The 59493-nt window shown below is 34.6% G+C and overlaps 1 protein-coding gene and 1 pseudogene across 1 annotated transcript; one reads left to right on the top strand and one right to left on the bottom strand.

Annotated features, from left to right (window-relative positions):
* The first annotated feature begins 1339 nt into the window (after positions 1-1339).
* LOC120209521 (NADH-ubiquinone oxidoreductase chain 1) lies at positions 1340-2803 on the top strand. The gene has a single exon (XM_039208512.1). It carries the CDS (start codon positions 1819-1821, stop codon positions 2116-2118), a length of 300 nt encoding a protein of 99 aa, XP_039064443.1. The 5' UTR covers positions 1340-1818; the 3' UTR covers positions 2119-2803.
* A 105-nt stretch (positions 2804-2908) lies between these two features.
* On the bottom strand, positions 2909-28960 carry LOC120209524 (annotated as a pseudogene).
* Between the last annotated feature and the right edge of the window lie 30533 nt (positions 28961-59493).

Below are 59493 nucleotides of genomic sequence, written 5' to 3'. Positions count from 1 at the left end.
ACTTGATCAGAGTTGAACCTTTAACCTACCCAAATAATGTTCCAATAAATAGTTTAAGTAGTAACCAGTGAAAACAGAAAACCATAGTTCGTAAACCAGTAAATTTCATGATTCCATAAATCCAGAACAATCATATTTTTCAGTGAAAACTATAATCAGAAAACACATACCATGTAGCAATGGTTCATAAGCTAATAAATCAATAATTTCAGTGAAACATATTTCAAAATATATAAAACAATCATATAATACGTAGGGAACACACTAAAGGATCCAAATATTTTTCAGAGATACTTGGCAGTTATCAGGAATGGAAAACATGAAACTTATGTAATTTGATCGGATTCTAGGATTAGGGTCTTATAAAAAGGGGATCGATTACTAACAGATCTAACATACCATTAAAATTTATACCTTATGACCCCTTTTTTTATTCAGGTACATTCAGGAAGGTGTTCAGGAATTTTATATCAGAATAATTCTAGATTCAGATTTATGGAGAGTGATTCCATTAACCAATAATCAGGGGTATTCATGATTATGAATTGAATTATCAGGATTTTAAGTCCAATTGAACCAAATGGGGAATTCAAAATCTTTTGCATATGAGTTACTTGTGTTTTCAGATATGATCGGAGTGATTTGAGATGATAAGGGAGAAATGAAGATTCAGGACATTTACAATCTGTGTCGATCTATCAGAAAATTGAGTTAACTCGAGTTGAACAACTCCCAGAACTAATGCATGTCAACCGATCAATTCGTTGCCCTTCTAGGGTATTCACTCTTTAATACCAACATCTATTGTCCATATATCACCTTCAGAATCATCGGTGAATAGATCTTAAGGAGACAAACATATATTCTAATGGTCTTTATTTTATTTCCACGTTGCAACAATATCAGGAATTGTCAACGTACTTAATTCGTGGTTCATAACTCATAGGGACAATACATAATGTAAGTTCATCATCATTTTCCAGACTTATCCAAATCACTTACTTAGTCCTTAGTCATTGAGGTTACTTAGTTCATTTAGTAGTCATGTCTAACCTGATCACTTCAGAGTTTTCCAGAATAATTCGAATGTTTCTGAAATTCGGATACTTATGGTACTTCCATTCAGTTTAATTTGGTCATATAATAAAGTCATTTTGGTATTCTAGGTTGATTTAATCATTTCAGTGCTTGAGGGTATTTAGTTATTCAATGACTTGGAGATACTTTAGGTCATTTTACTCTTTAGGGGCATTTTGGTCATTTTACTCTTCAGGAGCAATTATATAATTCCAATATAGATAAAGCTTTATTAGGGGGTCTTGGTTGGCCCCCCCTATTTTCAACCATTATAGCTGGCGTCGACCCGCTTTGTGATACGAATGAACACGAAGAAGAAGGCATGCAGCGAAAATACAAAAGAGAAGAGCAAAGATTCCCGACCCAGAGCATGTTATTGACTCAACCACAAGGTTGTTGAATGAAGGTAACTTGCTTACTCTCAGTCACTAGTTAGAAGAAAATCCCTTGACTTCGCTTATGCCCTTATGCAATAAATAAAGCAAATGAAGCGGGCTAAGATTCCATTCAAAGTAAGATAACATGATTCGATGTTGCACCATCTTCAACTCTTCTTGGGATCCGAAGTTTTATTTTTCAAGAAAAGGTCCTATCCTTCAATATCATGATTGGGTCGACTAGGCCATATCATGATTAAATAGAAAATCGAAAACGTACATAGCTGTTCCAGCTGAAATACTTGGAATAATTCTACCACTTTTACTAAGAGTAGCCTTTTTAGTGCTAGATGAACGTAAAGTAATGGCTTTTGTGCAACGTCGAAAGGGTCCTGATGTAGTGGGATCATTCGGATTGTTACAACCTCTAGCATATGGTTTGAAATTGATTCTAAAAGAACCTATTTCACCAAGTAGTGCTAATTTCTCCCTTTTTAGAATGGCTCCAGTGGCTACATTTATGTTAAGTCTGGTCGCTTGGGCCGTTGTACCTTTTGATTATGGTATGGTATTGTCAGATTCGAACATAGGGCTACTTTATTTGTTTGCCATATCTTCGTTAGGTGTTTATGGAATTATTATAGCAGGTCAGTCTAGTAATTAGGGGGTGGCCATTCGGTCGCCTATGATACTAGGACCAATAGGTCAAAAATGGGTTTGTGTCGCAGGTGTTGAACGATCTACTCTACACAGGTGTGGGCTTACAGGGGTAGGGCTCATAAACCTTTTCTTTCATTCATCAATAAGGCCCTGGTCGGTTACTTTCCGGGTCGGGATCGATAAGTATAAGTCATAAAAAAAGAAATTTCTCTTCGCACCTCAGATCAAGAGCTTGTCAAGCTGGCCTATATATAATATAAAGAAAAAGATTCATTGTCTTTTAACCGGTTGTTCTTCTTTGTCAACGCTACTAAGGACCTATGGGTTCGCTTACTTGACTTATGAAAGATAATGAGAATGGCTTATTCAAAAAGGAAAAGGCGCTACTATATAAGACATTAGTAGAAGTAAGAGGCTGAGTTAGCCTAGCCTACTAATGTCTTGTATTGTAGGGTATAGTATAGTAGGCGAGCGAGTTAGCGAAGACGCTTAGGCTAATAGATAAGAGAGCATCGGTGTGTAGCCTTCATTCAACTACGCTACGAAAAGGTTACGAAGTCACTTAGCCTGTCGTTAGGAAAGTCAAGGGGGAACGCCATACATACATAGAAGAACCGCTGTTCGTTGATTTTTTAAGGTCTAATCTTTCGCTCCTCTACTGAAAAAGGGCAAAACTGCTTCGTACCACTGAGTAGGGCCTGAATCCGTAAATCTGAGGAGCATGCCGTAGCAAAAGGATGGTCCCCTATGCATTTCATTCTTTCTGAAAAGGAAAAAATACAAAATTACTCACATCATGGTGAACCTCTCCTTATGATCGGGATATGGTAAATGCCTCCCATCCGGGGGGTGGATCGAATCGGAGTTTTCTTAGGTAGCCACCGACCTACAGTTATCCTTAAACTTTTGTTCTTGGTGGAGAAGAAGCGAACAAAGGTACGCTCGCTTGTTGTCTTGTTCTCTTCCGCGAACTGGGATCACTCACCAGCTAGGTCAGATTGGAACAACATTTTTTGAGAATATATTACCCATCTTCGGGGACAGGGGGCAAAACGACCTCTCGATCTACTTACTACAGCCTAGGAACAAAAACGTCGTCTAGGCGTTCCCTGTTGCTCCGATCCCCCCGTAGCCTAGGGCGTTGTCTGGGCCAAGAGCCATAGTTAGTTGTTGTTTCCATTTGGTTGTTTTTTCTTGTTGTTGATACCGACAAGACCCAACCAGATGATGTCTGCTGGTTGGTAGTGAGAGGACTCTAAGTATCTGCATACCCAAAAGGTGGCGCTGATTTTAAAACAATTTTTTTTCTTTTATTTCTTGCTTTCTCTTACCAGTGGGAAAAGAGTCTATCTATCTGCCTAGATTTGGTAGATTTGCCCCAACGCAATCCACATAAATTCCACGAATCTCCTTGGTGGATAAGTCTGACGACTCAACAGTAGTGCGGAATTGAGTTTCTCGTCTAGTGGATCTGATCTATAGTTAGGGGGTAATACATACCAAAAGGTTCGAAGAAAGAACGCGCATAAGAGTATATAACAAAACCACCCTTCTGTATAAACTATTCATATTAGTGAAGCGGCTGGAAGCATAAGGGAAGTGCATGTTTGTGAGTCCTTAGTCGGGATACGTATGGGAGTCAACCTACGAGCACAGAAGGGTGTGGTACTGCTGCCCCTCTCTAAGTAAAGGTAAAGTCTCTCTTTCAGCTAGAATGTAAGGAAATTGAAAGAAACACGAAAAATGGTCAAATGGGTTGCTAGCATCGAAGAGAGCTGTCATCAATGATAAAGTGGAAGTTCAGATTTGGCGAACGAGCTCTTCCCGCGGGAGAGGAAAGCGGGGCAGGCAAAATAACAATTCCGGTGGTTGATAGTAGAGCAAAGGCTGGATAAAACATGGATAGGCGTGTCTTATCATCCAAAAGGATGTAGAAACAGGAAGGGCTCGTAGGGTCGATCCCACATCTCATAGAGAGGAGGAATACCAAGGATGATAAGGGAAAACTAACTCTACAGCTCACAGGAATGGGAAAAGTCATTCCACATTACTCTAGTTTTGTCATAGCTTTATTTAAGAAAGAATAGGGAGTAAGGCTGAAATGGCTATACGACTTTCAAATTCTTTTCATATGTTGATTGAATTAATAGATGCTGGGTCTGCTTCCCATTCATTCTTTTATAAGAATGCTCTTCGGCTGGTCAATAGGGCGCATCACTTTTGCTTCTGTAATAGAGGTGATGTAATAGGTGTGCTTAGCTAACGAATAAAAACCTTGATCCGCTTTTATTGGTCTAGCCCGGTCATTGCTTATCTCTTTCTTCTCTATCGGTGAATTGGGGGCTAGAGTGCTTGAAGAGAGAGCTACTTGAAGGATGAGCAGTATGAATTTAATTCAATGGTTCCAAAGTTCAAGTGGATCAAAACATAAGTTTTTAGGTCGTCTCTCTTATCATAGCCATCCATTGTGTTTTTTACTCTTCAAGCGTATCATCATCATTCCACTCAATTCTGTCATTTTCATACTTTCGATAAATTAGGCTTGAATGAATTCTAGTTCCTTTAGCGTTCATGGTATTTTATTCTTTTGATCATTGAAGGTTATTATAGTTATTACGAAGCTTGAAGACATTTTAGTAATTCCTTTAAATTCAATTATATACAGTTTCTCTGATAATTAGTCAAGTGTGTCATTTCAGAGTTATTTTTCACAATCCGGAGAAGTTTTGGCCATTTTTCATTACTAGGGCATTTTCATAATTTTATTCCATGATGCTCTTTTTGGTAATTTCATATCCGAATAACTCCGGTACTTAACCTTTAAGAAAAATTATCAAATTTCATGTATCTTAAAATCAAATCATTTATTATTGAATCACTGAACTTATTATTATTATTTCCGATTGATCTTCCACTTCCTTAAGTGAGCCATATAAGTCACATTCGGTTACCGACTTTTTGATAACATTCAGATCGAGTTTAGGAAGTGATCACTACATACATGTGACTAATTATACCCATTCATGCATAAATCAATACCAACATGTTTCATAAAGCATGAAACATGTAGTAATGTATTACATCGATTTCTGAGCCATATCGATCGACCATTTAAACTCCATTTGATCACCCTTGACTTGAATTCAACGTCCAATAATTATTCAGATACACAACAATAGAAATTTTATCAGAAACATAGCTTAATTTTGAAAAACGGATCGAATCGGATGGTTAATCAGTGAAAAATAGCTTACCGGGTTCGAATTTGGCAAAACAAACCTAAAAAACGGACTCATGGCGTCAAAAAATATTAGAATAGGTGTAGCCGAAAAAAGTCAACGATCAGTCAACAGTCAATGGCTCACAAAGGCAGCTCGGCTCGGTCCAGACCGGTTCAGTCCACTCCCCAGGCTGGCTGACGATGCCAACACGCAGAGGCGGTGCGTGTGGCATTTCTGGTCGTCGTTTCGGCACAAAATTTTCCAGATTGCTAGATCATGACCTTAGGATTCTCGTGCAAGTGTTATTTTTCAATGAAACATAACATATTGCAGAATTTTAAAACGTACGAACTTCTCCAACGGTGGTCGGCGAGTGATGATGATGGAGCAACAATAGCACGACGATTTTAGTCGAGTTTAGAGCGTACGGTGAGTCCAATGGTGCAGGCGATGAGGTGAACGGTTGGGTTGATCGACTGAAATCGACGAAAAATAAGCGGAGGTCAGTTAAAAACGATGAAGCTTCACGTTAAATTTTACGATGAACAACGTTGATTCGCGACGAGATAAGGGTCGGGTTTTGTTCATCGTTCGATGGTGAGTCTCTTGGTTGTTTCGGAGCGACGAACGGTGGTCGGACGGCGACGGATTGAGGCGGTAAAGGTGGCTGATGGAAATGATGAATTTGGGGTTTAGGGATTTGAGGTTTAATTTGAGGAAAAATCATATTGATCGGGGGTAAATTTTTTACTAGGTAAATTCAGGTTCAAGTCCTTAAATTTTTCGCAACTTCCTAAAACAGTATGCCAACTGCGATATTTTATAATTTAGTCCTCAATTTTCCCTTGATACAACTTTGATTCTATACTTAAATTTATTAAAAATTTAGCTCCTAAATTAGGGTGTGACAATTTTGCATGTGTTCTAGGATGAAATGATAGTCCAAGGCAACATGCTTCATGCGAAAGTGAGACGGATTAGCACAAAGATTTGTTGCTCCAACATTATCACTAGCTTATTTCACAATCAATGAAAGCAAAATTTCTAGATCGAGCTTAAATTATTGTGGGGTATTTGGTTCATCTTCTTCCTTATTCGAGAGTTAAATCTTCATACCCTTTAAATAATAAAATTACAATAAATTTTATGGTGTAGATCTAAATTATAGCACCTCCTATTTGGCTAAGAAGTCGAACATGAATTGAAGATGTCAAATTATAATATTCAGGGCTAAAACTCACAAATTCGCCACAATTTTAATATTTTTCAAATTATGAGACATTCAATATAATCGCACTAAGAAGGTTGATTCAATCAAACATATCCATATGATCAGTTAAACCATAGAAGGATTCCAAAGAAGAGAAAGTGAAAAAAATAAATTACCGCACAATCACTAAAATCAAAATCTAGAGTGAAAAAGAGGAAGAGGGGATGGAGGAAGATAATCGGATGGCATCTGAAGACACTAAAATCGTCGACAACCCCTAAATTTAAGGAACACAAAATGAAAGTGAGAAAGTTTTAAAAGAACTTTTAAAAGTCGTCCTGCAATTAGGAGAGGTTTACATATTAACGTAAAGAGGATTGATATTTGGAATTTTACCTGCACAATCCCTCAAACAAGCTAAATTTAATTATGTAAAACACAATAGTCCTCTTAAAAAACATGAGTAATATAGTGGGTCTTTATTTACGTGATACATCTAATTAATAGAAGTCTGATATTTTTATAAATATGAAATGAGAATACCAATACAATAATTAATTTCTAGGAAATTATTATTTAGGTAACCTAAAAGAACCAATGTCGATACTGTTTTTTTTTTTGTGACAAAATAATGTTATTTATTTATTTATATAGGATCTGACAAAGGGACTTTTTCAAATTCTAGCAAGGATTTTAAGTTACAGACAAACTTCAAAACAAACTAATCTGCAATTTTAGACAATAATTCTGTAAGAAATCTTTGATGGCCCCACACGTTTTCACTGTCTTTCTTTTGTCTCTTTCGCTGCCAGAATAAATTACACTTATCTTACTCTGACGGATTCAATTTCAGTGTATTACCCCACAATTTAGTATTCAATTTTAATTAATATATATCTTTTTTTATAACTTTAATTATAAAATATATTAATATTCTTTATTTGGAAATATGATCATGTAAACAATATCTTCAAATAAAAAAACTGGATATTAATTTGGATGAATGAGCGCAGTATTATTATGATTTATGGATTAAATGCAGAGGCACACGGTATAATAACTAAGAATAATCTCAATGTTACCAATAATCAGTTAGTTTAGTGAGATTAGATACTGGATTTTATTAAATAAGATAAGAGGTTCAAATTGGCATTTACGAATGGAGGGTATCACCTTTGTAGTATTCGATCTGGATTAATTAATCAATATATATATATATATATATGATACCAATGATTAATTTTAAAAAATAATAGTCTCAATAATTAAAAAAATATTTGTCTATTTTATAAAGTTATGAGTTTAAGCAGTTATGTTTGCAAGGTGTATACATTGTCAGTGATTAAAAAATTAAGAACATATACTACCTTTTAATCATTTCAGACTTTTCAAAAAAAATTATTGTTATTAGAATTCATTAAGTGATCATAGTGGTTAAAAAGAATATTATTCCCCTTTGAGGTCCTGAGTTTGAGCAGTTGTGTATACAGAGTGTGTGCATTGTCAATGGTTAAAAAAGCTTTAAACATATACTACCTTATAATTACTTCATACTTTACAAAAATATTGTTATTAGCACCGTTTGGACATTTATTCATTTGTATTTGCGGCGGTGATTTTAATTTTGATGTCAATGGTTAATCACCTATGTTCTTTGATTTTATTTTAACTTTTTTATATTGCATCCTTATGTTTCCCATTTTTTTATGATATACTTTCTTCCATCGTTTGACGCGTTTTCAGACAATTTTTATCGATCGTTTAATTATTTTAGTTGTTTAATTTTCTCATTTATTGGATTTGATGTCGTCTCGACTGATCAATATGACACTTATTTATTATCATGTTGATCTTTCATACTTTGGACCTTAGATTAGATTTGGATAGGTGATTTTCCTTCGGAGATAATTTTCTTACGATGTTTGAATATGATTTGCGATTGTGATAGTATTTGATTCCTACTGTGGTTAGTTTTTCGAGTCATTTAGATATTTTTGTATTTATATCTTGTTCAAATTTTTTAGATAGGTTTTTATCATTTTTTTATATGATCATTGCATGATTTCAACTGACTAATTTCTTATATTAATAATTATAAAAATATATTAATTATGTGTTTAATTTACACTTATAAATGTAAACATCCATTATAACTATAAATATATATTTTTAATAAAACTAACCCCATCTATTTATATCGGAAAAATTACTACTATCATTGCATATAAAAAAAGTTACTACTATTAATTTTGCTTTTGCAGATGCATTCCAATAAATGATGGTCAGAATATATAATAAAATACAAAGATCCAATGCAGCCAAATCGTCCTAATTTTTACTGTCACGGTAAAAATGATTTCGAAGACGAAAAATAATAAATACTAACCTCCGAAAAATAACTTCAACATTGAAAGCCAATAAAAGAAGCTAAACAACTTATTTAATTTCCAAAATATATGCAGAAAATGAGAATAAACACTTTTTCCCATTAATTTTCGAATCTTATGTGAATAACATATTATGACGTGTATACTGTCATGTTAACTTTTTATTTCCACATAAGAATCATAGAAAAGTTATACATTTCAATGGACTAAAAATAATTAAATTATAATATAAAAATTAATTTTTTATATATAATACATGAATTAATAACATAATTTGACAGCTTCAAAATGTTGCTATGTTCCCTTGTATTATTTGAAGAATTCAGATGAGGCATTGCTTTTATTTATTTGTGGTTGCCACTGCCACTAGCAATGCAGCGAATCAGAGTTGCCTTGCAAGCAGTGTTTTTTAATTCAATGCTAATGACTTTTATTTTGGCCTTTTTGTTTGATTGACTGTTGCAAACAAATGAGTTGAAATTAGGGTTAACCATGTATTTAGTCATCCGACTATTATTTTGGTTATGTTTTAGTTATTTAATTATTTTTTTAAATTATATCTAAAATTCTATTTTAATTCCGTTTTAGTCTTCCATCCTTGAAAAAATTAACGTAGTTAACCCTTAAAATTATCATTTAATACATTATTTTTATTTTGAATAATACGAAGTGATTACAATGCAGTATATATTCACAACTATTTTAACCTATTGATAATGATGGATCCACAAATTAAAATAGGATATAAAATTTTAATATATTTTTTTAATAATAGGTATGTAATTTTTTTTTATTTTTTTCCTTAAATATTAAACTAAATTGAATTATTTTTCTAAAATAATGGAGATACAAGCTCTTGCCTATTGACAACACACACCATGCAAACGTAATTGCTTGAACTTTTTTTTTATTAATCTGGAGTAAGTACAACACAATATATGTTCGAAGAAAACTCTCAACATTGAACGCTTACACCTCCTAAGATCTATGGTGCTCGAACTCAGGTCGTCAATGAATAACAACAACTTCTTTACCACAAAGACCACTTGATTCGTGCTAATTGCTTGAAGTTAAAACTTTTAAGGAGAACAACATTTTTTTACCACTTAAGTGACCTGTTAAGTTATATGTTATTTTTTATTTTAAAATGAAACAATTTTGTTATTTATGCATCTCTCTAAATTCTTATTGTTTTAATTATACATTTAAAATGAATGTTACACTAATTACAATTATAAATTATACATAAAATCTAACCATTACAATGCACCGTACATACTAGGAATTACTGTGTATATGTTCTCTATATTTTTTGAAGTTATTTGAATTTTTAAATTTATCTAAAACTTTGGATGTATATTTTATTAGTAAAATTTCCAAACACTATATTTTCAATTTAAATTTATTATTTTTATTCGTCAAATAGTATATGACTTCAATATTGATTTAGATATTATTCAAATCTACAATAATTGAATTCGTAAAAATCAAATATCCATACATATTCAAAATTATAATCCAAATTCCCATCTCTATTACAGACATATTGGTAACAAAAATAAATTTAGATAATGGTCATATATAATTAGTTTAAATTAAAATAAGTTATATATATATATATAAAGAGAGTATTAATTTACCAACGGGTTTGTTAAATTAAAATAAGTTACAAATATAAAGAGAGTATTAATTTATCAACAAAGTTGATTTAAGTGGTAAGCACTTGATATCACTTAAATAAATCTCGAATTCTAATTCTTATGCAAAATATTCTCACTTAATAATTCATCTATTAAAATTAGATTTGTAATTTACCGAATTAATTTAAATTAATCAGGACGAAAATTACGAAAGATAAAAAGAAAAGTACTAATTTTGGTCAAAACAAAGATAGGCAACAACATAAAGATGTGACGTCAGTTTGAAGTGAAAAAACAAAGACACTGCTGCATTTGCCAATGCCGTTTGCTGACCCTCCGAGTGGCTGTGGCTGTGTGACTCACTGATGCTTCGCTTCACTCACCCTACCATCATGCCCTCCCGCAACTACAGCTGTTTGTTACAATTTCTTTTTCTTTTATTCGAGTTAATTTTTTTTCTAAACTAATATATATATATATATATATTATAAATTTAAGAAAAATTTAAGGTAATATTTGTTTAAATATTTTTAACTATTTAATAATGAACGTTCGTACCTCTGATATTTACAGTGTTCAAATATAAAACCTTAAGGAGTAATAACAAATCTCTTTAACGTTCGTACCTCTGATTTTCCATACTTTAGACCCTTAGATTGAATTTTGATATGCAATATGCATTCGTGAATAATTTTTTCATATCATTTAACTCTGAATTATAGTTTATCGATGATATTTCAATAGCTTAATTCTTTTTTTTATTTAATTTTTATGATCTTTCAATAGGTTAATTTCTATTACAAGAATTCAGATTTATTATACATGTAACTTCAAATAAAAAAATTAAAAAATATTTATGAGAATTAATGAGTAAAAAACTAAATTAGTTTTAAAACAAGAAAACAAATAACTTTTACTCCATCTATTTAAATTCCCAATTACACTCTTATTTTCCGTCCTATATTATCTTCTTGCTTTTCACCTTTCCCTTTCGGCCAAGAAAAATCAGACAACCTCAAAAAAGGAGGAACCGCCGTTTCATTTTTCTGTTTCAGTAATGGCTTTTAAGACCTCCTATGACGACCAAGCTTCCCTTGTTCTTCAAGAGCTACCCTCTCTCCACACCTTTGTAAATCGAAGCTCATTTCCATGGATTCACAGATGAGGGAGACAGAGTACAATGTAGCTCTGTTTCTTTCTCCTGTGTAATAAACTAATCCCACTCCTTTATCCAAAAGGCAGACAGGATGGAGCCAGGCAAATATATAAATATTATATATATATATATATATGTTATTTTTCTTGTTTTAAAATAATCTCACACCTTATTTTTTTTTTATTTTTGTTTGTTTTTTTCTTCGATGAGATTTTAAAGGTAGAGGAGGATCATACATTGAAATGCAGAGGAAGAAGACAATGGGATTTAGAAGCAGTTTTCATGATGTTGTTATTATTGGTGCCTTGATGTATTTAATAGCCATGATGCTGATAATGTATGTTTTTTCCCCCAATTTTCCATTGATTGACTTTTATTTTACAAATATATAAATATTTTGCTCATTTTTTAGTATTTACTTGCTAGATGAAATTTACTGGAAAATGTTTTAGTGAAGAAGAAGAGTAAGAGTTCTTTGAAAAATTCACAAGCCATGCCTGATGATGTAACGATTCCATTTTGCCATTAACGGCATTTAGAAAATTTGTTTGTATTTTAGTTTTATTGTTCCATGGCAAATCAATTGCAGAACCATTTCATTTGTATCTGATCCATGCATGTAACAAGGCTTTGATATGATCGTTGTTAGTTGACTCTTCTTCTCTGTATGCTAATGAATGTTTAGGTATATACTAATGTGATCATCCTTCTATTTGTTCATCTTTTACTGACCGGAGTCGGAATTTCGAGGTCTCTTGTCGGTGTTCGGCATTATACAATAATTTCGTTTCTTTTGAACTTTCTGAACTTCATGTGTTCTGAATGTTATGGCATCTTAAACAAATACTTGCATAAGATTTTGCATCGGAAGACTGTTCCTGATGTGGTGGTCGAGTGTGTCCTTGCTAGGCAAACGACCTGCATCAGGATCTCCTCTTAGCCCTGCTTATAGCGGCAGCCTTGTGCACTCAGTACGACCTCATTATATATCTTCAAGTTGTGTATGCATTACATATTCAGCTCTGTGTGTGCGCTCGTTGATTGAATGCAGTCTATAACTTTCTAACTGCGCTACATACATACAAACATACTCATGCGTATTCGGATGCAAAAGCGACTTTCTTAGGTTTGTTGATGTTTGTGTGAAAGGAGTCGGTAAGTAGCTATAATCGGATGCTTTCCTGATTCATAGTTTGATTTTGTTCAAGACATGTTTGGACTATGCGTTGGAACTCTTTCCCATTCTCTTCAGTCATTTTACAAACATGTTCTTTAATGGGATGTTTTCTTGCCGGCATTATATCAAGATCTAATGACATGGCTTGGAGAATACTGTCTGCATATGGACGACAGATCTTTAATCAAAACATGGATTTGGTCATGTGATATGCATGTGTGTCCTCATACTACTTTACGTTGAATCTACATATGTTTCCTGTTTATGTATTGTATATATCCTCTTCTTGCTCATTACCGTGTAGTTGCTTGGATTTTCTTGAGCTTAGAATTAAGACCAACCACTCGTCTCTCGTTTTCGAGTTCTGCTGCAGCTTTTCGCTAGCATCAAACACGGATGTCGAATATGAATATTTTATACCAATGCTTAGTTTTTATCCCTAAAATTTGTCCCTCTTAAGTTCATACGGTTCAAGTGCATTTAGCAACATGGGCATTTCCTTTATGTTAGCTACTTTTTTTGAACTAATCTGCTTGAAAAGATTGTAATGTTGGAATTTGAGTAATGCTGGATTAACATGAAGGACATTGCATGTCATTTGGCGAAAACTTTGAAACTGATGATGTTTTATGGGGTGAGCTAGACTTAGTGGCGAGTGTTCGGTCAAGTCTAATTTTGAACACCTCTAGGTAGGTAAGGCCTGTGTTTTCTTTATAGCAACCAAACAGAAAATTGTCAGAAAAAAACTGTTTTATGACATGGAATTAAGAAGGGTCAAATTATTGAAGTGATCCTTTCCTCTTACCTGCATTCTCTTGAGATCATCAATTGTTGGTCTTACCTTCCTTTTCTTCCTTGCTTGAACCTCTATTCAATAAGTTACCGATTACCTATTTGGTGAGTAATAACATAGGAGAATTTTAAAAGGAAAGTCATAACCCTAAATGAAACTATCCGTATGGTCAGATCACGAATTCTAAACACAAATTATAAATTAATATAAAAACCATAAAATTAATAATTATAAATATAAATCAAGTATAACTAAAATTGAATAATTCCATATATAATTTAAATAAACTTTATATATAAGGAGATTTATACATAACTAAATATTAAAATAATATATTAGTTATTTTTCTAAATGATATAGAGTGATTACAAGGTAATATATGTTTAAAATTTTTATTAACCATTGACAACATACACAACCTATAGTCACAACTGCTCGAACTCAATACCTCTAAGAAGAATAATACCCTCTTTAACCACTGAAGTCACTTGATAGATTAAAAATAATATATTAATTATTAAATAGTGTATATGATATGTATCTTATAACAAGCATTTGAAACAAAAATGAAACCTTCCTAGCTGTCCCTTGTATTTGTAACCATTGACATGTACTATAAAAGATTAACATGCACGAACCAAGATACTTTAATGGTTAAATTGATGATTATTATCTCTAGGGGTCCCAAGTTTGATCATCAGAAATTGCAAGGGTGTTTGAACTTTCATTGTCAAATGGTTAAAAATCTTTAAAACATATACTATCTTATAATTACCGTAAGTTAATAAAAAAATTGACATTAACATTTTATTTTGTTGTATATATATCAGATTTGATTATACATAGGCTAAATGAGTCCAACAAATTAAAATATAAAACAAATATACTTCTATTGAATTTGAAAATTAAAATATAAAAGAAAATTTAAATTTTAATAAAAAAAGCAACTTAAGAAATTTAAAATCCAACCACCTTATCTTTGAGACCTATTCGTTATTTCAGTAAAAATATAAAACAAATGTACTTCTATTGGATTTGAAAATTAATCTAAAACCATTCTTCTTCTCCTTCATTCACTATTTCCACCATTAATTTATAACCCATAAACTCTAGTTTGAAATAGGATAAATTATAAATTTCATCATTTAACTTTACTCTCGTTCTTATTTTGATATTTTTTTTTTGAATTTAACCACTAACTTTTGAATTGTTTTTGGTTCGGTCACTCTGTCGTTAAATAATTAATGACATTATGATAAAATGATGTCGTTTTGGAGAAGTCAATTAACACCAAAGCAACGTCAATACTTTTTTTCTTCTTTTTATTCATTTTCCTCTTTTCCTCTTTCTTATTTTTTCTTCCTCTTCTTTTATCCATCTACCCAAATTACGATCATCACTCACCACAACATGCCACTACACTGGCCACCACCGACTATCATCGACACAACTAATGAATCCCAAATTTTCTTTAACCAAATTCGGTGTTCATTTAATTAAGAGCACATGCACTCCACGAATCTAGTGTTGAACGCTTCCGTATTTTCTTTTCAATCTTCATTGAATTTACCAAAGGTATATTGCTCATCACCCCAATAGGGGCCTCTCCATCGCTAGGATCTTCAAACATAGCAGAAAGTTTATTACATTCATCAATAATGAAACCAATGTTACAAGTCTTATGTTTTTCTTTGAAGAACTATAATAACAAGTAGTGAGTCCCATTCCACTTCAATTTCCTCATAGCCAAGACATGCAACAAGCTTTATGGCTTTAAAAGTTGCTTCTAATTCTTCTTGTTGAAACGGTTTTTTCCGAATGGGGAAAGTGGAGGTCCCGTTTCGAAATAATTGTTGATGACCGGTTTACGATAAAATGTGGTTCGAGGAATCGCCACCAAATATTTGATTAGGGTGTGATTGTGTACCCAAAAACATATTTTCCATTTTAATAAAATATTAATTTTAATTAAAACAACAAACTTGCGGTATGTGTTACCAAAATTCGAGTTCGGGAGTCAGTTACATGTGGGGAAGGATTAGCACCCCCACAACGCCCTAAATCGGTACCTAGTTGATTAATTAATTGTCTTTGCTATGAAATTTACAAGTGCGAGTCTAATTTAATTTAAGATCCCCTAAAAATAATACTCTTTGAATTTTTGGACGAAACATGATAATATTAAATTATTTCTTATCGAGAAGAATCGATCTCTCGTACCTTGAAGCAATCAATTCTTACTCCAATCGAAATAAAGAAATATTAAAATTACATTCTAAAGTTCACTATTAATTCAAAATAACAACACCCAAAATAATTTAAATAGTGAAAATGATAATATCTAATTATTTCCAATCAAGAATAAATGACCTTTCGTGCATTGAAACAATCATTTATTACCCCAATTGAAATAAAGAGATATTACTATTTCATCTTAAAATTCAATATCGATTCAAGTGAAAACGATAATATCTAATGATTTCCAATCGAGAATAAATGACCTCTCATACATTAAAATAGTCATTTATTGCTCCAATCGAAATGGAGAGATATCACTATTCCATCTTGAAAATTGATATTAATTCGAGAGAAAATGACAGTATCAAATTATTTCCAATAGAGAATAAACGACCTCTCATGCCTTAGAGCAGTCATTTATTACTCCAACTGAAATGAAAATATATTACTATTCTCGTTATCGATTTGAATGTTATTATTTCGAAAACCTATGGGGAATACACATGCAAAAATAAAGCGAATTGAAAGCATATATCAAGCATTAATCATTTATTTTACCAATATTTAATGAGAATAAGGATGTTCAATTATTTAAATATCTCAAGATCAGACATTAGATTCGATATAACAGTCTTTTCTCGATGAATTTAATTAAAAGAACATGTTCTTTTTCTCAATCCCCGAATTTTAAAAAATGTAATCGAGTTAATTCATGTCACTAAATGAGATAAACTTTCATTTTAAAATTATCAAAAGTAATACTTAAGAGAGTATCATGCGAAATTAATTAGGACGAAAATGAACTAACATGCAAGCAACATGCAAAAAAAGGACTAAAACATAAGCAATCAAACCATCATACAAAAATTAAAACAAAATAAATTATACAAGTGACCAAAATGAGCATTTTCAATATTGAGTGCTAAAATTACAAGGAATAAAAATAAATAAAACATGGGGACTAAATTACAACAAATTTAAACTGCATGGATAAATTAAAATAAATAAAGCTATAGGGGCTATTTAATAAATATTCCATTTTTCCTAGCCTAAAATATATATTCGAATAAAAAGGGTAAAATTACTAAATCAGTCCCTAATCATTTAAAAAATTTAACAAACACTATACATGACCAAAATACAAAACACGCATAAACATACATGGACTAAAAAGCAAATAACCCTAAAAATATATAACATGCATAAAAATGGGAAATCAAAAAAATAATCCCTATAGGTGACTAACATGCAAAAACACGTGTAAAGTAGGGGACTAAATAGTAATTAAACCAAAAATTATAAAGCATAAACATAAATAGGTAAATTATGAAAACAGTCCCTACACATGGCCATTTTATAAAAATGCATGTAAGTTAGGGGGACCTAAGCGCAATTTCCCCTAACTTGCTCTATATATACAAACTTATTTGTTTTTTTTTTCATTTTTAACCGAGTTTTAAAAAAACCTTTTCTCTTTTTTTTCCTCTCAAAACATTCGGCCGACCCACTGTCGCCCGCCACAACCCGCCTCTGGCCACCGTCCGACCACCTCACACTGTGGTCGGACATCCCAAACTTACCCAAAATGACCCCAAAACCTAGATCTACAATCCTAGACACAAACCTAAGACCCTAACCACCTAAAAAAGACCTTAAACAATCCAAAAAGCTCGGAAAAGCTTCGAATTTCTCATGCTCCGACGACCTCTGACGAAAACGAAACACCCTATTGACTCAGGTAACACTCGATATACTCTTCCCTCTATTCTTTTCTTACATGCAAGTAGTAATCGACAGTTTGGTTTTTATTTCTATTCCCTTTTTTTTATTCGAAACTAAGAATAAAAGAACACAAAAAAAAAATACCTAAAATGCTTTCTGATTTTTTATTGCTTTTTTTGAAAACCCAAAGGAGGAACCCATTTTACAAGATGCATTTGGTGTTTATATAACTCCTATTTCACAATGATTTTTTTTGATAGGAAATGATTACAAAACGTGACATTTGCGTGTGGGTTTATTGCCTTGTTGATTTGGGTAATCTGACATGACAGGGGACTTGGCGCGTGGTTGGTGGCAGCGTCAGTGTCCGGGGGTTGGTGCAACAAGGAGGCCGGGGACTGGTGGAGATGGGCATCGGCATATCTTCATTGGGCAGTTGGATCTCTCCCAGATCCAACGGCTGGGAAATGCACGATGACAACTGCTAAAGGGGGCTAGGGTTTGGAAACCCTAACTACTCTTGGGCCTGCTTGTTGGGCCTGATTGATGGGCTAGATCCGAGTTTTGGCTCCTTGGGCTCGGGTAGATGACCCTTTGTAATTGGGGCCTGAATTGGGTATTGTAAAGCCTGAAAAGAAGAAGAAAAAAACAACAATAATAAATAATTATAATTAATAATAATAATAATAATAAAATGTCGGGACGAAAACAGGTGTCCACACTTCTATAATGGGATATTTTAAGTCTAGTAAGGGGTAAAGCTGTTGTTGCATGTACAAACGCTTTATGGTCTCGGGTCCTCGACATATAACCTTAGCTCCTCCTTGGTTAGTTTCAGATTGTAGACTGGCATCAAAATTGATTTTCATTATTTGGTTAAGAGCTGCCCTGCAGTGTTGCCGTCTTCTAATTTTAGAGATGCTTGTTTCAAGCTTGATAATTTTCTTGATGTTGTTTGTGTTTATTGGTGTTGCAAGAGCCCTATATATAGTGTCCACATAGCCATTAGAAAGCGGTTGAAGTATTCTCTTTCAAATGAAGAGAAGGCCTTTTTAATTCACTCAGTTTCAGTTTGCACTTCGATGTTCTCTAGGAAAATTAGTGTATTAAAGGACACGAAGAGCCTTTTATTGGACTGTATTTTCAGTGTGGTGATTACATCTGAAATATTGTTCGTTAGCTTCTGTTATTCTCAACCTAATTTCCTTTTCTGCAACCAGTTGAATTTGGGGGTTTGTCTTGAACTTTTTGTACTTTCAGAACTTGTTTACTTGATGAGCAACCCCAACTAATTTAAGAGTGTCACATTCGGCTATTAGAGTGACCAAAAAATATTTAAAATCATACAAACCAAAATAACGTATTAAAACAGTTGTACAAAATTCAAAGCTCCTATAATTTACAAAATAATATTAATAATAAATTAAAAGTTCGCTCAATATAAGAAAATAACTCTTACATATCCGCCTAAGTAATCATATAATGTACTCGATATCTCACTAAAACTCTTATGATGACGTTGATGTCTCATGGTGAACCATGAAATATGTAACTTGCAGAAGATAATCCAAACACAGAGCTAACAAAGTTAAGGGATGTACATCTACTCTGCCATATTCATGATGTTCATAAACGTAAGCATACAAATCAAATATATGTATAAAACTATTGAGTACAATATATCTCTTTCCTAGTCAATTATCAAGACACTATATGACTTGTTCTCATTATCATTTTTATAGCAATAAGTCATTTGATGTCACCTAACATCAGATAAACATCAACCTATAATACATGCTTTCACTTAACATCAAGTACTAAAATCAATAATAAACATAACTCTACACAATATCGAATATCATCAATATTTATATATACTTAGTATCGCACAATTTCAAATATCATACATAATATCTATATTTGGATGACACAGTATCAAGTACAGTAAATAATATATGTATTTGGTGTCATTAAGCGTCAAGTATCATATATCATTGGTACTTGATGTCACTAAGCGTCAGGTAGAAATGATAATGGTGGTATACAATATCACTATGCATCGAGTATTATTCCACCAATGATACATATTTATCTTGTGTCACTAAGCGTCAGGTTATAAAAAGCATCACCGCATAAGAGTCACGTTTCAATAATCACCTATTAAGGCAAATCAATATAGCATAATCACACAAACATAACATTTATTTATTTAAAAAGCATAAACTTTTTTATTTTATTTTACAATTCACGATTATAACTCATTCTCTCATAGGACATCATACATAAGAGTATAATAGCTCTTTAGCAGCCTATGTCCCTTAGTAAGATTAATTAGATAATTATAAAGAATTTATTTAAGTTATGAGGCGTTATCCTTTCTTATTCAAATAGGTGTATTCTCTTCATTTGATTTTTAAGGACATTTTCATAATTTACACCTTCGGAGGGTATTTCAGTTATTTATCATATTCCTATTTGTATGCCTTCTAAACATGTTAACCCATAAGTGTATTTTAATCAACAAAGGCAATTTAGTCATTTTTCCTCGCTTGATGGCACCTCAAATATTTACAGGTTGAGGATGAGAAATACATTAAAAATAAGGTTCTTATAGTTTCCCATCAAGTTTCTAGGCCTTAAACACCTATAATTAAAAGTAAGGATATTTTAATAATTTACCACATATTACTCGAGTACCCTATCATGCAATTATATCAAACAAGTAAAACATAACATTTACGAAAAAATTAAACATTTAAAAATTCAAGATATACTGACCTTAATTTTCTAAATTTGAACTTACTATCTTTAAATCTGAGCGATATATAGTACCAATCACAAACATGACCTCTAAATTAATTACCCTCAACTTTAAAATTAATTTAATAATTACTAAATAATAGTTTTAGGGATCACATCATAATAAAAGGCTCAACCCTCAATAGCCTTTCTATTTTCATTTTCTTTTGCTTAATACACTGATGTTTTGCTTTGCAGGTCTCCAAGTTGGGTTAAGGCCTCCATTAATGGACCAAAGCATCCTACGTGGAAGTTGAGTTGAGTACGGGTGAACACATGTTGGGTTTAAAATACAGAGAGTTGTGTATAAGTGGATTAGTTAGGTTCAAATCGAGTCTCATGGTGGGGGTTGATCTGGTGGAAAACTACCCTAAATTGTCCCTCAATAATCCACCCCAAGCCTTAACTATTTACCCATTGGTGTATCTAACGTCGTAAATGAGACGGGACAGATTGTGAGCTATTCGAAATCGACTCGGTCAAAACTCGATAAATACTCGACTCGAGTTCTTAAAGAGCCGAACCGAACTACTTGACATTCTACTAAAAAGGCTCGCGAGCAACTCGAAAAAATATATTATAATTTTATTTTTAAAAATAATATTGACAATATTACTATTTATGTGTCGATTCTTTTAAAGAAATACAATATAAGGTTTTTATGTACTTAATATTCAGGTTCGAGTTCGAGTTTGAGCTTCAACCAAGTTAAGTTTAAGATATTTTTATTTCGAATCTTTTCAAGCTTTTTCGAGTTTCAATTCATGGTTTCGAGTTTGAGTCGAGCTTTAAAATTTTATGCTCGCGAGTTTTCGAGTTAAGCTTCATTTTAAAGTTTTCGAGTCGAGTCGAGCTCAACAATACTCAAACTCGACTTGACTCGTTTACGGTCCTAATTGTCTCCTTATTTCCCCCTTTCAACATACGTGTGCCCATATAAATAAAATCACAAAATTATATATATCTTGTATGAAAATTATGCACATACACACATGCATAACACGCACTAAAATACAATTATTTATAAAACATGCTTTCCAAATTACACATAATTACACGCATATTAAAATCATCCAATTTAATAGATCAAAATCACCACCTAATTATGAATTCAAATTAGATTATCCTCACAACGGTTCACCACTAGTGAATTTTAAATGAAACTCGATCAAATCGATTTTCGAATTCCAATTTGTTACAAGATTATTAGAGTTAAACCCAAATTTGACCTGACTCAATTAATTAGGGAAAGTAAGAAACCTAGTTCGATTGATAGTACAGAGTCTATTATATTTTATGTTAATTGAGAGTGGAAACATAGTTGTCGACACTCGTTTTCGTCCCGATAATATTAATATTATTATTTTCTTTATTATTACTATTATTATTAATATACTTTTTAATTTTTACAGGCCCAAATACAATAATAATAGCCCAATCAACGAAGCCCAAAATACACCCTAAGCCCACCAAAGTCACACACCAATGGCCCAATGCCACATCCCATGCGTGGAAGCCTAAACCCAGTTAGGGTTCTTCACTCTTTGCATTAGGCACCGCCAGTCCACGACCATTGGATCTGGTGTTAGATCTAACGGTCCAAATCGCCCAACGATTAGGGTTTACCCTAAGTTTCCACCCACTGTTGCCGCCACTCATCATGGGTCGTCCGATCTGGACCCATCCAACGGTCCAGATCAAGCCAATTAGATCCACCACCATTTCCACCAATCCCTGGCCACCGACACTGCCACCAACCATGCCACAACAAAACCCAAATTAGCAAGCAACAAGTAAACCTCCACGCAAAATCACAATCATTTCATTTTATTGAAAAAAAGAGAGAAAAAAGTTGTAAAGTCGGGGTTATAAAACCCCAAATGAGTTATGTAAAAAGGGTTCCCCTTTCCAGTTTCAGAAAGAGCAATAAAAGAGCAAAAGAAAGATTGAAGGTATTTTCTCTTTTTTTTTTCTTTAGTTTTGAAACGCAAATAGAAAAAAAAACCAAGCAACCAAAGCCTTTGAATGTAACAAAAACTAAAGAGATCGAGTGATACCTTAGGGGGGAAGTCGAACCGGGGCTGGTTCGTCTTCGTCGGAGGTCATCGAAGCACGTGAGAACTGAAAGGTCGGGGCTCGTTTTGAGGCATTTATAGGTTTTTAGGCGATTTTAGCCTAGGGGGCTCTGAGTGAAAGGTCGGGGCTCGTTTTGAGGCATTTATAGGTTTTTAGGCGATTTTAGCCTAGGGGTATAGATCTAGGTTTAAGGAGGCTCTTGGTTATTTTGGGGGGTTTTGATTGCACGTGAGAACTGAAAGGTCGGGGCTCGTTTTGAGGCATTTATAGGTTTTTAGGCGATTTTAGCCTAGGGGTATAGATCTAGGTTTAAGGAGGCTCTTGGGTTATTTTGGGGGGTTTTGATTGCCGTGTACGGCGGTCATGGCAAAGAAAGGCGACCGACGGTGGGCCGACCAAAGAGAGAAAGAGAGAGAAGAGAGAGTGCATGTTATATATTTTAGGGTTATTTACGTTTTAACCCTGTCTATTTAGCGTGTTTTTACATTTTGGTCATATACAGTGACTGTTTAATTTTTTAAGTACTTCTTGACTGATTTAGTAATTTGTCCTTTTTTATTCGAATGCTTGTTTTAGGCTAAAAAAGGGAATAATTAGGAAATAACCCCTGTAGTTTCTGCATATTTATATTTCGAACCATAATCCATTTTCTTATTTATTTTAATTTGTCCATACAATTTTAGTTTATTTTAATTTAGTCCCCATGTTTTATTTATTTTTATTCTTTGTAATTTTAACACTCAATATTAAAAATGTTCATTTCATTCACTTTTATACTTTATTTTATTTTAATTTTGACACGATGGTTTGATTGTTTATATTTTAGTCCTATTTTTATTTTATTTTATTTTAATTTTTGCATGTTGCTTGCATGTTAGTTCATTTTAGTCATTAATTAATTTTGTATGATACCCTCATAAGCATCTCTTGACTCAAATCGAAATAAATTGACTAAGGGTAATATTTGTTCATTTTAATATTGTCGTAAAGTGAATGTCTTAACGTATAAGAAAGTTACTTTCAATAATTTTAAAATGAAAGTCTATCCCATTTAGTGACACGAATTCAATTGAATCCATTTTAAAATTTGGGGATTGGGAAAAAAATCATGTTCTTTTAATTAAATTCACCAAGAAAAGACTGTTAGATCGAATCTAAGGTCTCGTCTCGAGGTATTTAAATAATTGAGCATCCTTATTCCCATTAAATAATGGTAAAATAAATAATTAATTGTATTTGCTTGGGGTATGCTTTTTATTTGTTTTATTTTTGCATGTGTTTTTCAATAGGATTTCAAAATAGTAACACTCGAATCGATATTGAAAATAATAATATCTAATCATTTCGATTGGAGTAATAAATGAATGCTTTAGGGAATGAGAGATCATTTATTCTCGATTGGAAAAAAGAAGATATTACCGTTTTCTCTCGAGTCAATATTGATTTTTTAAGACGGAATAGTGATATCTCTTCATTTCGATCGGAGTAATAAATGTATGCTTTAAGGCATGAGAGGTCATTTATTCTCGATTGAAAATCATTAGATATTATCATCTTCAATCGAATCAATATTGAATTTTAAGACGAAATAGTGATATCTCTTCATTTCAATTGGGGTAATAAATGATTGTTTTAAGGCATGATATGTAATTTATTCTCAATTGAAAATAATTAGATATTATCGTTTTCTCTCTTAAAATTATTTTGGGTGTTGTTATTTTGAATTAATAATGAACTTTTGAATGTAATTTTAATATTTCTTTATTTCGATTGGAGTAAGAATCGATTGCTTTAAGGTATGAGAGGTTGATTCTTCTCGATAGGGAATAATTAAATATTATTATGTTTCGTCCAAAAATTCAAAGAATATTATTTGTAGGGGATCTTAAATTAAATTAAACTTGAATTCTTAAATGTCATTCTAAAGACAACTAATTAATCGACTAGGTACCGATTTAGGGCGCTATAGGGGTGTTAATTATTCCCCACACTTAACCAACTCCTGAACTCAAATTTTGGTAACCATACCGCAAATTTGTTGTTTTAATTAAGATGAATGTTTTTTAAATGAAAAATACTTTTTGAGTGCCCAATTACACCCTAATAAAAGATTGGTGGCGACTCCTCGATCTACGTTTTATCGTTAATCGGTTACCTAAAATTGTTTCGAAACGAGACCCTCATTTTCCTCTTCAAAAAACTGTTTCGACAGCTTGGCGACTCCACTGATACTTTTTTTAGAGAGTGCTATTAATTTGTCTTTGCAAATGAAAATTACAAGTTCGCTCTAATGTAATTTTTGATCCCTTGTGTGTTTGAATAGATTTTTGTTTGCAATTTAATTAACCACTAAATAGTTGTATTGATTTGTTTGCTTATGTTTTTAGAGTAAATAAATGTTCAAGATTTTGAGATTTTTTATTTTGTGTTGTTTAATTTGTTTTCGCTTTTCCTCACACACTGCACAGATGTATTCATATAATATAAGCTAAAACCCTGCTCCGTCCTATTTAAGTAAGAGTGAGAAACTACTCCCTCGTGTGGTTTTCACCTCCGTATGGGATAGTGAATCGCTTATAGAGACGCCTTATGGTCATCGTGATGATTTTCACCTATGTATATAAATAAGTAGGTGTGTCCCCTCAAATTGAACTCGATCTAAAAGCATGTGATGGGCCAAGATTGAGGGTTCGACAGCCCAAGGGGGCACCGACAAGAACAATTCGAAGACCTCCTACTTTAGAGCTGAACCTAGCATATACTAAACTTAGAACCCAGATAGAGCCTTACCCAGATTATAAGAATCCTGTGAGGAGAGTATACAAGGAAAAGCCTTTTTGAGTCTTTTAATTTTTGTATTATAATTTTAATTTTTTAAATAAATGTATGAAAACTAGAGATCATACAGTTATGTTTATTTTTCAAACAAGCATGCGAACTAGATGACATGAAGTTAGAATTTTCTATAAACAAATCACGTGGGTAAAAATCTTGTTTGGGTAGGATCTACTAAAGCATGATTGGGTAGCCAACATGTAGGGTAGGTTTTATCGACAAATTATATTATGTCCGATTAATTCCTTTATGATTACTGACTAATTTTCTTTTATTCTTTTGTTTTATTTTGTTCTCATTTTGTATTGCACTATTAATCTCATGGTGTTGATCCGTGACCGATGTCCATATAGAAGGATAGTAATATTGAATGAATGATTCAAAAAGAGGAATAAAATAATGCAGACGTTCTGAGATGGTCCAAGTAGTCCCAGCTAACAAATGGAGACAATTTATAGCCTGGGTATGTGTCATATATGATTGGATACACACACATCAATGTCCATCAAAATGACCTGAGCGAGTTGGAAAAATTTGGGGAAAGTGTGAAGTATCCAATAAGCAGTTGTTTTATCAACTCTATGATGACATCTCGTATCTCTTAGACGTTCTGATTGACCGAAATTTGTTTAGAGTTATGGCACAGTTCTAGAACCCCACCTATAGCTGTTTTACTTTTGGCTGAGTGGACATGAATCCTACCATATAGGAGTACCACACCTTAATTCATTGTTTGAGATTCCAAACAGACAAGGTGTACACCAAGCCGTCAAATACTCATTCATTCAAGAAGAAAATACTTTCGATAATCGGCATAAGTTAAGTGTAGATCGTAAGAGGAATCAAAAGGAAGAGAGGTAATGACTGTATTACCTGGACCACTCTGAGAGAAGTGATCGACCATCATCTCGACAGAAGAAATAAGATTAACCTGTTTGCTCTAGGTATTTATGGGCTAGTCATATTCCCGAAGGTTCTGGGACACATTGATGTATCAGTGGTTGACTTGTTTGAGAGACTAGACAAACATGTAGATCTAGTTTCGGCTATCTTGGAAGAAACATTTTGTTCCTTAAACTTTTACAGACGAGAAGGAGAATAACGCTTCATAGGGTGCGCATCGTTGTTGCTAGTATGGGTCCTTAGTCACTTCAAACACTTCGAGTGGGTACTCGGTCGAGTCTTTTTAGAAGGATTTTTTACCTTTGAAGGATTTTTTTCTCGAGAATGACTGGGGGTTTCACTGAAGAAAAGTGGATGGTCTTTTTCAAAGATATCCGAGAATGTGATATTTTGTGGCGCCCTTCGTGGAATATTTCCTCAGACATATTGTATAGGTTTAGAGAAAGAGATTGGGTTTCGTTGCCAAGTATATGGGGTTATGTAGGGTATGATTCGTTACTAGTTTCTAGGCAGTATGGGTTGAGACAATTCATTCCAGCAATTTAGGATTTATCCAGGTCTGATTTCGCTTTCAAAGGAGAGCAATACAAGAATAAAGTCAAAGGTATTGTTGATGCATGGAAGTATACTCGTAGAGTAAATCTATTTACATTTGACTTAAGGCTGTCACAAGAATACGAGGAGTAGAGAAGCCATAGAGTTAATGATAATATCCCTATGGTCAATCCTGAAAATACTCAGCCTATGGAAGAACATCTCAGAGTGGTACCGTCTCCACTAGAACTATCCAGGCTTGATTTTGAGGCCGAAATAAAACAATGTAAGGAGACATTACAGAGGATGAGACGTACTAGAAAATCTTAGAAATCGATATCCAAAAAGGTCAAGTTAACTGGATCGAAAAGGTAGAAAAGCAACTTATATTAGATTTCGATGATCACTAGTTATCATACCAACGAATGGTCAAGGCTCAGGTGGCCACTAGCTCAAGTAAGTCTCATACTAAATGGAGATAGGAAGTGGCAAGTTTAAAAAGAGAAGTTGGGGAAAATAGTGAAGAGCTTAAGTAGAGTAGACATCAGGCGAAACTATTTTTAAGAGAAAAAATGCACTAGAGCAACGATTGCAAGAGAGTCGGACCCATAATGAAAAATTGAATAATATAATATTGAATTTAGAGACATCTTTGCGATAGTACCAATGTCGAGAAAGCAGTTCAAACCATGCGGAAGTTGAAAACTTGAAGAGGCGTGTGAATGAACTCTAGGCCATGATTCAAGATTTTCAAATGAGGGTGAGTGAACTGTCGATAGTCCCATATGAATGAGTTATACAGTGGTATCATTGTTCGGAACAAGTTCAATGGAGGGTTAAGCAAAGGAATGACCTCATCACGAGCTACCTACAACATGTTCAAGGAGTGGCTCAATACTTGGTTGACTTGTCGCACAAAGCTGATGTTGTAAGCGAAGGATTGGAGCCCGAGACTGAAGAAGCTCAGAGGATTTTAAATTTACTAGGGAAAATGTAGTAATTAGGAGAGATAACTCATATTTTTCTATGATATGTTTAAACCTTGAAACCAAACTTCGTTTCTAATATAAAAAGTTGTTCTAAGGAATTGTTCCAGAATCAACACCTTGCATTGCATCTATATTTTATTTACTTTTTGCATTGCATTTTATTCAATAATAGTCATTTTTTCATATTCATTAATAAAATATCAATATTAATAAAAAGGTTGTATGGAAGAATACTGGACACTTCTAAGCATCCGTACCATACTAAAAAAAAGGCAATGAATGAGAGAATTGCCCAAATTGAGAGGACTCAGCTCGAAATGCAAAAGTTTCAAGAAATCTCAAGAGGAGATGCAAAGAACAGATGTTGAAAGCTCAGAATGATATGATGGAAAAGCTTGCAAGTATGTTGTAAGGAAATAATATAAGTCGTGAAGAGACTCTGATTATTGGTGCTACTGTCGAGGAACCTGTGTATCCCCCAGGCTTCGAACCACGAGCTGATCGTGGAAAGGCTCCCACTGTTGGTTCCTCTAAAGAACCCCTATATCCCCTGGCTTTACACCATCACATGGTAGGGCACAACAGACACCAACTGCTCAGCCAGAAAGAATACACATAAACTTACCTGACACTTCTGTAAATCCGCACCCTGTTTGATAACTCCATAAAAAGGTCATATTTGGGACCTTTTCACTTAAGTTATTGATTGTCTAAGAGCCCATATAGGATCATATAGATGTATTTAGGAGTATATAGTTGCATGTGGTGGAAATATGTTTGTCGCGACATTTTATTTTGTAATCAGTGCTGCTTTATGGGGAAGGTGCTTGTTTGGTGATGTACAAGATTTGGAAGCAAGGATAAGAAAAAGTGAAGTGTCGTGACATGATGAGACTGCTGAGCAGAATGCAAATCCCGAATCAGTTGGCATTTCAAGAGCGAACAAGATAAAAGAAGATATTTTTCAGAGCCAGATGTCCCTATCTTCAAGTGTCCTCTACCACCCGTCACCCGAGAGAAGACATCTGCCTGGAGGGGACCACGCTCTGCTGTAGCTGATTCTGCTGGACCATGCCCTGCTGCAGGTTGATCTTGTCTGGTACTTGGCCAGCTGCTTGGAGGGGACCACTACCACATATGCTCACCCTCTCACGTGAATGAAACATGTTTGGGGTATCCTAGAAATTTTAACACAAATTCTTTGTTTTATTCTCCCCCTATAAATAGGAGATGAAGTCACCATGAGAAAAAGACTTTATACACGTCACCTTGAGCTAGAAATTCATAGAGAAAAATTTTTCTCTTTTTTTCACCAATCTTATTTACCGTGGCATTCCTCCATTGACAAGCTAGAGGGAGTGGCGAGCTAGGCATCTGAAAAGAGCTAGCGAGCTGAGGTAGTCCGTGGTGGCCGATGGGAGCTCCGACAGTACACATCGAAGGCTTTTCCTCCTTCCATTTACTCTTTGCTTTCATTTATATCATTTGGGTTGTATGGAATTAATTAACTTCTTGTTTTGTGCTTGAAACATTCGAACCCCACCATGAACTAGTCTTATTTGGCGAGAGTTCATTTTGGATATTTAAGTTTTACTTTAATGAATGGTTGTTTTTGTATGCTGTTATTTGTTTTGTTTATGATGCTTAATGCTTTAAAGTTGTAGGAGCTATTAGAGTAGTATTCCTTAGGAGATTGCTTAGTGTTCGAGAGAATGACTAAGAAGCATATCCTTAGTGTTCGAGAGAAACTAAGGATGATCCACATAAGCAAGGGGTTATAGGTAGTAACTAGGCCTAATCCACCCTTAGAGATAAAGCTAGGATTTCAATAGACTAAAAGGAGTAGTGCTTGATTGAGAGGTTATATGTTAGTGTTGTCACTAAAAGGTATTGCCGTGACATATCCTATTATCTGGACATATAGGATCTTTGCACTAGCTAACACTAATAGGTTTGCCATGACATCTTGAATCTGTCGAGTCCCTTGACTAGAGATATCATAGGGTACCCCTTAGTAAACTCTGTCGGGCAGATAAGGCATATAAGTAAGACCATTATGAGAAGTAGACTTAAATTTCCCAATTAACTCCAATCATTCATTCCAATAGTAGCTTGTTGTGTGAGGAGTCTAAAGTCCTTATAATTAAATCCAATGTTTATATTTTGTTTTGTCTTTATATTTTCAATTGATTTCACTACACTCAATTTACTTTTGCCAAGAAGACACTCTAGATAAGATTGCCAACAACGATTATCAATTTCTATCTACAATGCTTGGACTTTGGCAAAAAATCACATGGAGCATTCGAGCTATACATTAAGGATTCGATGTCCGCTCAACTTGCTGCTATCATCAATATGTTGAAGAATTTGTAAAGACCAAGTAAGGTGAAAGAAGTAAAGGCAACCAATTCAGCATGTTTATTATGCCACGACAATCACCATGAGAGTGAGTGCTCGACCAATCAAGAATCCATTAACTATATGGGAAATTATAATCGAGGCAATAACACCTATTTTAATACATATAATCATGGATGGCATCAACATCTAAACTTTTCATGGGGAAATCAAAGAACCAACAATGCTAATCAACCAGCTCGACAACAAAATTTCAATGACTCATAAGGTTTTCAAACGAATATGCCATGGTATAATTCTAACAAAAGAGGGTCATCTTCATCTAACACAAGTTCTTTGGAGGCCACAATGCAAGAGTTCACAACAACCATGAAGACCATACGACCTCCATAAAAATCCAATGAGCCTTGCTTCATAGCCACAATTCTTCTCTGAGGGCATTAGAGGGCCAGGTTGGTCAAATTACCACGACATTACAAGAACAACGACCAGATCATCTGCTGAGTGACAATGAAGTCACAAAACCTCATGGTCAAGAACAATACAGTGTACTAACTCTACAGAGTAGTACCCAAATCAATGTAGAAGACAAGTTTCAGGGAAGACCGAAGAATGGTTTACCCTGTAACCTTGCAAGCTGATCAAAAATTCCTAGAAGAAACACCAGTGTAAGAGGATAAGGAAGAGGGTTCATCAAGTACAGAGATTGAGGGAGCAAACAAAAATGCCAAGGCAAACACTATTCTGACCTCGTCATTACAGGAAGTTAGACCCCCACCTCATTTCCCGTAAAAATTGAAGAAGTATAACGATGACATTCAATTCAAAAAATTTGTTAACATTCTGAGTCAACTTCACGTCAATGTTAATTTTCTGGAAGCTATGGAACAAATGCCGACATTTACTAAATTCCTCAAGGAGATTGTTACCAAGAAAAGAAAGGCTGAGAAGTACGAGACAATTGTCACGGCAAAGGAATATTGCTATGCCTTAAGCAAACTTCTACCAAAAAGACAAGATCCAGGTAGTTTTATCATTCCATGTTTGATAGGAGACAAATATGTTGAGAAGGCACTATGTGACCTTGGCTCAAGCGTGAACTTAATGCCTAAGTCAATTTTCGTGAAGCTTAGAATAGGAAATGTGAGATCCACATTTGTTATCTTACAATTAGCTGATCATTCCCATGTTCGTCTCGAGGGGCGAATCGAGGATGTCATTGTAAAGGCTGACAAGTACGTATTTCCAATAGACTTTCTTATTCTAGACTGCGAGGTCGATGCCACAACACCCATTATTTTGGGGAGACCCTTTCTAGCTACCAGACGCATTCTTATCGACTGCGAGAAGGGTGAGCTGACCATGAGAGTGACCGACTAATGTGTCACTATGAATGTATTCTGCTCTCTCAAATACATGGATGATTCTGAAGAATTCCATAGCATTTTCGAAGTGGATACGTTGATAGCAAGAGAAACATATCAATTTTACTATGACCATTTCATTCAGCTGAAAATGATGAGAGGCTTTTTGAAGAAGAAAAGGCCGAAGAGCCTAATGATTTTTCTTTCAAGGAGCAACAGGCTAGCTTCTTCATAGCTAACCCAGTTACACGTTTTGAACCTCTGAATTTCGATGAGTTTATTTATCCTAAGCCTTCATTACAGCATGCACCTACCCTAGAGTTAAAGAATTTGCCACAACATCTTAAATATGCTTATATGGGTAATAATGAAACTTTACTTGTGATTATTTCCTCTGCCCTTACTCCTAACCAAGAATGTAGTATGCTAAGTATTTTGTCACAGCACAAGAGAGTGTTAGGATGGACGATGGCATATCTGAAGGGAATAAGTCCAACCATTTGCATGTTCAAAATCCTACTAAAAGAATGCCATGGAAATTCCATAGAACCACAAATAAGATTAAACCCAATCATGAAGAAAGTTGTGATGAAAGAAATTATCAAGTGGCTTGATTTTGGAGTGATTACCCCATCTCTGATAGTTCTTGGGTGAGTCTCGTCCAATGTGTGCCAAAGAAGAGAGGCACGACCGTGGTGACAAGAGAAGACAATGAGCTGCTACTAGCACGCACTGTCACTGGGTGGAGAATTTGCATGGACTGCCACAAACTTAACAAGGCCACCAAAAATGATTACTTCCCTTTGCCGTTCATCGATCAAATGCTGGATCGACTAGCTGGCAAGGCATATTACTGTTTCTTGGACAGATACTTGGGATATAATCAAATTTCCATCGTACCATAGGATCGAGAGAAGACAACGTTCACGTGTCTCTATGGCACTTATGCTTTTTGAAAAATGCCTTTTGGACTCTGTAATGCCCCAGAACCATTTCAGCGCTGCATGCAAGCTATATTTTCTGACATGGTTGAGGATTTTCTACCAATCTTTATGGATGACTTATCCGTTTCTGGAGATGACTTCGAGAAATACCTCGTTAATCTGGAAAAGGTACTCAAGCAATGTGAGGAGGCCAATCTCGTACTGAACTAGAAAAAGTGTCACTTCATGGTGACTGAAGGCATTGTTCTAGGCCATAAGATCTCTAAAAAGGGAATTAAAGCGGACAAAGCCAAATCGAGATGATCGAGAAGGTACACCCACCAACTTCTGTGAAGGGCATTAGGAGTTCCCTTGGGCATACTGGATTTTATAGAAGATTCATCAAGGATTTCTCCATGATATCAAAGCCCTTATATACCATGCTTCAACAAAATCAACCATTTGTGTTTGATAAAAATTGTCATGGTGGATTCACCGAGCTGAAACAAAGACTTATCTCTGCACCTATCATGGTTCCCCCAGATTGGACGTCGCCATTCGAGTTAATGTGTGATGCAAGCGATTTTTCCGTGGGAGCTGCGCTTGGGCAACGTAGAGGTAAAATTTTCCATGTTATATATTATGTTATTCGTACCTTTAATGAAGCACAATTGAACTATACTACCACTGAGAAAGAATTATTTGTCGTGATATTTGCATTTGATAAGTTTAGGTCATACTTGATAGGCACCAAAGTCATTGTTCACACTGATCACTCAGCTACAAAATACTTAGTGAACAAGAAAGATATAAATCCTAGGCTCATTAGGTGGATATTACTACTGCAGTAATTTGACTTAGAAGTAATAGATAGGAAAGGTACTGAGAATCAAGTTACAGATCATTTATCTAGGCTAGAAAACATTTCAGAATGCCATGACATTTTAGATATTCAAGAAGAATTCCTTGATGAGTCTATTTTTGGGACGAGCCGTATTTGTTTAAACAATGTGCCGATCAAATGATTCGATGATGTGTACCTGAAGAGGAGCAAAGAGACATTACACACCATTGCCACAAAACTCCTTGTAGAGGATATTTCGGAGGTGCGAGACTGCAGCTAAGGTCCTCGAAACAGGCTTTTACTGGTCGTCACTGTTTAAGGATGCTCACAATTTTTTACAAAGCATGTGATAGATACAAAAGCACCGAGAACATTTCCAGACGACCGAAATGCCATTGCAAAATATTCTGGAGATAGAGCTCTTTGATGTTCGGGGCATTGACTTCATGGGACCGTTCCCATATTCTTTTGGAGATTTATATATTTTGCTTGTGGTGGACTACGTATCCAAGTGGGTTGAAGAGATTGGCACACTGAGGAAAAACTCTAAAACTATGCTCAAATTCCTTCATAAGAACATCTTTACCCGATTTGGAGCACCAAGAGCCATCATCAGTGAAGAGGGTACTCATTTTGATAACAAGCTAATTGCCAAGGCATTACAAAAATATGGAGTATGAAATAAAATTGCCACGTCATATCACCCACAAACCAATGGGCAAGCTGAAGTGTCAAACCGAGAAATCAAGCAAATCCTAGAGAAGGTGGTGAATCCAAAAAGGAAGGGTTGGTCTTCGAAGTTGGATGAAGCGCTTTGGGCTTATCGGAAGACATTTAAAACACCTTTGGGGATGTCACCTTTCAAGATGGTATATGGTAAAACATGTCACCTACCTGTGGAATTAGAACATAAGGCATATTGGGGGATCAATAAGCTGAACTTCGACGCACAATTAGTTGGGGAGCAAATGTTACTCGATCTGAGTAAAATAGAAGAGTTTTGAGCACAAACAAATGAAAATGACAAGCTTTACAAAGAAAAAACCAAGAAGTGGCATGATTTAATGCTTTTGCCAAGGTATTTTCATATTGGCTAGCAGATGTTCTTGTTTAACTCGAGGCTTAAGCTTTTCCCTGGAAAACTGAAGTCACGATTGTCAGGACCATTTGAAGTACACCGTGTTTACCCTCATGGCACTGTGGATATCAAGAATATGGATGATCATGCCAACCTCACTTATCCGAATCATCATACTGTGGTGGTTCGTGGTATTTCTAATCGTTTTACTTTTTCAGCTATTAATTGCTATTTTAATTTGCAGGATGTTATTGATAAATACACCACTTTCACAAAATAGGCAGACAATAAAACTTATCATGGCATTTTGGAAGAACTATGTTTTTCAAACACACAGTGGAATGACCAACAAGTAAATCGACAAACGGTGGACCGAGAGTGGCTACAGTCGAGGGAGAAGTTGTGGAATTACTTCATGAAGCACAAGATTCTTCCTACTGTCCACAATACCACAGTTTCATTGTAGATGATGCTTCTTTTGCACTATATTTTAGTAGGGCATTCTATTGACATAGGTAAAATAATTGTGGAACAAGTTCATACATGTCTGAAGAGACCTACTAGTGCCTTGGTATTTGATACATGCATCACAAGGCTCACATCAAAGGAAGAAGTAATAACTCTTCCAAATGATCCACTCGTCCAAGCTTTGGAAAAGAAGATCAGAACAGTAGCAGACTTGAGACGACTTTTTGAATGGGATCTTGATCTTATTTGGTCAACATATCTTCTGGCGATACAATTTTTTGTCTCTTATCTTTCCAACAGTTCTTGAATCGTATCAATCCGATATCGGGAACTCAAGATATGGCCATTTTACTGAAGACGGTGCATGCAGAAAATCCTATACGGGATTTTGTAAATATTACGAATTTTCAATATTTTTATTGATTATTTGTAATATAACTTAATATATGATGATGCATTATCTATTAGGATTAGATTTATTATTTTATTAAGAATTAAGGTTGGGTTAAAATATTATCTTTAATTATTATTATTTTATTAGGAATTAGAGTTAAGACATGTTTAATTTATTATTATTTTATTCATTAGTTATTTAGGACCTTTAGAACTCAGCCCCTATATAAAGGAGGCTTCATTCTACTTTGTAAATCAGATTTCTTTGATCAATAATACAACAAGAGTTTTTTTTTGCAAGTGCTGATTGCCTTGTGCCTTCGAAGCTTCTTCTCCTGGAGTTCTTTCAAGTTCTTGTGAGGGAGATTAATCTTCACACTCCAATTTGCCTTTTCATCGCGACTAGGAGGGTTGGTTAGAGCCATTTATCGTGTTTGCCTTTTCATTGCGACTAGGAGGGCTCGATAGGACACTTATCCATCTATTATCCACAAATCCATTCGCACCATCAATCATCTTTACCGTTCACCTTCATAAGGGAGATCTTCTGATTTCTTTATTATCTTATTTCATCTTTCGTTTATTTATCTTTTGTTTATTTTATTCTAATCTTATGGCCTTGATTCCAGCACATAAAAGAAACCCTAAACAATCCTAGCGACTGCCGCCACCTTTCCCTATTCATCCCATTTGTTCTTCATCAAGTCTAGAGCTTTCTAGGTTTGATTCTTCAACAAGAGCAACGTTCATCAATCCGCCACCGCTTCCCTATCAATTGGTATCATATTTGGGCCGATTCTTGGAGAGAAACAAGCAATCTTGCTTGTTCTTGCACACAAAACCGTCAAGGTACCCCAACGGAGCTAGTTCACAAACGATTTAGCGTTTCAGGTTCTTTTTATTTAATTTTAATTTAGATTTAAATTCTTATTGTTAGTTTGCTATTTTTTTTCAAAAAAAAAAAACAAAAAAGAAACAAAAAAAAGGCAAAAAGAAGGCAAAAAAACAAAAAAAGCCAAAAAAGCCAAAATTTCAAAAAAATTGCAAACGAAGGTATTTAGAAATGATTTTATCCATATATTATATTCATTCTAATGGTAATCCCCAGTCCAAATTTCACCCCAATCGAAGTTCATTGGAGCCTTCAAATACATCATTCAAGTTTCATCGGCAGATTCGGTTTAGAATCTTGTCGAATTTCTTGAAAATTTTACAGGAGGAATTTCGTGGTGAAAATTTCCAGATTAAAACTTCATATATTGCAGATAATTCACACAAAATATTAGAATTTTTGGAGATCAATAACAACTTCGAAAAAAGTGATCAAGAAAAACAGATTATTTGAGGACTCACCGTTCAACATAGTCTACTGGATACTACTGAAGGTATTTGGTTATGAAATTTTACATGTGGTTTCTTGACGCATCGAAAGACATTCAAGAATTTTTCAGAGTTTTTGGACACCGGTAACCCCCTAAAAAATGTTGCTCAAGTTGATCCAGCGTTTTCTAGGTTTTCTGGTTTGGTCCCTTTTTCTTTGACTCTTAGTGCTTTAGGTTCTTTTGTTTTTCCTTGTTATTTTTCTTTTGCATTATCTAAAAAATTATCTTCTTTGTGTTAGGAGGACTAAAGAGTTTGCATACTTCTTCCTTCTTTGCATTCTCGTTCTCTTGGAGTCTAACCTTTGTTTGGCCTCTTAGAGCTTTTAGGTTTTTCTTATCGCCTTTGCTAGTAATCAAACTCCGATACGAACTGTGAAAGACTACTTGGTAAAGTGAGTTTTAAAGAGTACAATATTGGCTTACTTGCCTCTCGTTGTGTTACTTTCTTGGAGTGACTTGTGAGGTTTCTTGCTTTGTTGAATTTTCTTTCTTTTATTTTTATTTTACTTTAAAAATTTTCTTTTGAGTGTTATGATTTCAGAATGGGCGACACTAACAACAAGACACTTACGGCTATCTTAGCCACACTTGCCCGACTCACGACTCAAGTTGAAAGATTTGATGAAATCGTGAGAGAACGACAAGAACCACAACTAGATCTACCAAACCAGAATCCAAGACCAAACAATATTGAACTTTTGGTACCCAGGCGAGAACAACCACGTTTCCAAGCACCCGAACTCTTTGCAAAACCAAAGTTCATGATCCCTTCTTTCAAAGGAGACAATGATCCGAAAAGGTACATCGATTGGAAAGAAAAAGTTGATCTCATCTTCGCATACCATGACTACCCCCAAGCTAAACAAGTTCCCCTCATCACCATGCAATTCGAAGGATATGCTCGAACTTGGTGGATGCAAACAAGGAAAAAGATCCAGAACTTCCAAATTCCAACAATCACTTCTTGGACCGACCTCAAACAAACCATGAGGAAGCGATTTCTACCGACACATTATACACGAGAAGTTAAACTACGACCACACCGACTTCGACAAGGTAGAAGTTCAGTTGAAGACTACTACAAGGAGATGCAGTCCTTACTCAATAGGGCTAACATAACCGAAAAAGAAGAGGTCACCGTGTCAAGATTAGTCGTCGACTTGAACTCAAACATCACTGATCTTCTTGACCTCCATGGGTACGAAAACCTTGAAGATACACTAAAGAAAGCAATGACAAACGAAGCACAAATCCAGAGGAGATTTCGAGAACATTACCAAGGTACTTCATCCTCTTACCAAGGTAATCATTCAAATCCTTCCTCATCTTCTGCTCCATCTTCTCTGAAAAAGCCAAGAGATGACAAACCTGACAATGAGAAAGAACGACCAGCAAAGAATGACACACTTCCAGCCCCTAAAGATCAAATTTGTGAGGAGGTAGGGAAATCAAAAAAAGAAAAAGTTGAGAAAGAGGCAAAAGAAAAAGAGGTCACTAGTTACAAAAGCCAAAAGCATAATGACCCATGGGAGGTGAGTGAACCTAATTGTGAGAAGAAAAGAGTGACTCAAAATCTACGTGTGAGCACAAAAGAATTGAGAGAGAACCTTCTTTACAAACAACCTTTCATCCTTGTTCGCTTTAGAGAATCAACTGTTTCGATTTCTAACATTAACAAGGATTTGCCTAGTGTGTTTTCATCTTTGTTACAGGATTTTCGAGAAGTGTTAGGTGATCCACCTGACGGATTACCACTGAAAAAAGGAAAACAACACCAAACCAATCTAATTCAAGGTTCCATCATACCTCGTCAAACATATAATCTCGAAGAAACCAAAGAGTTAGATTTGTTACAAAAAGGATACATCCATGAAAGCCTTAGTCGTAACGTCATCTTAATGACGAAACATGACTTGAACAACTCCACATGCTTTATAGTTCGTGCACAGGGAATCCATGTAAATGATGAGAAAGTAAAAGCAACACGAGACTGGCCCACACCATCTTCCATCGCTAAGAGTTGTCGAATAGTGCTAGGTGACCCTCCTGACGGGTTACCAACTGAAAGCCCTAATCACTATGTCATATTAATAAAGAGTCACGATTTACGAGAGTCCAAAGGTAAGTATTTTATTACTCATTTTAATGACATTGTAACGTACTTCTTCTCCTTCTTACAAGGTAAGGCTCGTGAAGTTGTCATCCATACTAAACACAACTCCTTTAAGTGCGTAATATACCGAGGTAAGCAAAACACAGTAGACGATACACTACCACGAAGGTATACTCTTACCTATCAAACTCATACTACTATTCCGAGAATTGAACATATCAAAGATGTATATCACGATAACTCGGATATTTCTGATATTTTTACCCATACTTTTAAAAGTGTTTTTAATGAGCTTTATCTTGTATATGAGTTTCATTGCCAACTAAACAAGTTCTACAGTCCACAAATATCCTCCTAGGAATCATTAATTCATGAACCACACTTAGAAGACTTAAGGGATTACTTTAACAAACCAGTTGACATGGTTTTTAAACACTCATTCTCACCACACACGAATAAAACCATGGAGAAATTATCTGAAATAATCATACAGAAAGCCAACAGTGGCCGGCGCCATGTTGAATTTCAACCAAAACATCATATTGCAAGACTTGTATGGAAAATAGGATTTCAAGACTACAAGAAATCAGTTCCTACAAAGAAGAAACCTCGACTAAAACGCATAAAGACACACCACATTGATCCTGGTAAATGTTTCACAAGTTTTTCTTTCAACACATCTAAATCTCTTTTTTTTGAATTTTCAGATTCGAGGACGAATCCTTTTGAGGAGTGGGGGAATGATACATGCACCAGAGTCCATAATACATGCTTCTTTGGACTAATGTTTCTACTCGAACCTATTAGAAGAACAAAGTCTCGAAGATTCAAAGCATATCTATTCGGTAAGCATAATGTGAATGAATTATTAAACTATTCTAATTTTGCTCCCTTTAATGTTTCAGATTCAAGGTCGAATCTTTTTGAAGAAAGGGAGGATGATACATGCATCACAAGGCTCACATCAAAGGAAGAAGTAATAACTCTTCCAAATGATCCACTCGTCCAAGCTTTGGAAAAGAAGATCAGAACAGTAGCAGACTTGAGACGACTTTTTGAATGGGATCCTGATCTTATTTGGTCAAAATATATTCTGGAGATACAACCGTCTGTCTCTTATCTTTCCAACGGTTCTTGAATCGTATCAATCCGATATCGGGAACTCAAGATATGGCCATTTTACTGAAGACGGTGCATGCTGAAAATCCTATACGGGATTTTGTAAATATTACGAATTTTCAATATTTTTATTGATTATTTGTAATATAACTTAATATATGATGATGAATTATCTATTAGGATTAGATTTATTATTTTATTAGGAATTAAGGTTGGGTTAAAATATCTTTAGTTATTATTTTTATTAGGAATTAGAGTTAAGACATGTTTAGTTTATTATTATTTTATTCATTAGTTATTTAGGACCTTTAGAACTCAGCCCCTATATAAAGGAGGCTTCATTCTACTTTGTAAATCAGATTTCTTTGATCAATAATACAACAAGAGTTTGTTTTTGCAAGTGCTGATTGCCTTGTGCCTTCGAAGCTTCTTCTCATGGAGTTCTTTCAAGTTCTTGTAAGGGAGATTAATATTCACACTCCAATTTGCCTTGTCATCGCGACTAGGAGGGTTGGTTAGAGCCATTTATCGTGTTTGCCTTTTCATCGCGACTAGGAGGGCTCGATAGGACACTTATCCATCTATTATCCACAAATCCATTCGCACCATCAATCATCTTTACCGTTCACCTTCATAAGGGAGATCTTCTGATTTCTTTATTATCTTATTTCATCTTTCGTTTATTTATCTTTTGTTTATTTTATTCTAATCTTATGGCCTTGATTCCAGCACATAAAAGAAACCCTAAACAATCCTAGCGACTGCCGCCACCTTTCCCTATTCATCCCCTTTGTTCTTCATCAAGTCTAGAGCTTTCTAGGTTTGATTCTTCAACAAGAGCAACGTTCATCAATCCGCCACCGCTTCCCTATCAGTATTTCCAAACCTCATTACGACTCTTTACCGTAAGAAGAAGGCGCCCAAGGAACAATTTGATGAGATATTGCTTGGGATGGCTGGTATTTCAAAGGCCAAGATTCTTATGTTACTTGGATTTAAAGAAAATAATGAAAAAGAGAAAGAGGAGAACACTTCTCGTTCTGATATAACCCCAAATGCCAGAGCAAAACTAGATGTCCTAGAGGAGGTCGCTAAGGGATCCCAATAGCATGTCGAGCAGTTGACCAGCAACATGATGACCTTCTTTACATATGTAAAGCGCCGATATGAGTTTATCGTGAATGCTTTCATAGATATTCTCCCACACATTTATTTTGATATCCCAGTATTCACTGCTACGCTCTTGTAACCATATGAAAATTTCGAAGCATCTGAAGATGCTCACCAGCCCGCTGATGAGGCAGAACAAACTGATTCATTTCATTCTGTGCCAACTACCAAATGTCGAGAAGAATAACTCTAGCTTTGAACTGTACCAGAACCCCCGCAGCCTATAGAGCCACTGGAGGATGAACAATCAGAATTGCCGCAACAAATTCCTTTGTGAAGGAGTCGATGCCGATTGAAGAATGTGTCTACGCGTGAGAAGCCTCAGCTACCTTCAATCCCAAAAGGACCTAGTACTCCCCGTACTGCACCAGCGTCAGACTTTGAACATTAAAGACCCGTACAACTGTGCAATCGCACACGTCGTACGACCGTCGCACCACCACCAGCATAAAGTCAAGGTACCTTGCATTGTATTTCATTTCATAGCATGTACTCTAGTTTTACCTTAGTTTTTATTTAGCCTTGAGGATAATGCTTCTCTCAAGTTTGGGGGAGGTAGGGTATCTCAAATCATTGCATGATAGTATTAGTATAATGAATATACCATGACATTAGTAAGTGTTAGAATTAGTTTTTTTGAATAAATTAAGGATGCCCGATGATGATGAATTCTTTATGGTTAGAATTGAATGTATATGACTATTTAGGATGATAGAACCAACTCTAGGACTTTATTTTTTGGAACCTTTGAATACACGATTGTATGTTTTCCATGCTTAAGAAACTTAGCAATTTTTTATAAAAGAACTCTTGAATGCCTTCGCATAAAACTTTGATATTGAATGATGAAAACCCCGCATAATTTTTTTTGATGAAATTATGAATAAATGCTTCAGCATATCTGTAAAGGGACACTCAGCTATGCCATGACATTGCCTAGAAACTGCATATAAATAAATGGCATCCATGGAATATGAGTGAATGGAAGTAGTCACAGGATGACTCTACCTGACTAGCTCAGGGGTGGAATGTATGCTCCATTTCACCTAGAGTGTGGAATGATAAGTGTGATGGAATGACTCCCCTCGTAGCAGTGCTAATGAAAGAAAACAAAACAACCTGGGAGAAAAACTTGTAAATGTCATGGCAAAATGAGATTGTTTGCTTAAAAAATTTCTAGATTTGTTAAGCATGGACTTAATACAATAACACGCACACACTCACACAAAGGATCTTGCCCTAGGGACCAATACTTGATTTCTCAAACTAGTCTAGCATGTTGAAGCCAAATGTTCTGAGGGCTGAAATTCTATTCCATATAACTATTATGCTTCTGAACTTACCATGCTATTTTTTTTATTTTGCTTAATACTATCCATTGCTTGAGGACATGCAATAACTTAAGTTTGGGGGTGTGATAACTCCGTAAAAAGTTTATATTTGGGACCTTTTCACTTAAGTTATTAACTGTCTAAGAGCCTATATAGGATCATACAAATGTATTTAGGAGCATATAGTTGCATGTGGTGGAAATACATTTGTCGTGGTATTTTATTTTGTAATCGGTGTTGTATTATGAGGAAGGTGCTTATTTGGTGATGTGCAGGTTTTGGGAGCAAGGATAAGAAAAAGAGAAGTGTTGTGACATGATGAGACTGTTGAGCATAATGTAAATGCCGAAACAGTTGGTATTTCAAGAGCAAACAAGATGAAAGAATATATTTTTCAGAGCCAGCTGTCCCTATTTTCACATGTCCTCTACCACCAATCACCCGAGAGGAGACATCTACCTAGAGGGGACCATTCCCTATTGCAGCTGATTCTGCTGGACCACACCCTGCTGCAGTCTGATCTTGTCTGGTACTCGGCCAACTGCCTAGAGGAGACCACGACCATATTTGCTCACTCTTTCATGTGAATAAAGCATGTTTGGGGTATCCTAGGAATTTTAACACAAATTCATAGGTTTATTCTCTACCTATAAATAGGAGATGAAGCCACAATTGAGAAAAAGACTTTACATATGTCGCCTTGAGCTAGAAATTTAAAGAGAAAAAAGTCTCTTATTTTTTTCGCCAATCTTATTTGTCATGGCATTCTTCCATTAACAAGCTAGAGGGAGTGGCGAGCTAGGCGTCTGAGAGAAGCTAATGAGTCGAGGCAGTCCGTGGTGGCCGAAGGGAGCTCCTACAGTGCACGTCGAAGGCTTTTCCTCATTCCCTTTGCTGTTTGCTTTCATTTATATCATTTGGGTTGTATGGAACGAATTAACTTCTTATTTTGTGCTTGAAACATTCGAACCCCACCATGAACTAGTCTTATTTGGTGGGAGTTCATTTTGGATATTTTAGTTTTACTTTAATAAATGGTTGTTTTTTATGATGTTATTTGTTTTGTTTATTATGCTTAATGCCTTAAGGTTGTAGGAGCTATGAGAGTAGCCATTCCTTATGAGATTGCTTAGTGTTCGAGAGAATGACTAAGAAGTATGTCTATAGTGTTCGAGAGAAACTATGGATGATCCACATAAGCAAAGGGTTCTAGGTAGTAACTAGGGATAATCCACCCTAAGAGATGAGGCTAGGATTTCAATCGATTAAAAGGAGTAGTGCTTGATTGAGAGGTTAGATGTTAGTGTTGTCGCTAAAAGGTGTTGTCGTGACATATCATGTTATCTGGACATATAGGATTCCTGCACTAGCTAATGCCAATACGTTTGCCACAACATCTTGAATCTGTCGAGTCCCTTGACTAGAGATAGCATAGGGCACCCTTAGTAAACTCTGTCGAGCAGATAATGCATATAAGTAAGACCATTCTGAGAAGTATACTTAAATTTCCCAAGTGACTTCTATCATTCATTGCCATTGTAGCTTGTTGTGTGAGGAGTCTAAAGTCCTTATGATTAAATCCATTGTTTATATTTTGTTTTGCCTTTACATTTTAATTGATTTCACTACACTCAATTTACCTTTTACAAGAGATTTGTATTATTTTGCCACAACATCTCCATTTACTGGCGCATTACATTACATCATCATTCCATTCCCACCAACATCCATTTCATTTTGCCATAGCATTCTCATTTGTGAATACCATTAGCTATACTTAGTTACTTTAGAATAGAGCATAAACTTTACTCAAGATCTCTCCAATCCTTGTGGATACGATACTCACTCATCACTGTATTACTTGTTCGATTGTATATACTTGCACATATTGTGCGTCCATATTTAGTACTCACAAAACGCGGACATTATTGAAGATGTCCCCGATATTGATGAGGAGGGCAAAAAATAGCAGAGTAAGCAATTTAAGGTGGAATGAGAATAACTAAAAGATGAAATCAAAGCTATGAAAGAAGACGTTAGCATGTATGGGATAAATGCTAAAGAGCTAAGTCTGGTTCCTGATTTAGTGCTACCACCCAATTTTAAAATTCCAGATTTCAAAACGTTTGATGGAACAAAATGTCTTTCTGCACACATTCCTATGTTCTGTAGATAAATGACCAGCTATGTAGGGGATGATCAACTGTTGATCCACTATTTTCAAGAGAGCCTGGAAGGATCGGCCATCCGTTAGTACAATTAGTTGAGCATGGCTCAAATTAAATCCTGGAAGAACTTGGTTAAAGCTTTTCTAGAGCAGTATAAGCACGTAAAAGATGTGAGGCCTAATCGAATCATGTTGCAAAGCATGGAGAAGAGGTCTAACGAAAGCTTCAAGCAATATTCCAGAGGTGAAAAGATGTGACTTTACAAGTTCATCCACCGCTTGAGAAAGAAGAAACCAATATGCTCTTTGTAAACACTCTGAGAGCTCCGTTCTTTGGCCACCTCATAGGAAATTCATCCAAGAGTTTTGTTGATGTGGTCACAGCAGGAGAGATGATCGAAATGGTGATCAAGAATGAGAAGCTTGACGCTAGCAAGAAACCACCAACGAAAAGAAAGGATAATGAGGTCAATAACGTGAGGAAGTATGAATCCAACAACATTATTGTGTCTCAACCTTAAGACACCGGGTCGTCTATATAGAACTCTGCCAAATAAGGTGTGAGAGAACCAAGACAAGAGAGGGAAAGGCTTCAATTTGACCCGATCTCTATGATCTACAAAGAATTGTTTCAGATCTTACATGATAAGCATGTGGTGTTGCCTTACCACACTTCACCGATGCAGCCTCCTTACCCTAAGTGGTATGACGCTAATACCCAGTACGAATATCACGTGGGGGCTTCAAAGCATTCAATAGAAAATTGCATTGCCTTTAAAAAGATTGTACAAATATTAAGGCAAAGGAGTGTCATCAAATTTGGTGACAGTGAGCAACCCAATATGGTTCAAAATCTATTGCCGAACTATGCAGGGCAGTGGTCAATGTAATTATCGAGGAGAGAGTAAAAAAGATTATAATCGAGGTGAATGAGGTGAAGTCACTCATGAATTGGGTGTGGAGGCAGATGATCCAGGTGGGTTTGTTGTCCTTTATTGTCGACAAGAGTAAGAATAAATGCTAGTATCACAGTTGTGAGGGTCATACTATACATGATTGTGCTGAGTTCCGAGCTTTGGTGAAAAGGTTGATGGATAACAAGGAAATGGAATTTTACCAAGACGCTGCTGAAGAGAAAGAAATAGAGATTTGTGCGTCTGAGGGTTCATCCAAGGGAGTCTGCAATGCCAACTGTCCTCTGGTCATCACTACAAAAACTCGTATGGCAGAGAGACTAACTCCTAAAGTGGTGATCACACCCCCGTCTTCTTTCCCTTATAAGGATAATAAATAGTCTTTTAGAGATATGAGTGCCAGATGGATAATGTGGGTGTTTCAGAGGTCGCCAAATGAGAAGTGTATAAGGTAGGCCATTTCACCATAAGTGGGATATGTTATTCTCCCAATCAAACTAATGAATTTGAGAAAAGAGTTGGTGCCGATAAAGGGAAGAAAGTCAAAATACTGTTGAAAGATGATGAGTCGGTCTTTAATGAGCCTGTAACAAAAAATGAGGATGTAAAGTTTCTGAAAATTTTAAAGCATAACAAGTATAGTATCGTGTATCAGCTGCACAAGTTACCGTCTCGCATCTCTATCCTGGTTATTTTGTTAAGCTTCGAGGTACACCATAATGTTTTATTGAAAATATTGAATCAGACTTTCGTGCCAAAGAATGTACATATGAAAAAGATAGACCAATTGGTTGCGAATATCCAAGCTTATAATTTCATATTTTTTTTCGATGACGAGATCCCTTCCGGGATGGTTGGCAATTCCAAAGCCCTGCACATTACCATCAGGTGCAAGGGGCATGTGTTATCTTGGGTTCTACTTGACAAAGACTCTGCACTAAATGTAATGCCATTTGTGACCCTGAAAAGGTTGTCGGTCGACAGTACGTACATGAAAAATTACCAAAGCATTGCTCAAGCTTTCGACGGAATGAAAAGAGATGTGATGGGGAAGATTGATATCCCTTTGACCATAGGCCCATCAACTTACGAATACATGCCAACCTATAATTGCTTATTTGGAAGGCATTGGATCTACCAGGAAAGAGTCGTACCATCCTCTTTGTATCAGAAGCTCAAGTTCGTAATATAGGGAAGACTGGTATGCCTTAATGCTCAAGAAGACATTATTGCTTCCGTATCTACTACCGCTCCATATGTCGAAGTTGAAGAAGAAATTGTTGAGTGCTCCTTCAGATCCCTGGAGTTTTTTAATGTCACTTTCATGGCTGAGGGCAAGAAAATATCTAAGCATAGGCTTTCCAACTATACAGAATGAAACTGAAAATGACTCTAGGAAGGGAAGCCAAGACTGGAAGAGGGCTAAGGAGTCGTTTACAGGGATTCGTCATTCCAGGTTTTCCCATCATCAATAGAGACTGCTTTAGCCTGGGATACCACCCAACCTTGAAAGAGAAGTTGAAAGGTATTCAGAAGAGCCATAAAAAGAGAAGAGCAAGGCTAGTCGGGGAGGATATTAAGTGGGAGCCTATGATTTTTCTACCGCTGTGTGACACCTTCATATCCGAGGGCCATATATTTCAGGCAGGCTAGTCAAATAAAGAGCCAGTTGTCGAGAATGCCTTGGGGGATCTAGGCATCAGTGTGATATCATAGGATGAGATTGAAGAAGGAAGAGCTACGGGCATTTATCCAGTACCGCGTGCTAAATAATTGGACTACAGAAGAATTAACGTATTATTGTCTAAATATTTAATATATTTTATTATTATTTCAGGACCTCCAGTATCAATAGTATGAATGCTGATGACTCTGACCCAGAGACAAATTCCGTGTTGTCCTTTTGTCAGGGGGACGTCAAGGGTTATGATAATATGAGGAACGTGACTTACCTTCTAAATTGCTAAAAATGGTGGAGAGGGAAGATAAAGGATTCTTCCTCATGAAGAGCCCATTGAAATTTTGAATCTGGGATTAGAGGAAAATAAGAAAGAGATAAAAATTGGTACCACCCTATCTGCTGAGGGACAACAAAGTTTGATTGAGCTGCTTCATGAGTACAAAGACATGTTTGCTTGGTCATATGAGACATGCCAAGTTTAGATACTGAGTTAGTGGTATACAAATTGCTGATAAAGCCAAAATATAAACCGATACAACAAAAGCTCATAAGGATGAGACCTGAAATGTTGCTGAAAATTAAAGAAGAAGTAAAAAAGCAATTTGATGTTGGGTTCCTGAAAGTATCAAAGTATCCGAAATGGGTGGAAAAAATTGTTCTAGTACCAAAGAAGGACGAGAAAGTTTGCATGTGTGTTACTACAGAGATCTTAACAGGGCCACCCGAAAAATAATTTCCCTTTGCCACACATAGACTCCCTGGTAGACAATATTGCTGGAAATTCTTTTCGGGTTATAATCAAATAAAGATGAATCCAAGATATGGAAAAGACTACTTTGTCACCATGTGGGCATGGTTTGCTACAAGGTGATGACATTTGGTTAAGAATGCAATGGAACCAGAGAGCCATGGTAATACTATTCATGACATGATGCATAAAAAATATAAGTTTATGTCGATATGATTTATAATCAAATAAAGATGAATCCAGAAGATATGGAAAAGACTACTTTGTCACCATGTGGGCATGGTTTGCTACAAGGTGATGACATTTGGTTAAAGAATGCAATGGAACCACCAGAGAGCCTGTAATACTATTTCATGACATGATGCATAAAAAAATATAAGTTTATGCGATGATGATTGTTAAGGGCAAAACAGATGAAGAACACATAGAAAATCAGATAAATATTTCCAATATTAAGAAAATGGCAACTAAAACTCAATCCAAGCAAATGTACCTTCAAGGTAACGTGTGGGAAACTCTTGGGGTTTGTAGTGAGAAAAAAGGATTGATATAGATCCAGACAAAGTCAAAGTTATTCAGGATTTACCACCCCACAAACACAAAAAGAAGTTCGAGGATTCCTGTGAAGATTAAACTATATCACGCGATTTATTTCAAAAATTAACCGAGAAGTGTGATCCCATTTTTTCGCCTTCTTCGTAAAAATAACCTAGGGGTATGAAACATGATTGTCAGGAGATTTTGAAGCAATAAAGGGATATTTAGCAAATTCTCTGGTCTTAATGCCACCACTCTCTGGTAACCCTTAATTATTTACTTGTCGATCTTCGAATTCAATGGGGTGTATATTAGGGCAGCATGACCAAACCGAAAAAAGTGCAATATACTCTAGCTCAACAAAAGTTCACTGATTGCGAGGCGAGATACTCACTGATCGAAAAGTTTTGTTGTGCTTTAGTTTGGACTACTCGAAAGCTCTACAATATGTTGTATCACACTAATTGGTTGATCTCTATACTTGATCTTCTGAAGTATCTAATGCCTGCTTTGTCTAGGAGATTGGGTCGTTGTAGATTTATTGTCTGAGTTTGACATCCAGAAGTAAGCTAAAAAGTTTAAAGGGAGTGCTATAGAAATTTCATGCAAGCAGGGTTTCTGAGGAGTAGGACTATTGAACTTTGATTCCCGGATGAATATTTGATGATTATTTAAGTAAGAGATAGTTTCCTCTACTGATGAACATTGGAAGATGAATTTTGATGGTGCTTCGAATGCCTTGGGGCATGGAATTGGGAAATTTTGGTATCACCTAATAGAGAACACTATCTTTTCACCAGCCGATTAAATTTCAATTGTACAAACAACATGGCTTAGTATGAAGCATGTATTTGGGACTCAGAGCTGCCATCGAGCGTAAAGTATAACACTCAAAGTGTATGGGATTAACTATGGTAATTTATCAACTTAGAGGTGAATGAGAAACGAAAGAACCAAGTTGGTGGAGTACCGTAAGTTGGTCCTGGAACATATCAAGAGTTTGAAGAGGGACATTGGTGTGGATTCCAAGAAGCTAAAACGATAATTGAAGAAGTGCATGAGGGAGTATGTGGTACCCTTGATATGACATGCAATGCAAGGCAATATAAGATTTGGGTATTACTGGCCAACCATGGAAACTGATTGTATCAACTATACCAGAAAATGTCACAAGTGGCAGATTTATGGAGACAAGATCCATACCCCTTCTCATACATTTCACGTGATGATTGCTCCGTGGCCATTTTCTCTGCGGGGCATGATGTCATTTGACAAATTTTGCCCAAAGCTTCAAATGGTCATCATTTTATCTTGGTGGCAATAAACTACTTCACCAAGTGGGTGGAAGTTGCTTCCTATACAAATGTACTCAGTCAACAATTTGCAAGTTCTTAAAGAAATAGATTATCTACCGATATGGGTTACTCAAAAGGATCATCACCGACAATGCCTTGAATTTAAACAATAAGATGATGAAATCAGTATATAAGAAATTCCATATAAAATATCGTAATTCCACCACTTATCGCCAAAAAATGAATGGGGTAGTTGAGGCAGCCAATAAGAACATCAAGAGGCTCATAGAGAAAATGACTGAGACTTATAAAGACTGGCATGAGAAGTTAACATTTTCTCTGTTTGCTTATCAAACTTCAGTAAGGAAGTCAACTGGGGCAACTTTATTTTCTTTAGCCTACGGAATAGAAGCTGTGTTACCCATCAAGATTGAAATTCTGTCACTTTGGGTGTTATCAGAGGTTATGTTGGACGAAGCAGAATGGTATAATCTAGGTGACCAGCTGAATCTGATTGAGGAGAAGAGATTAAAAGCCATCTGTCATGGAAAAATGTACCATAAACGTATGATGATGGCACATAACAAGAAGGTTCGCCCATAAGAGATTCAGGAAGGAGATCTAGTACTTACAAAGATTCTGTCAATTCAAAAAGACTTTTTAATCTCTTCTAGAGGAGTTTTGATCCTCACCAAGATGGATGGACCGAAGTTGCCTAACCCTGTAAATTTTAACGTTGTCAAGAAGTACATCTCCTAAAGAAATAAAGAAAATGAAAAAATAAAAGAAAAAAAGAAAGAAAAAAGAAAAAGAAAAGAGAATAAACAAAAAGGGGGTTCAAGATAAAAACACGTAAAAGGGTGTCTTGAAACCAAATGAGGTCTCAAGTTGAAAACCTGCAAAGGGCGGCTTGAGAATTGTTCAAATTCAGAATTCGTGCATGGTGGAGATTCTAAATTAGTTTTGAACACTTAAAAAGTGACACCAAATGGTGGTCAGGGTTAGTACTAGAGTTTAAAAAGGCTTGGATAACTAGAAAAGAAATAAAAAATGCATGAAATTCAAATAATGGTTTACGTCATCCAACATTCAGGAAATTTGGTAGTACATGGGGAACTTAACACCTTTTTTCATTGTCACAATCCTCAAGATCCCTTTGATAGAAGTTACACTTGAGTCATTCTACGACGTGTCAGTTCAAAAGCATTCATACTATTGATATTTGAAGACGCATACTGTGTTTTCGTTTGATTATTCCAGTTAAAAGTTTGTTATGTATTTACCCAAAAAATCTTTATTTATAAATAAAAAGAGGTATTTTTCTTGTTAAAACCATGTTGCAAGCATCCTAATTTGAAAAATAAAAACATGTAAATTAACTTGGGAAACATGAGATCTCATGTATTATTGTACAAAAAGTTTGGAAAAGTGCAGGTATTCCGAAGCTAAAAATGGCTTTAGCATGAGGCTTACATGATGATGGGCTACAGAAAGTTAAAGCCTTGGACTACACGTAAAAGCTTAGTAATGTGGGATGATCCAAGAAGTTTGTCACTAATCAAGTAGCTGGTCGTGAGTAGTGCCTAGGTTCAAGAGTAAAGAGAATCATAAGTCATGTTCAACTAAAGAGTGTCCGACCAGAGTTGTCAGTCTGGGTGATCTACTGATTTTCATGCTCAAGATTCGACTGAATTACAAGGCTATCGACAAAAGAGAGTTTTCATTTGAAAATAAAATACCATAAAAATATTTTGCACCATTGCACACATTTTAGGCATAAATAGGATCATGACATAAAATGCATGATAATGATAAATGCAATTGAGTACTTACAGGTTCTCCAAAAGGAAATGATAGAGATGCATATACCCAATATAAAAGTAACCAATTCAGATTCCCATGTTTGGTGGCAGCGAGACAAGCTCTCATAAGAAAAAATAATTTCCAAAGATTATCCTCCCAAGACTTTCAGGTATGATGTTTCCAAACTCTCAAAAAAACATATTAACACGAGTTAATGCTTAATTTTCATATTTGATATTCTTGAAGATAAGAAAAACAAATCAAACTCAATTCAATCTCCCCTAAAGAACAGTGGAATGAATCAACATCCCTAGATCTGATTTTCCCTGAAGAAATAACGGAACATATCCCCTCTCTTTCCAAATTTGATCTTCCCTGAGTAGCAGTGGAACAAGTCATTCTCGATTCAATCTTCCCTGAAGAACAGTGGAATAAATCAATGTCCCCAAATATTATTTTCCCTCAAGAAGTAGCGAAACAAATCCCTCTTTTTCTAGATTTGATTTTCCCTGAGTAGCAATGGAACAAGCTTGCCTCAATTCAATATTCCGTGAAGAATAGTGGAATGAATCAACATTTCCAGATTTGATTTTCCCTCAAGAAGCAACATAACAAATCCATCTTTTTCCATATTTGATCTTCCCTGAGTAGTAGTAGAGCAAGTCTGCGTAGATTCAATCTTCCCTAAAGAACAGTGTAATGAATAATCATTTTTAGATCTAAATTTCCCTCAAGAAGTAGCGGAACATATCCCTCTTTCTTTTCGAATTTGATCTTCCCTGAGTAGCAGTGGAACAAGTCTGTCTCGATTCAATCTTCCCTTATGAACAGTGGAATGAATTAACGTTTACGTTTCTCAATCTAATATACCCTAATGAAATAATATAGAATATCCCTTATTAGAGTTCAAAGCATGGAGTCGACTGGACGAAATCTCATTGTCTCTTCGTCTTTGCCCTATTCTTGTTGACATAAGACTGGGCAAAGAGGGGCAATTGTCGACACTTGTTTTCGTCCTGATAATATTAATATTATTATTTGCTTTATTATTATTCTTATTATAATTATTATTATTATTATACTTTTTCATTTTTACAAGCCCAAATATAACAATAACAACCCAAACAACGAAGCCCAAAATACACCCCAAGCCCACCAAAGTCACACAGTAATGGCCCAATGCCATAACCCATGTGTGAAAGACCGAACTTGGTTAGGGTTCTTTACTCTTTGCATCAGACACCTCTAGTCCATGACCATTGGATCTGGTGTTAGATCCAACAGTCCAAATCACCCAACGTGTAATATCCTCAATACTGAGTTAGTGATTAAAGTATAATATTTTAAAATTCAATGACTAGATTAGATAAATTGAAGAGTGAAGAGTCAAAGAGTCAATGTGGAACATATGTTTTGGGAAACAAGTTCCAGACAATTCTCTTCTTCATCTTCTTATCTTCTCCAACGTGAAGCCCCAAGCCAAGATATTGAGCCTAAACGAATTCCGGAACAAGTGACAAGTAAGATTGATCGAGGGAAAGGCAAGGAAATATAGGTGATTGTAATTTAATTTGTACTTATGTTATTGAATAAACATTGGCTTGCGACGAGCCAGTGACAGAGTTACTATGGTAAGAAGTGACTCCTAAAATGTTATTGTATATGACATGATTTACATGATTACAAGTATATATGATATGTTTGACATGTTATTTTATGTGTTGTGTGATATATATGAACATAAGTAAACAAGACATGACATATGTGCTTACATAAAATATGAGAAATGATATAAGATATGTGATATGATCTATGTGATTACATGCAAAGTGGTATGAGCTATATGACATATGAATGTGAAATAAGCTATGTGATAAGGACATAGAGAATGAAATGAATATGTGGCAATGAGATATGAGAATATACGAGAACGTCATATGATATAAGATCAATGATTACACGTACATGTGATACGTGACAGAAAAGAAGAGATATTGTTTATAAGAGAAATGATATGAATAAGTGATGTGAATATGTGAACTGTTATAAATAATAATGCCCATGTTATGTGATATGAGAGCTAGGGGTATAGTTGGCTTGCCAAGGGTCGAGGGTTTACCTATGTTCTTCGGGATATATGGATTGTTTACCTATGTTCTTCGGGACATATGGACTGTTTACCTATGTTCTTCGGGACATATGGATTGTTTACCTAGGTTCTTCGAAATCTATGGACTGGTCCTTCGGGACATTTATACGAGCTGTGGTGACAGCATAATTGTACACAACCTCAATGTACTCACATACCTTAAGTTCTCAAAAGTATATATGGGCTAATACATGGTCTTTAAAGAGAGTAAATAAATCAATTGATATGATTACTATGTGTGCTTTGTTGTGAAATGATATATGTGTTCCATGGTATGTATAGAAATGTTCAGTATATGCTTATATGATAAAAAGGAATTAGTGATGGTAATATAGGTACTAATAAGCATATTAATGGGCTTACAAAAGTGTTTGCATTATCATATGTTATTTATGTTGTTATTATGTATACTGAATCATATGTGAAATGATTGAATTCATAAATTGCATGTTTATATTTATGAAAAATGCATCACTATTATGTTTATGCCTCACTAAGTCTATGACTTAGCATGTAAGTGATTTACACGTAGTTACTGAGAAATAGGAGGATCAAAGCTAAGTTTAAAGTAACAACATATCTCTGCTCCAAGATCAGATCAGAAGTAAATTGCACAGTATGTATTATTAGGTAATAAATAGGTTGGCATGTAAACAAAGTCTTTAAATTAAGTATGTGTGCTTTTGATCAAGTTTTGGAATGTTTTAAACATATTTATGTAAATGGTAAATGTATAGTGATGAAAGCTTAATTTTTATGAGTTTTATATAATTTAAGCTGAAGTTACTGTAGCAGTGAATCGGTACACTGTAGCAGTGCATCGCTACACAATTTATATTCGATGTTTTTGTGCATCGGTACACTATAGCAATGTTCATGGAATTGTACATTATTGTTCACGGTACTGTTCATACCGTATATTACTATTCATAAAAATGTTTTTGCCTTAAATTTTTATAATGAAACATAATTCAATAGTATATTATTGTATTTTCTTAATATAAGTTCAAATGTTTTATTATTTTGCAAAAATATTATTTTAAAAATTTAATGTGACATCTCGGACTCGTATCCGGGTTGGGTACGAGTTAGGGGTGTTATACAACGATTAGGGTTTACCCTAAGTTTCCACTCGTCGCCACCGCCACTCATCATGGGTCGTCTAATATGGACTCATCGAATGGTCCATATCAAGCCAATCTGATCCATTTTCGTTTCCACCAATCCCTAGCCACCGATGCTGCCACCAACCATGCACCAAGCCCCTTGTCACAACAAAACCCAAATCAATAAGCAACAAGAAAACCTCCACGTAAAATCACAATCATTTTTCTTTGTAATAATTTCGTTTTATTAAAAAAGAAAGAGAAAATACTATAAAATCAAGGTTATAAAATCCTGAATGAGCTATGTAAAAAGGGTTCCCCTTTCTAGTTTCAAAAAGAGCAATAAAAGAGCAAAAGAGAGATAGAAGGTATTTTCTCTTTTTTTTCTTCAGTTTCGAAACGCAAATAGAAAACAAAAAAATAACCAAGTAACCAAAGCCTTTGTATGTAACAAAAACTAAAGAGATCGAGTGATACTTGGGGGGAAATCGAGCCAGGCCGATTCGTTTTCGTCAGCGGTCGCTGGAGCACGTGAGAACCGAAAGGTCGGGGCTCGGTTTGGGGGTATTTAGAGGTTTTTAAGGCAATTTTAGCTTTAGATTTTAGCCTAGGGTTATAGATTTAGGCTTAAAGAGGCTTTTGGATCGTTTTGGAGGTTCCGACTGCCGTGTACGACGGCCGGGGCAGAGAAAAGCGGTCGGCAGTGGGTCGGCTGAAGAGAGAAAGAAAGAGAAGAAAAAGTTTTGGAATTTTTAAAAAACCGGTCTAAAATAAAAAAAGATTAAGTGTTATTTATAGAAGAAATTTCATGGGAAATCACGCTTAGGTCCCCTGACTTTAAGCATGTTTTTACAAAATAATCATATATAGGGACCAGTTTTGTAATTTACCTAATTTTTATGCATGTTTTAAATTTTTGGTATAATTAATGTTTAGTCCCCCTAAATTTAGTGTATTTTTTAATGTTAGTCACCTGTAGGATTTGATTCTGTAGTTTACCCTTTTTTGTGCATGTTATATATTTTTAGGGTTATTTGTGTTTTAATTCATGTATGTTTAGCGTGTTTTTACATTTTGGTCATATGCACTGATTGTTTGATTTTTTTAAATACTTTTGGACTAATTTAGTAATTAGCCGTTTTTTATTTGAATACTTGTTTTAGGCTAGAAAATGTAATAATTAGGAAATAGCCCCTGTAATTTATGCATGTTTATATTTCGAACTAGAATATGTTTTTTTTATTTTAATTTGGCCATGAAATTTTAGTTTATTTTAATTTAATCCCCATGTTTTATTTATTTTTATTCTTTTTAATTTTAGCACTCAATATTAAAAATGCTCATTTTAGTCACTTTTATACTTTATTTTATTTTAATTTTGACATGATAGTTTGATTGTTTATATTTCAGTCCTATTTTTATTTTATTTTATTTTAATTTTTTCATATTGCTTGCATGTTGGTTCATTTTACTCATTAATTAATTTTGCATGATACCCTCATAAACATCTCTTGACTCGAATCGAAATAAATTAACTACAGGTAATATTCGTTCATTTTAATATTGTCGTAAAGTGATTGTCTTAACGTATAAGAAAGTTGTTTTCAATAATTTTAAAATGAAAGTCTATCTCATTTAGTAACACAAATTAAATCGAATCAATTTTAAAATTTGGGGATTGGGAAAAATATCATGTTCTTTTAATTACATTCATCGAGAAAAGACTGTTAGATCGAATCTAAGGTCTCGTCTCGAGGTATTTAAATAATTGAACATCCTTATTCTCATTAAATATTGGTAAAATAAATAATTAATAGTATTTGCTTGGGGTATGCTTTTTATTTGTTTTATTTTTGCATGTGTTTTTCAATATGATTTCAAAATAGTAACACTCGAATCGATATTGAAAATAGTAATATCTAATCGTTTCAGATGGAGTAATAAATGGCTACTTTAAGGCATGAGAGGTCATTTATTCTCGATTGGAAATCATTATATGTTATCGTTTTCACTCGAATCAATATTGAAATTTAAGACGAAATAATGATATCTCTTCATTTCAATTGGGGTAATAAATGACTGTTTTAAGGCATGATAGGTCATTTATTCTCAATTGGAAATAACTAGATTTTATTGTTTTCTCTCTTAAAATTATTTTGGGTGTTGTTATTTTGAATTAATAATGAACTTTATAATGGAATTTTAATATTTCTTTATTTCGATTGGAGTAAGAATCGATTGCTTTAAGGTATGAGAGGTTGATTCTTCTCGATAGGGAAAAATTAAATATTATTATGTTTCGTCCAAAAAATCAAAGAATATTATTTGTAGGGGATATTAGATTAAATTAGACTCGAATTCTTAAATTTCATTGCACAGACAACTAATTAATCGACTAGGTACCAATTTAGGGCGATGTGGGGGTGCTAATCCTTCCTCACACGTAACCGACTCCCGAACTCAAATTTTGGTAACGTATACCGCAGATTTGTTGTTTTAATTAAAACAAATGTTTTTTTTAAATGACAAATACTTTTTGGGTGCCCAATCACACCCTAATCAAAAATTGGTGGTGATTTCTCGAACCACGTTTTATTGTTAACCGATCATCTAAAATTGTTTCGAAATGAGACCCCTCCTTTTCCTCTACGAAAAACCGTTTCGACAATAGTTTGATTAATTTTCTTTCTATATAAGTTTCTTTTATAATCAAATAACTATCTTTATAAATAGATACTAGAGATTGACGTTAGATGAAATTTTTTTCATAAGAATTTCTCTTGTTTTATTCTATTTTTAACATTAGTGAAAATTATTATCTTCTACTCTTGATTTTTCTCAAAAAGTTTTTCATGTAAAATCTTTATGTCTATTTTAATATGCGATCATTATACTTGTCATTATCGTTTAACAAATAGGTATCAAAACATCCATGTTATTTGTCTTTTCGATCATGATAATAATGTCTTTGAAGTATGAAATCCACTTGTTAGATCACAACACCAAGTTCATGTTGTGGTAGGAGGTGGCATGAAAATTTTCAAGGTCTTTCCCATTATGGTGAAAGGGCATAGAAAGTTTGTCAAGTTTTATGTTCTACTGGGTTCAATAATTTTCGAAGATGAAGTTGTTATTTTCTCATTTCTGTTAGATAACGTCGTTACTAGTAAAAATGTCTTGGCTGAATCAAGCAGAAAAGGATTTTATGCTTAACAATACAACCGTGAGCATAATAATTTTGGGAAGCATAACATAATTTAATTTCATGAGTATAATGAATTTGAGGGGAAAAAGAGTCCAATTCATCGCATCGATTAAAAATGAAAATATAGATTTGCCATTGATGATCAGGATCATGCATATTATGCATGATATTTCTTGTGGTGATACAATTGTAAACAAAGTTGGCATTTATGATGAGTTTATCAATGTGAAGACTAAGTTATCTTGTACATCTAAACCTGAGCAAGGTTTAAATTTATTTAGTGATCATTATTGAAGAATACATTTTAAAGGATTTCGTGGAAGAATATATTTCCAAGATAGATAACTTGATTCACAAAATGGTATAACGTTAGCATATATTAGGCGTTAGAATTAAATTAGCATAGGCATATGAAACAAGCTTTCACAAGTTAACTCTAGATTTCCAATATATATTTTATTTTTCTTTTAAGAATTATTTGCATGAAAACCTAAACTTTCAATGAGAAATACATCAGTGTGCATAGAGCTATAGAAGGTTTTATTTTCCTCTTTCAATGCTCACCTGCGAATTTACTCTGCTTTGCATGTTTTCATGCTCATTTGAGATTTATGCTTGGACGTACACTCTCATTTGGGAAGTTATGCATGGACGTGGGATATGGAAAGTCATTTTGGGTGATTTTTTTATGAAAAAAACTCCTATAAATAACCATCTAGCCAAGGCTTCTAAGCACCAATCAATTCCTTCAAGCATTTCCACAGAGTGTTGAAAATTTGTTCCATCTAAGTGAGATATTGAATGCTTAGAAGACCCTTAGCGTTTTAGTTTTCTGTGCAACCAAATTCAGAGTGCTCGATGGTGATTCATGATGGTCAACAATGGTTTGACTTATTTGACGGTGATATAACAACATCCTGAATTTCATCATACGGTGTAGACAATAACTGTAGATATTTATAAACGATATGTTTTTTTTTTTTTGCGTTTGTGCTCAATATATGCCTACATAAATGGTTTGTTTGTGGAATTTGGCTCTTTGGAAAAAAATAAAAATAATGAAAATTTTAAATTTAAGGTTTGTTCATTAAAACATATTTCAAAAATGATTTATTTAAAATGAATTATATTTTTCATAAAACTTTTATAAATTATTTAATGGTGTTTGGATGATGTTATGTAAACTATTTTTTGTTATTTTATAATTTTTAATAATTATTTATTATAAAAATAAATATAATAAATAATATTATTTATTATTAAAACTTAATATTTTTTAAAATAGTATAATAATTCGTTAAATATTATTTATGCTATTATTATTATTATTATTAAAATATTTTAAAATTTTATAAATAAAAATATTGAGACTAGTATATTTTATTAAAATGATAAATATTATTGATTATATTAGTTACTTATTAAAATAAAAACATTATATTATATCATAAAATTAAAAATTATTAAATATATTTTTAATATTTTAATAATTATTTTTTAAAAATAATACTAAAATATTATATTAATATTAAAGATATATAAAATAAT

Source organism: Hibiscus syriacus, unplaced genomic scaffold (assembly GCF_006381635.1).
Source record: "Hibiscus syriacus cultivar Baekdansim isolate YM2019G1 unplaced genomic scaffold, ASM638163v2 tig00019093_pilon, whole genome shotgun sequence".
NCBI classification, from domain to species: Eukaryota; Viridiplantae; Streptophyta; class Magnoliopsida; order Malvales; family Malvaceae; genus Hibiscus; species Hibiscus syriacus.
This window is presented reverse-complemented; position numbering and strand designations above follow the sequence as displayed.

Coding starts and splice junctions, on each gene's coding strand:
- LOC120209521 (XM_039208512.1), top strand. CDS start 1,819: ATGGCTTTTGTGCAACGTCGAAAGGGTCCTGATGTAGTGGGATCATTC.